Source organism: Engystomops pustulosus, chromosome 1, assembly GCF_040894005.1.
Source record: "Engystomops pustulosus chromosome 1, aEngPut4.maternal, whole genome shotgun sequence".
Lineage (NCBI taxonomy): Eukaryota > Metazoa > Chordata > Amphibia > Anura > Leptodactylidae > Engystomops > Engystomops pustulosus.
This window is the reverse complement of record NC_092411.1, coordinates 99699206-99771294: the sequence shown is the minus strand read 5'-3', so window position 1 is coordinate 99771294 and position 72089 is coordinate 99699206. Positions and strand designations below refer to the sequence as shown.

General features: G+C 43.2%; 1 protein-coding gene across 1 annotated transcript; it reads left to right on the top strand.

The window, feature by feature from the left end:
• The first annotated feature begins 25163 nt into the window (after window positions 1–25163).
• On the top strand, window positions 25164–71750 carry LOC140128304 (Fc receptor-like protein 5). The gene is made up of 9 exons (XM_072149913.1): window positions 25164–25271; window positions 25419–25567; window positions 27803–28093; window positions 29253–29543; window positions 32085–32372; window positions 48483–48791; window positions 48929–49030; window positions 67372–67412; window positions 70576–71750. Exons 2-9 carry the CDS (start codon window positions 25498–25500, stop codon window positions 70600–70602), a joined length of 1419 nt encoding a protein of 472 aa, XP_072006014.1. The 5' UTR covers window positions 25164–25271; window positions 25419–25497; the 3' UTR covers window positions 70603–71750.
• The last annotated feature ends 339 nt before the right edge of the window (window positions 71751–72089 follow it).

The window sequence follows — 72089 nt, the reverse complement described above, 5'->3', positions numbered from 1 at the left end:
TGTGATCGCACCGACCCAAAGAATAAAGTAGACATGTTATTTGGGGCGCATGATGAAAGCTATAAAATTCAAGCCCCCAACAAATGCATTTTTTCATCAATTTCACTGCATTATGAATTTTTTCCAGCTTCCCAGTACACAGCATGGAATAATCAATACCATCATTATGAAGTGCAAATTGTTACAAAGAAAACAAGCCGTCGCACAGCTCTTTACGTGGAAAAATAAAACAGTTATAGATTGTTGAAGGTGGGGAGTGATAAATGGAAATGCAAAAAACAAAAAAGGGCCAGATTGTTAAGGGATTAAAATTATACAAATGTACCTGAGGGGCTTCAGGCTTCAAATTAGACTCATTTGCATAGTTCTTAAAGTTTTTTTTCATAAAAACAAGAGCATAAGAAGCTAAAATAGGAGCAGATCCTGCCAGAGGGGGCATACACCAGTTTGTCAGTGCTTGATTTACAATCCCTCATCTTGGTAGTACATTTCCTTTAATCTTGTGCTGTGCTGCATTCCTTTATGCCGTTATTAACTCAATGAAATATTATTTTTGAGGTACTAGACTGTACTAGTCCTGCAATTCATGGTGGTACACTCCCCTAGTTAACCATTTCTTTGGCATCATAAAACTGGTGGCCTTGTACATCTGCATAGTTGCTTAACTATATTTTCCATATATAGCTATCTCTGTATAAATTAGGAACGTATCAGCTACATAGTACTATACCAAAATATCTCTAATATCACATATAATAAATCTCTTTATTAATATAACATTTTTTAGAAAAGCAATTGAAATCTATACATTGAAAATTGAAACTAAATATTAGAATACTTTTTAAGAATACATTTTTTGAGTGTACACAAGTTTAACAAAAGTTTTTCTGACTATGCTGACTTAGCTTGCAGTTTTAGGCTAGATTTATAACATTTCAGTTATCCACACCTCATTTCAAGCTAGGCAGTCTCTTCCATAATAACCTGCTTTCCAATCCCTCCCATATTCCAAGCAGTAGATGGATTGGGGCTGAATGTTAATGTTAATACAAACCTTTTAAGATAATTTTTCTTCTATTGCTTCTCCCTATCATGCTATAAGATATTTTTTCCATAATTTTGGCTAAACATTTACCCCAAAAGTGTAATTTCTAAAAATGTCCTATTAATGTGTATTCAAAATAAATGCTTGTATAGGGAACATCAGAGTTGATAGAATTTGAGGAACGCAATAAAGTAGAGACATGCTATATTGTGTATGTTTTATGTTGTTTTGTATTTTTTGTGTCGTTTGGAATTTGTATAGTATGTATTTAAAAATCTTAAAAAAAAAAAACAAAATAAAAGCTTGTCAATTGGTTGTAATACATTCCATACATATAGTTATCTTTATACACATTCATATGTTCTGTCAATACAATATGCAATAGAATAAGTTATACATTGATTTTTTTCAGTTACTATTATAAATGATGAAATTAAATAAATACCATTGCTGCACACAAGCATGACAAGTCCAGCTAAAACAGAAAGAAAACATACCAGTCATCCTATTTGGATTATAATTTGTGCTATATAGTAAATCTGTTTAATAATTTACTAAGCTTCTACCATCATCATATAATATATGGCGTATGCCAGTAATCTGTACTTACCCAATAGAATACAAGTATACAAAGTCATTTTGCTGTGGTGATCTAGGATAGGAGGAAAAAGAAATTTGCTTTATAATGTGAAACATTTAGTGGCAGCTAAAGTAGCTCAACAGTAAAAGAATTTTATTAAAACTTTGTTGCAAAAATGCATTTTCATGCAAAAGTATACATTAAGGGGGTCATTTACTAAGGGCCCGATTAGCGGTTTCCCGACGTGTTACCCGAATATTTCCGATTTGCGCCGATTGTACCTGAATTGCCCCGGGATTTTGGCGCACACGATCGGATTGTGGCGCATCGGCGCCAGCATGCGCGCGACGGAAATCAGGGGGTGTGGCCGAACGAAAACTCGACGTATTTGGAAAAACCGCCGCATTTAAAAACCGAAAATGTGTCGCTTGGGACACGCTTACCTTCACCTGGTCCAGCTCGGTGTATTCTGGCGCGATCAGATGCATTTCAGCTCAGCAGCGCCACCTGGTGGACGACGGAGGAACTGCCATCATAAATCACGGCCGGACCCGTATCCAGTGCAGAGAACGCGCCGCTGGATCTCGAATGGGCCGGGTAAGTAAATCTGCCCCTATGTGTCAATAGTACACCTGCTGCTCTGTAGAATAAAAATACATATACAGTACTTTAACCTATAGGCTAATGGAGTTAACAGCTTCTAAAGTAAAGTATAAGCCACTTCTAAAAACCCTCATAATATGCAGTTTACAATCATTTTTGGTGACTATACACAGCTCTATAATATCTGCCAATATGTTCCATTCTGACACTTTGGGGCAGATTTACTTACCCGGTCCATTCGCGATCCAGCGTTGCGATCTCTGCACTGGATTCGGGCCCGGCCGGGATTCATTAAGGCAGTTCCTCCGCTGTCCACCAGGTGGCGCTGCTGCGCTGAAAAGCATCACATCCACAATACATTTATACATCAGATGGCTGCATACAATTGGACCTTTCAATAGGCTCTTTAACAGTGTCACAGACATGATTGAATGAGTAATTTTTCTTATTTTATAACTGCCCACATTAACGTAGGAACTGCAAAGTACTAGGGTAGGGAGGATCACTATCTTTGGTTAACAAATAGGGGGCCCTTTTTATATATATATTAAAAGGGGAAACTGTATAGTCCCCTCACCAATCTCTGTCAGCTCCATAGAGATTAATGCACAGTCGTTTGCTCCATTACTATCCTGGAGCGACGAGGGGTCTGACCGAGGTACATGAGACACCATTGGACCCCTTCTTTTTGAGATCTGTGGGGGTCTCATCACTGACACCCCCACTGATCAACAGGTTGGGCTCTATCCCATTGATGGGGCCTAACTTTTGTTCATTCAAAAAGCCCTTAAAACTAACCATTTAATTGTTTATTTTTAGCGTGTCCAATTTTCCCCCAACCCATCAGTCCATTGGAAGACAATTGGCTCATGCATTATTTCCTTTACATTTGCAGACCACAGACTCCAGTAGAATGGATAGCAGATGGATTACATCCACGTGAGGAGGTTTTTTTTCTTGGATTTTGCCAACTAAGTAAATATAATTTTTTGAGGATGTGAAAAAAAACAGATTACATACCATAAAGGTATGAAATAAAACAGATACAATACTGACTTTTTGACTACTTTTTGTGGATGCCGCAATTCTGTGCTTATGAATTTTCAATAAGTGAATAACCACAGGGATGCTGTACAGTATATAAATTCATTCAGGTGGTGAATTTATATATTTTTATATGTATAGTGGGAGCAATGTGCATTATGTGGCATGTAGAGCAGATAATATGTATGGAGACATCCTGATGAGCAATATAGCACATGGTTAACAATGTTGTGAGCAGAACTGTATAGAGGCATAAACAAGATACATATTGATACTAAACTAAGTTTGCAATTCTAGATAGACCATAAGAAAAGTAACTTCCAAGCATGGGTTGCATACCCAAAATATGCCAACATGAGCATAGCAAAGCAAAGCAGGGATCAACTCAGATAACCAAACTAAAATATCACCTAAGAAAACACACCTGAAATGATATGAAGTAAACACATGTTATTTGTGTGTATTACATCTATTTTGATAGTTATATAGCACTGCATTTTATACATAAGTAAGGATTTCTACAGCATAATCTTAATCTGTTTTATTGCTATTCTGCACTGTACTATCTATATGGGAAAAGGGAATGACTAGAAATCTTAGTTATACTCACCTGTGATATAGTGGAGCACTGTCTGAAGCAGCAGAAAAGAAGAAGCCTTTATAAAAATGTAACAGGTAAAGCCTCCTTTATGAAATGTCTTTTCTGTACCTTAAAAAGACATGTTTCACTTCCTACCATTCCAACCACAAAGTAATCCACAATTCCACTTGCTATTCAGTCTACATATTTTCTCTGCAATTAGAAAAAAATCAATAAGAAATAAGTCAAAATGCAAATCACTTTTTTGACTAATAAAGTTAGAAACAAAAACAAAAGAGCAGTTTTTTTTTAAAGTAAGAGTCATTCCTTCAGTTTTCTTATATGGAGCCTGGTTTCAGGTCTTAAAACTAGCAGCATACTATTATATGGTTTTCTATTATCATACAATGCTCCTGGGGTAATAACTCATGTACCTTTACCTTAAAGAGGACCTGTCAACCTGGAAAACCCACCCACCAAATGTGCCCCTATAATCCTCCCCCCAGCCCCTTTCTCCCTAGCCATCCCTAGGGGGTGTGTCGGCCGGTTGCCTTATGAATAAGGCCGACTGCCAGCACACCAGATACACGATCCGACCTCTTATTTGGTAAGAGGTCGGATCAGTTTAAATAAATTTACTGCACATAAATAAAAAAATTGGCTAGGGAGAAAGGGGCTGGGGGGAGGATTATGGGGGGCACATTTGGTGGGTTGGTTTTCTGGGGTGAAAAGTCCTCTTTAAAGATAACCATACCTTAAATGGGTATTCTCATTTCAGCAAATTATTTTTATTGTTTGCATGATGAAAAATAATACATTTTCCCATATACTTTCTGTATCAGTTCCTTACGTTTTCTAAATCTCTGCTTGCTGTCCTTCTATAGAAAACGTATATGTTTATTTCCAGTGGACAGAAATCTGACCCTGGTCACACAGGTGTGCGGCTCCTTCATATCACAGAAAGTAATCAGCACTGTGATATAAAGAGCTGTGTATCTGTGTGACCATGGTCAGATTTCTGTCTACTGGAAATAAACAATGAAGCTTTCTATAGAATGACAGCAAGCAGAGATCTTGAAAACTGTAACGGAATTGATAAAGAAAGTATATTCATTAGTAGTGAAAACTATTCATTATACAAATAATATCATTTATTTGCTGAAATGGGAATACCCCTTTATTGAATAGTTCACTGTACCTTATATTTCATACTGTGCATTATGTGTTAATACTTGAGATGGAGGAAGTGCTCTCCTGTACTGTTCTATTCTTACACACAGTAAGGAAGTGTAAACTGTTGCTTTACCACAGACCACAGAAAAGGCAGCAGAGACCTTGATATAACTTTTAGTGTTGATCCAAATGTAAAATAAAATTAAAAGAACTTAGGCTACATTCACAAGAACACGTCCGCCGCACTAGAGAGGAGGAGGGGTGACCCCTACCCTCTCCATAGAGCTGCATAGGACGTGTCCTATCTTTTCCCCATGTACGAAGTGGTATGGTGCCAGTACGGTGCAAGTGTGTGCCACTGTATCGCTACGTGCACCTTGTGCTGTATATGGCGGACGTATGTACGGCCGCAAGCTTACCTCCATGTGAATGAACCTTTTTTTCTATCTTTAACTTTCACAAGGAATCCATTTTCTTCCAAATCCCTTTATTTTAACCCACTATGGCAGTGATGGCGAACCTATGGCACGGGTGCCAGAGGTGGCACTCGGAGCCCTTTGAGTGGGCACTCAGGCCATCACCAGAGATGACTCCAGGTATCTTCCTGAAGTTACAGACAGCCCAGGACAGAGCTATTATAAAGTGACAGCGCTACCTGGGACTACTGGAGGAGTGGGAAGGTGTGGACAGATCTGGATTATCATTGTAGCTCCTGCTCCAGCCCTGACAACTCTTCCTGTTTATGGGACACTGGAGGGAAGCTACAATAATCATCCAACTTTCTTCTATTTTCTGCTTAATTAGAGTCCTCAGGTGCTGGTATGAATGAAAGTGACAGAGCAGGGAGTATAAATCACAAATAAAATTTCTGTGTTGGCACTTGGCGATAAATAAGTGGGTCTTGGTTGTAGCTTGGGCACTCGGTCTCTAAAAGGTTCGCCATCACTGCACTATGGGTTATTTATCATTAGTGTTTTTGGGCGTTATTTGGAATTAAAAAAATCTCCAAAAAAGTCGCAATGAGGTTTTTTCGGACTGTTAAAAAGTCACAAAGCACTATTTATGCCACTTTATTTATCTAAAAAAAATGTAAAACTATTGCTACTGCAAGGCAGTGCAAAGAAAGATTCATGATACTTGAGACTTTTGCAAAAAGTTAAATAAAAAGTTGCGTATGTGCTGGGGCTTTTTATGCATTTTGAGACTTTTTTGCAACTTTTTGAAAAAAAAATTCCAGACAGAAACCTAAGAACATTTTGTAAAGGGCCAAAGCCACTTGAATGAATGTAATGTGCATAAGAGCTCCAAATACAGACATGGAGCTGTCACAAGGAGCCGCCTAATTAGAAATAACCCCCTTTGAGACAGATTTAGCTTTTATCTGTATAGTTTTTTTACAGCCTAATTTCTTTTAACCTAGTGTGTTTAATTTGTCTTAAAGAAGACCTGTCACCCTAAAAAAATGCAGTAGAAACTGCTTACGGAAGGGAAGGAGGGCCATTGGACTGTTGGGAATGTGGCTGATGAGGCAGTGGATATTCTCTTGAGGAATCTCCTGCCAACTATTGGACAGTTGGTGCAATGTGGCATTTGTGGATAACCCACGTATGCTCAATTGTATTCAGGTCTGGGGAACAGGCAAGTCAGTTACTAGCATCGATGCCTTCATCACGCATCAACTGCTGACACACTACAGCCACATGAGGCCTTGGGTTGTCATGCATCAGATGTAACCAAGGGCTTCACAATACACACATACCATATACTGGCAGTCCATGTTTTACGTACAAGATAGGTTCTATAGGTCAGTTCTAAAGTTGAATTTGTATGTAAATCGGAACAGTATACTTTATCATTGTAACCCCAGGCAAATTTTTTTTTGGTCTCTCTAACAATTGGATTTTAAAAATGCTGGATTCTCATAAGAACTAGGAATAGCAATAAAGCTTAATTGTTGACACCTTTAATTACTGTTTATAGCTGTTTATTGTAGCCTAAGGCTAAAATGCAGAAAATTACCAACATCCAGAGGTCAGTTGGTAACTAGGGGTCGTCTATAAGTTGGGTGTGCTTAAGTAGGGGACCGCCTGTATACACTCCAGAGACATATGCACTAAATATACTTTGGTCTTGTTCACTTGTAGATGACTTTTTGTTAAATAAAATTTTAAACTATTTAAATTTAAAGTATGTCGTGGGGCAGTAGTTGGTGTAGAAAGAGCGCTCCTGGGCTGAGCACTTTCCATACACAGCAGTTGTCAGCTGTATTAAACAGCTGACACTGGCCTTTAACAGGTAACCTGTTAAGGGCCCAGGCTCAACCACAGCACCTAACATCTCCTGGTGGTTACCACCATCTTAAAATTCCGATCAGTGCATCCAAGATGTCATTTGAGGTTGTTGATGAGTTGTAATGGCAGCCTGGAGTCTGATACAGACTCTGATCTGTAATGGTGTACTACAGGCAAAAATAAATACAAATTTGAAAAAAATATAATTTTTGAATTTTTTTTAACTTTTATATACAAAATAAATAAACAGAAAAAAATCAGGTGCTGCACATTTTTGTATCTATCAAAATACAATAATGATTATTCCCGGTGATGAACCCCATAACAGAAATTGTCTGAATCGACACTTTTTTGCAATTTTGCAACACATAGGGGCAGATTTATCAAGCTGTCTGAAAGTCAGAATATTTCCAGTTGCCCATGGCAACCAATCACAGCTCAGCTTTCATTTCACCAGTGCTCATGAATATTTTAAAGGGGAGCTGTGATTGGTTGCCATGGGCAATTGGAAATATTCTGACTTTCAGACTGCTTGATAAATCTGCCCCATATAGTATGAAAACAATGCACACTCAGTTACCTGAAATGGCCAACCTTGCTATGTAAGTCACAATAACATGTGACCACTCTGTGCTGTGCATTCACTCATGTCAGATGGAGTGAGCTTGACCTGAGGAACAGCATAAGCAGAGCAGTGATGTGTATGCTGCATGAATTATGCCCTTTTAGAAGCCCACAGCCACCCTTTGAAATCAGTGGACAGATGTAGCAGAGCAGGTGTCTACCTCAGCCTACTACATCTGTCCGCCCACAGCACTGATACATCGGTCCATCTCAGCATAGCTACATCTGTCCAACACAACACTGATACATTTTTTCATCTCAGGATTGCTACATCTGTCCACCTCAGCTCTGACACATCTGTCCACCTCAGCTTTGCTGCATGAGGGCAATGGACTTAGCCTTGACTAAGCGCAATAGAATGTCTTGGGAGTAATAGAAAGTGCAATAATTACTGGATTTAGAAGGTAGGTTGAAATTTTATTGACTTGATTAGGCAAATGCTCCTGGGGTCACAGTCCAGTCAAGATATATACTACAGCTGGACACTGAAGTGTCTTACAAGTTCTGGTATAACAAAAGCGACATTTCCTGTCCTGCAATATTGCTAGACAATTGAAGGTCACTGAAGGAAATAGAACCACAACATACTGAGGTGGGGGTGGAGTAGATGACAGACTTTATAAGAGAAATTAGGTTTTGCTAGTTCATGGTATCATGCAATCTTTTATCTGAAGGTCCACTCTGGTAATAATGAAGTAATAGGCTTGTAAAGAGAAATTTTGAAGGAAATATATATCACACATTATTTATTTAGCAAATAATAATAACACCTCTTTCTCCAGACATCCATGTCCCTCTTTCTCCATTGTAACCCCATACCCACTCAACCATGCCTGGTACCCATGTCCTTCTCTTTTAATTTCTGCATCCCATGACCACCTCATTCTCCATTCGGTACCCCATGCACCTGTCTTTCTCCAGCCAGCACCTCCTTCTCCCCATCTTTCTGTACCGTCATATTGACCTCAGAATGATCTTCTTTATCTAAATTCTCTCTTTACCTTCTATTACCATCAGCATTTTGCAAAAGCCCCCTTCCTACGATCCACCACGCTTTCCTGTAAATTGTAGATTCGCTCCTTACACATCAGAGTTTGGTCACATATTTGTGACCTCATGCAAGGTCTTTTAAGTTGAAAATAGCATTTAGGCTGATGACATTTACTGGTGGCTAAAGGACTTGTGATGATGTTGATGGTCCTGACTAGGAATGAGCAGACCTAAACGGCACTGCTTCGGTTTATGTTGCACATTGTGGATTCTGGTCCCTTGTGCTTAAATACCCATACGCAGGGCTGCAACTGCCAATGAGGTGGAATGAAAATACTGCATCAGGTGGCAGATCAGTGAGCCTTGAGGTAGTGGCAGTTTATAATGTGGGGGATTCAAGCAGTCGTCCAAAATTGAACATTGCATTCGCATTTCCTGTGCTATTTTTCTGGGCATCTGTATTCAGTGCCTTGAGAAAGTATTCGGCCCCTTTGAACTTTTTAACCTTTTGCCACATTTCAGGCTTCAAACACAAAGTTAGAAAATTGAAATTTTTTAGTAAAGAATCAACAACAAATGGGACACAATTGTGAAGTGGAACAAAATGTATTGGATATTTTAAAAAATAATAAAACTGAAAAGTGGGGTGTGCAATAATATTCAGCCTCTTTACTTTCAGTGCAGTGCCCATGATCATTCTGGATGAACTGCAGAGATCTACAGCTGAGGTGGGAGAGTCTGTCCATAGGACAATAATCAGTCATGCACTGAACAAATCTGGCCTTTATGAAAGAGTAGCAAGAAGAAAGCCATTTCTCACAGATATCCATAAAAAGTCTAGTTTAAGTTTGCCACAAGCCACCTGGGAGATACAAGACATGTGGAAGAAGGTGCTCTGGTCAGATGAAACCAATATCAAACTTTCTGGTCACAATGCCAAATGATATGTTTAGTGTAAAAGCAACACAGCTCATCACCCTGAACACACCATCCCCCTGTCAAACATGGTGGTGGCAACATCATGGGTTGGGCCTGACTGAGACAGAGATTTATCTTCCAACAAGACAATGATCCCGATCATAAAGCAAAATCTACGATGGAAGGTTCACAAATAAATGTATCAAGGTGTTAGAATGGCCAAGTCAATGTCCAGACCCGAATACAATCGAGAATCTGTGGAAAGAGCTGAAAACTGCTGATCACAAACGCTCTGCATCCAACCTCACTGAGCTGCCGCTGTTTTCCAAGGAAGAAGGGGCAAGAATTTAATTCTCTCAATGTTGAAAACTGATAGAGACCTGATACCCCAAGCGACTTACGGCTGTAATCCCAGCAAAAGGTGGCGCTACAAAGTATTAACTTAAGGGGGCCGAATAATATTGCACACCCCGCTTTTCAATTTATTATTTTTACAAAAGGTTTAAAATATCCATTAAATCTCGTTCCATTTCACAATTGTGTACCGCTTGTTGTTGATTGTCCACCAAAAAAATTACAATTTTATATTTTTATGTTTGCCGTCGGAAAAGGTAGAAAAGTTCACTAAGTAATATGTCTTATGATGATAAATGGTCGACACAACCAAATGGAGCCCCTAGTGCACATGGCCTTCTTCTTTTGAGCTTAGAATATTTGCACTAAGTAATATGCAGCTATTGAACCTATACAACATCAGATCTAATTAGTGGGATGATACAATAATTTTTTAAGCCTAAGCATAGAAGTAGTAAGCCATTGAAAGAGGGCACCTAGTCTTTGGCAAATTGGCTTGCATAAAATATGTTAAACATGTTTCTATACGCAGAAAGGATTCCGGAATTATTGGGACTGAAGAGACAGGAAGGGTTTATGTACATGGGGCTGTATGGATGAAGTTAAATTGCACTACAGTTAGAAAGCTGGAGGAATAGGAGGGATACATTTACATAGAACTGCATGTCCTATGTCACAGACTTGCAGGACAGAAGGAATGTATTTGCAGTGGGTACAGAAAGTATTTAGAACCCTTTACATTTTTCAATCTTTGTTTTATTGCAGCCAATTGGCAAGATCAAAAGTTCTTTTTTTTGTTCATTAATGCACACTCTGCCCCATCTTGACAGAAAAAACAGAAATGTAGATAGTTTTGCTAATTTATTAAACAAGAAAAACTGCAATATCACATGATCATAAATATTAAGACCTTTTCCTGTGACACTCATATTTAATTGTACATTTCCTTATGAAACTCCTTAAGATGGTCCTTCCGCTGTGTTTGATTAAACTGATTGGACTTGATTAGGGAAGGCACACACCTGTCTATTTAAGACCTCACAGCTCACAGTGCATGTCAAAGTACATGAGAATCATGAGGTCTAAGGAACTGCCCAAGGAGGTCAGAGACAGAATTCTAGCAAGGCACAGATTTGGCCAAGGTTACAAAAGAATTTCTGCAGCATTTAAGGTTCCTAAGAGCACAGTGGCCTCCATAATCCTTAAATGAAATCTGGGCCGACCACAACTCTTCCTTGACTTGGCTTGAAGGGACCTGAAGAGCACTGTGTTTGAGGTCTTAAGAAGCAGTAGGGAGTTGGCAGAAAGTTCACAAAGTGAACTATCATTGCAGCCCTTCACCAGTCGGGGCTTTATATATGTGTGTAGACAGAAGTCTCACCTCACTGCAAGCCTGTAATAAGTTTGCAAAAACACATGAAGGACTCCCAGACTATGATAAATAATATTCTTTTGTCTGATGAGATGAAAATTTAACTTTTTGGTGTCAATTCTAAGTGGTATGCGTGGAGAAAACCAGTTACTGCTCATTACCTGACAAAAATAATCCCAACAGTGAAACAGTGGTGGAAGCATCATGCTATGGACATGTTTTTCAGGTGCAGGGACAGGTTGGCTGGTTGGAATTGAAAGAAAAAAAATTATGTGACCAAGTACAGAGATATCCTGGATAAAAAAAACCTCTTCCAGAGTGCTCTGGACCTCACACTGGGCTAAGGGTTCACCTTTCAACAAGACAATGACCCTAAGCACACAGCTAAAATAGCAAAGGTGCAGACTGTACATTAATGAGCATTAATTACCAATGCAACAAAGAGTAAAAAATGTAAAGGGGTCTGAATACTTGATGTAGCCACGGTACATGGGACTATATTGGAAGGATTCCGGAAGCAGACATATTTTTCAAAACTGAGACAACCCCATTAAATCAACTAACAAGCAAAGTGAAAAAAAAAAAATCCACCATACAGTGCTACATGCCTTTACTTTGCTTGTTGGTGGATTTAAAGAGAATGTAAACTTAAGCAATGAGGTCCTAAAGCTGTATGCAAATGACTTGTGAAATGTCCAATGAGTCATTAGCATATTCAAGCTGTCCAGCTTATTCATGGGTGGGAGGTACAACCACACCCCCAGTGCTTGACTGACAGCTGCTCCATGTATTGGCTGCTCCATGTGCTTATCAAAATGTATGTGGCTAGAGAGAAGAGACAAGGTTTAGAAACATATAAATAGGTGACCAAGCACCTGTATCAGTATCTATCAATGATGTGCCAGGAGAGTTTAACTTAATCCCCGTGTGTAACAATTACAAATCAGAAAGCAAAAAAGGGGGGAAGTGAATAAAGGTTCAAAAACAATTAGATATAAGAAGTACAAAAAGTTTATTGGTTACAATGTTATTAGATTAAAAACATATATGAAACAATAAAAGGAACACTGGTTACAGGAAACAGAAGATCATATAGACCAGGTATCATGGAATACAGAAACTACATACTGCAGAGTAAAGGACATATGGAAAAACATAGTCAGTGCAAAGCGTTATAGCAATAAGTGTACCTGAACAAATAGCAGTAGTAAAATGGAATCAACATATGCATCATCAGATGACTGAAATAGTCATTAGTGCTTAGCGATTAGCATAGCTGAAAAATACCAAAGCTGTATCCATAATTACCTGGTCACTGAATTTGCCCCAACGCGCGTTTCAACCCGCCGGTCTTTCTCAAGGGGTGATGTTGGAAATGCCTAACCCAGAATTTAAATACTGACTAACCAATGAAATGCTAATGATGATAAAAGTCACCTGTGGAAGAGGCGCGTGGCGTGACCGAAACGTGTGAAAATGGGTGCAAACAAACACAACAGTGACAAACCTAGTGAGGGAAAGTGTAGCGGGTGCGGGCATACTTACTCAATTCGCAAGAATGGAGAGTGGATTGTTGTTGATCAATACACCTATCTCTGGGATAAAGGTAGCGTACTTGTAGCGACATCACGTGAACTTAGCATGAATCTATAAATTTTAAAACTGAGAGATTGTGGTCAACACATGTTAATCAGCAAGCCTCTCCTAAGGCACTCATTGGGGTCAAATAGCCAAAACTGGGCTGGATGGTCTACCATGCAGAAAATTACAAATACCTTATAATATATACAACCTAGAACACTTATCTAAAATGAAAAGTTAAAAATAATTAAAAAAATTAGATCATGAACATTCTGAACAGGGTGAAATGGGCCGATGCGAAAATAGCTCGTATCGAGCAGATTATGTGGGTGTCTTATAGGAATGCAGAGAAGCCAAAATTTTCATTTAAACCTGCTGGGTGCACTGTATTCAGAGTCCAAATCCATTTGGACTCCGTCTGTAGTAGTTTCTGTTTTAATGCCCCTCCACGCATGTCAAGGTTAACGTGATCAATGCCCCGAATCTGCAAGAGATTTGGATTGCAGGAATGATACTTTTTAAAATGGCGAGGAATCGGTTTCAGTTTATCACTCTGAGAGAGGTCCGTAGTTGTTGCTTTGGAAATATCATTGACGTGTTCCCTGATTCTGACTCGCAGCTCCCGAGTCGTCATGCCGATGTAAATTTGAGGGCATGGGCAATGTGCAAAATAGATCACACCTCTTGTGTCACATGTTATTTTGTGCCTGATCTTATACTCGCGTCCACCTTTCAAATTAGAAAAAACCATTGTTGTTTCCATATTGGGGCAGGCTATACAGCGCCCACATGGTTTGCTGCCTGGTTTGGGTGTGGTAGCCCCGAATATCCGTGGTTGAGATTGAGTGGGGGTCAGGTAACTCCTGACCATCAGGTCTCGGAGATTCGGAGCTCTTTTCGGGGCGGTCGCTGGATATTTAGGCACAATTTGTCTAAGAATTGGGTCAGACCTCAAAACAGGCCAAAATTTCTCTAGGGCATTGATCATCATTTTCCACTGATCATGGTAAGGGGTTATGAACCGTGGTGGCTGAACAGCGGATTTTTGTTGAGATGGTTGTGAATGAAGTAAAGTTGAACGGTCGGTATGTCTTGCCCGTCTGTAGGCTCTTTTGATGGAACGTCTGCTGTACCCTCGATCCAAGAATCTGCGTTGCAGGTCAAGAGCTTGCTGTTCGAATTGGGAGTCCGTGGAACAAAGCCTCCTAATCCTCAGAAACTGTCCAATAGGGATGGCATTCAGGACACTGTTAGGATAGGGTACACAAAAGACAGGGGATAGTGTGCCCTGAGCTTGCCCCAACCTCTGTCCCTTCCTATAGCCCCCCCACGCTAAACCGTGGGGCGACTACTTGAAGACTCGGAATATTCTGAGTAAGTGTGGATAAGGGAAAATACAAACAGACTGACAAACATAGAACATAAAAGAATCGTAAACAAGCCGGAGTCACAACTAGAGGGAACGTCAAAAGCAGAATCAGTAAGCAAGAGTCAAAGTCCAAAACTAGCCGAGTTAACAACAATATAGATACAGATACTGAGCAATACAAACTAGCAGCAACCAGGTGGAGAAAGGGATTTTCAAACACTGGCACTGGAGACCAGTGAAGCTGCAATTTATGCAGCCAGAACTCCACCTCCAGAACCTGATAGGTGCTGGACAGCATCTGGGAATTAACCCCTCATGGTGCAGAAACAACCAGGCACCATGCAGAGGTTCAAAGTCCCAGCAACTCCTAGACAGCGCGAGATCTTAGCAGCCGCTGCCCAGGACGAGAGGTGGAGTTTGCGCGGATACGCGCCGGGGTTCGGAGAACGCTGCTGGTACCACCAGAAGAACCAGAAGTCCCAGCAATCTCCCTAGCGAACCTGACAGTACCCCCCCCCTGACGGGGGGCCTTCGGACCCCTAGATCTTAAAGATGGCTACTGAGGGTAGGTCTGATGAAATAACCTGAGTAACCGTGGAGCATGAACATCTCTAGCCGGAACCCAAGACCTATCCTCAGGACCAAAACCTTTCCAATGGACCAGGTACTGCAGGGAGTTACCTACCCATCTGGAATTCACCACCTTTTCCACCTCAAATTCCAGATTCCCCTCCACAATAGATGGAGAAGGAGGGTCAGAAAGAGGCAAAACAGGCTCAACATAGCGCTTCAGAAGACTCTTATGGAAGGTGTTATGGACCCGCCACCCTGCTGGAAGTGTAATCTTGAAGGAAACCGGGTTAACAATATGAGTAACAACAAACGGACCCACAAACCTGGGCGCAAACTTCAAAGAGGGGACCTTCAATTTAAGGTTTTTTGTTGATAACCACACTTTATCCCCCACCACAAACGTATCAGATTTAGTGCGCCTTCTTTCAGTTTGTTGGACCATAGAATTTTGTGCCCTCTGAATATTCTCCCGAACTTGTGACCAGAGCGAGCGCAACTTGGATGTAATAGCTTCCGCTCGAGGAATATTAGAGACAGGCACAGATGAAAAAGAGAAACGTGGATGAAAACCATAATTGCAGAAAAACGGAGATACCTGTGTGGACGAACTACAGTGGTTATTAATAGCAAATTCTGCCAACGGAAGGAATTTCACCCACTGGTCCTGACTGTCCGAGACAAAGAGTCGCAGATATTGAATCATCTCCTGATTCATTCTCTCGGACTGACCATTAGACTCAGGGTGAAACGCCGACGAGAACGACAAATTAACTTCCAGTCTAGAACAAAATGCTCGCCAAAATTTGGAAACAAATTGTACGCCCCTATCTGATACAATATCATCTGGTATACCATGGAGGCGTACAATATTCTGTATAAACAATTCAGCCAATTCTTCAGCTGAAGGCAACTTTTTTAATGGAACAAAGTGTCCCATTTTAGAGAAACGGTCCACTACCACCCAAACCACTGAACAGCCTTGAGATGCTGGCAGATCAGTGACGAAGTCCATAGACACGTTAGACCATGGCCTGGTGGGAACTGGAAGCGGAAGAAGAGGCCCCTCAGGACGTCTCCTGGGAGTCTTTCCTCGCGCACAGACCTGACAGGCTTGGACAAATGTGTGCACATCCTTAGTCATGTGAGGCCACCAGTAACTTCTCTTTAAGAGATCCAAGGTACTCCGCATTCCCGGATGACCAGCCAATACCGAGCAATGCGTCTCCTCCAACACTCTCAAACGACAAGAAGGAGGAACAAATAATTTGCCTTCCGGAAGGTCTTTAGGTGCAGATCTTTGTCCTGCTAAAATTTGAGAGGAGAGGTGGGAGGAGACAGCTGCCAGCACAACCCCTGGAGACAAAATATTACTGTCAGCAGCCTCTGGAAGCTCAGGAGTCCCGAAGCTACGGGACAAGGCATCAGCCTTCACATTTTTTGACCCAGGTCGGTAGGTGACCACAAAATTAAAGCGAGAGAAAAACAAGGCCCACCTAGCCTGACGTGAGTTCAAGCGCTTAGCAGTGTCCAAGTATACTAAGTTCTTGTGATCCGTGAGCACAGTTATCGGATGAAGAGCTCCCTCCAAAAAGTGTCGCCAGACTTCAAATGCCCACTTAATGGCAAGGAGCTCTCGATTACCAATATCATAATTCCTCTCACAAGAAGAAAATTTTCTAGAGAAATATGCACAGGGCCTAAGTCTGGTGAGAGTGGAGGACCCCTGAGACAACACTGCACCTACTCCTACCTCGGAGGCATCAACCTCCACAACAAACGGTAGAGAGAGGTCAGGTTGAACCAAAACCGGGGCTGACGAGAATGCCGCTTTTAGAGTTTCAAACGCTGAGTAAGCGGCAGGGGACCAATTGTTCGGATCAGCACCCTTACGGGTCAGATCCGTGAGGGGTTTGGCGATCACGGAAAAGCTCTTTATAAAGTTCCGATAATAGTTAGCGAAACCTAAAAAACGTTGTAAGGCCTTAAGATTGGTAGGCCGAACCCAGTCCGTGAGCGCCTGAACCTTACTCGGATCCATCTGTACATCAGAGGGAGTCACAACATAACCTAAGAAGGAAACCTTCTGGACGCAAAAAACACACTTTTCCAGCTTAGCGAAGAGGTGGTTTTTGCGCAACCTGGTAAGTACTTGGCGGAGATGTTGCTGGTGAGAAACCATATCAGGAGAGAAAATCAAAATATCGTCTAGATATACCACCATAAACACACCGATGTAATCATGAAAGATGGAGTTCATAAACCCTTGAAAAACCGCTGGGGCATTACTCAAACCAAAGGGCATAACCAGGTATTCAAAGTGCCCCAAAGGTGTATTAAATGCGGTTTTCCACTCATCCCCTTCTCGGATCCGAATCAGGTTATAAGCCCCTCTGAGATCTAATTTAGAGAAAACTTGGGCCCCAGAAACCTGATTTAAGAGATCCGGGATCAAGGGGAGAGGACCTGAGTTTTTTACCGTTATCTTATTTAATTCTCGATAATCAATACACGGCCGTAGACCACCATCTTTTTTCTCAACAAAAAAGAACCCGGCCCCAGTGGGCGACTCAGAGGGACGGATATGTCCGATTGCCAAACTCTCATCAATATAACTCTTCAGTGACTCCCGTTCTGGTACTGACAGGTTATATATACGACCCTTTGGCAATCTAGCATCAGGAAGAAGGTCAATTTTACAATCAAACTCCCTGTGAGGAGGAAGAACTTGGGACAAGGGTTTTGAAAACACATCTGAGTAATCAGAGAGAAAACCTGGAAGACTCTGATCTTCCGCTACTACTGTACATAATGAAACTTTGGACAGGTGATCCTTACAGTGAGGACCCCAATGAACCAGCTCCAGAGTTTCCCAATCAATTACCGGATTATGGATCCGGAGCCAGGGTAGACCAAGAATGACATTTTCAGACAAGTTTTCCATAACTAGGAAAGAACACCATTCTTCATGCATAGCTCCTACCATAAGCTTTATCTGCGGGGTTCTGAATTTGATCAACCCTGCCTGTAGAGGGGTCAAATCCGCACCCGACATCTGGATAGGAGTGGACAATGGAATCAATGACATGCAAAACTGAGAGACAAACTTGTAATCGATTAAATTAGACGCAGCACCTGAATCCAAAAAGGCGCGACCAGTGCAGGAAACAGACTGAAACTTAACTGTACAAGGCAAATGCATTCTAGACACAATTGGGAGTACCTGAGCTCCTAAGCAGTCCCCCCGACTACTGCTTAGGAGCGGAAGTTTTCCTGCTGCTGCCTCTTGGAACAGGTGTTGACCAGATGATCAGGGCTTCCACAGTAGAAACAAAGATGACGTCTCAGTCGATGTTGCTTCCGCTGTGCAGGAGAGATGCTATCCAGCTCCATGGATTCCAATTCTGGACTACCTGGAGACAGACTGGCCGCTGGCTGACAGTCAGAGGACACCCGAGGTGATCGCCTGGATCTTAGGCGACGATCAACTCGGATGACCAGAGTCATAGCATCATCTAATGTCTGAGGCTCAGCATAAGCTAAGACTAAGTCCTGTACTCGGTCTGACAGTCCGGACATAAATTGGTCTTTTAGGGCGCAGTCATTCCATTGCGAGTCAGTCACATACTGTCTGAACTGGGCACAATAATCTTCTGCTGTCTGTTTTCCCTGACACAGAGATCTAAGGTGGGAAACTGCAAGTGCTCGGCGGTCAGGTTCGTCATAAATCTGGCCTAAAGCAGAAAAAAAAGCGTCAAGAGAAGAACGGGATGGAGAGTCAGGTGGGAGAGAAAAGGCCCAATTTTGCGGATCCCCACGCAGCAGGGAAATTACCACGCCCACCCTTTGAATCTCTGTGCCCGATGAACGAGGACGTAAGGAAAAATAAAGTTTACAGCCCTCCCGAAATGAAAAAAATTTCCTACGGTCACCAAAAAACATGTCAGGGAGAGGAACCTTAGGTTCAGGTGTGGGTGGCAGTGGATCCTGCGGTGATGTCTGCACCGGAACCTGCTTAGATTCCTGAATTTGGAGACGGGAGGCTAGATCCTGAACAAACTGAGTTAGGGTCTGGACCTGAGTGACCACAGCTGACAAAGGCTCCATGGGAGGAGAGAATGTAGCAGGTCGGATACAGGATGCAGACCTATGTGTGGCCAGTGTTTCTGTTAGGATAGGGTACACAAAAGACAGGGGATAGTGTGCCCTGAGCTTGCCCCAACCTCTGTCCCTTCCTATAGCCCCCCCACGCTAAACCGTGGGGCGACTACTTGAAGACTCGGAATATTCTGAGTAAGTGTGGATAAGGGAAAATACAAACAGACTGACAAACATAGAACATAAAAGAATCGTAAACAAGCCGGAGTCACAACTAGAGGGAACGTCAAAAGCAGAATCAGTAAGCAAGAGTCAAAGTCCAAAACTAGCCGAGTTAACAACAATATAGATACAGATACTGAGCAATACAAACTAGCAGCAACCAGGTGGAGAAAGGGATTTTCAAACACTGGCACTGGAGACCAGTGAAGCTGCAATTTATGCAGCCAGAACTCCACCTCCAGAACCTGATAGGTGCTGGACAGCATCTGGGAATTAACCCCTCATGGTGCAGAAACAACCAGGCACCATGCAGAGGTTCAAAGTCCCAGCAACTCCTAGACAGCGCGAGATCTTAGCAGCCGCTGCCCAGGACGAGAGGTGGAGTTTGCGCGGATACGCGCCGGGGTTCGGAGAACGCTGCTGGTACCACCAGAAGAACCAGAAGTCCCAGCAATCTCCCTAGCGAACCTGACAGACACGTTTCGGATGGGATGATGAGTAATGCAGGTAAGTGTTCACTGAAGTCGCCTTTCTGTAAATGTTCGTATGAATGAATCCATGATGATCTCTGGTTACTGACACATCTAAAAAATTAAGTGAGTTGGTGTTACACTCATAGGTCAGTTTAATGTTACGAGAATTGACATTAAGGCCATCAATGAAAATCTTCAAATCCGTGGGATCGCCCCTCCATATGAACAGTATGTCATCGATGTACCGGATCCAAAGAGGGATCCGGCACATCGATGCATCATCAGACAGAAAAAGCTCCCTCTCCCACAGCCCCAGGAACAAGTTGGCATATGAGGGGGCACAAGCTGCCCCCATGGCTGTTCCCTGGAGCTGCAGGAAGAAGGAGCCATTGAATGTGAAGAAGTTATGTCCGAGGACAAACTCAAGTAATGTCAGGATAAATCGCTGTTCAGGTTCTGTGTAATCAGTCATCCCTAAAAAGTAAGAGACTGCTTCGATGCCATCCTGGTGCCTAATTGACGTGTATAATGATTCGACGTCACATGTTACAAGGATGTCATCCTGATCAAGCTGGATTCCATCTAACCGCCGAAGGAGATCAGTGGAATCCCTTAAGTAGGATGGAAGATTAGATACCATGGGTTGTAGTATGGAGTCAATGTATTTACAGATATTATCTGTTAAATTACCTCTTCCCGAAATAATGGGTCTTCCAGGGGGATTTGAGGTGTTCTTATGAATCTTTGGAAGAAGATATAATGTGGAAATGGTGGGATCTTTCACATAAAGTGCTTCTGCGACTGGTCTTGAGATTATATGCTCATCAATGGCTTTTTCCAAGATGTTCAATAATTGAGATCTGAAAGAAGTTAGAGGATTAAACGTCAATTTTTTGTAGCAATTTGTGTCACGCAGTTGTCTCTGAGCCTCCCTGACGTACATATCTGTGGGCCACAATACAATATTGCCCCCTTTATCCGCTGGCTTGATTTGAATATCCTCCAAGGATCTCAGTCTTTTTAGGCTAATCCGTTCCTGTGGGGAAAGATTATCATTTGAAACTGAATGAGGTATATCCTCGAACTCTCGTGTAACTGCCTTGACAAAAACATCAAGTGTTGGGCATGCTGAAAATGAAGGGAACTTCCTTGATTTAGGTCTAATACTAGTCGGAACTGTATTAATATTAGATGCCGACGAGGCCTGGTATTCCGGGGAGGAAGGTGGTATTACCTGTGTGGAGTGGTTCTGCTCTGACATAAGCTCTTCTAGGATTTGGACTGCTGCGGCGTCCTGTGTGCCTTCCAATTGCAAGGGGAGATGGGTATTATCATTATGATTAAAGAAGATACGTTTGAAAAAAAGGTTTCGAGTGAAAAGATGCAGATCTTTTATTGCTGTGAACAAATGAAAGGGAGAGGAGGGGGCAAAGGTTAAACCTTTTGATAACACCTGTAGATCTACAGGTGACAGTTGGTAAGTAGAAAGATTAATTACCTTCAGTCTGTTATGTTGTTCATTTGTTCTATCATATTTCATTCTTGGTTGTCGCATCGGACCCATGTCTCTCTTGCGCTTCTGTCTGGGATTATCAGCTTGGAAACGCCCCGAAATGTCACTCCTGTTACTCATAGATGAAGTTGAGGAAATTGAAGAGACCGATGGGGATCGTTCCATGCGAACTCCAAATGTGTTCCTTTGCCATTTATATATTTGATTGGTGGACCGATCTTTTTGGTCTCTCTGTAATTTACGTATTTTGAAATCGTAAATGTCCTTCTCCCATTTGTTGAAAGCAGATTCCATCTCCTCTGAGAACTTAGCAAAATCCTCCACGGAAATAAGTGTCTTCAGTTGTTCTTGTTGGATGTTAATCTCTGAATCTAATGTGTTGATGTTATACGTGCCAAGACTGATTAGGAGCTCCAAGAATTTTTTTGAAGCCATGTCACATGCTGCTTCCCATTGTGTGCGTATGGATTCATCTTCTATTCCAAAGGATGGGAAGACTTGAACTCTCAAACCTCTTGGTATTAATCCTTTAGTCAGGTATTGTTCCAGGAATGCCCGATTCCACCATAGCTTCAATCTGCGATGAGATAGCGATTTAAGTTTGCTCTTATATGATAAAATATCGGCTCTTGCATTAGGGCCCATTTCACCCGTATCATCCTGAAAAGCCAGTTCCAATTTATTTTTCCATGATAGCTCCCTGGTCTTAAAATCCATTGTGGACAATATCTGTGAAGAATGTCACAGTAAAGGTATAATTATCAAAATGTATGTGGCTAGAGAGAAGAGACAAGGTTTAGAAACATATAAATAGGTGACCAAGCACCTGTATCAGTATCTATCAATGATGTGCCAGGAGAGTTTAACTTAATCCCCGTGTGTAACAATTACAAATCAGAAAGCAAAAAAGGGGGGAAGTGAATAAAGGTTCAAAAACAATTAGATATAAGAAGTACAAAAAGTTTATTGGTTACAATGTTATTAGATTAAAAACATATATGAAACAATAAAAGGAACACTGGTTACAGGAAACAGAAGATCATATAGACCAGGTATCATGGAATACAGAAACTACATACTGCAGAGTAAAGGACATATGGAAAAACATAGTCAGTGCAAAGCGTTATAGCAATAAGTGTACCTGAACAAATAGCAGTAGTAAAATGGAATCAACATATGCATCATCAGATGACTGAAATAGTCATTAGTGCTTAGCGATTAGCATAGCTGAAAAATACCAAAGCTGTATCCATAATTACCTGGTCACTGAATTTGCCCCAACGCGCGTTTCAACCCGCCGGTCTTTCTCAAGGGGTGATGTTGGAAATGCCTAACCCAGAATTTAAATACTGACTAACCAATGAAATGCTAATGATGATAAAAGTCACCTGTGGAAGTGGCGCATGGCTGTCGGCATGCATCCGCGTCACCGGCCGGATCGGGCGCTGACGTCATCGAGGCGGGTCACATGACCGCATCACATGATCACAGCACCACGCCTCCAGGCACGGAAGACACGGACCAGCGGCCGGCCGACATGCGCACTAGGTGAGGAGTGCAAGGTACAGAAGAATTAACCCCGTACGGTATTGATCTGTGCTACAACTACACCACCAGATACAATGAGAGGTCTAGTGGATACTCTCCATCTGATGATGTAAGAGACAGTGTTATAATCAACATGTGATTCTCTGTAGCGATGGGATGCCCAAAGCTGAATCTATAACTCCATCAAACAAAATAAATTATTATATATTATTATATAATAATAAATGTAACCAAGTATATGGATGGTGTTCGCCAATAAATGACCTCAAGTCTCACTATATAGGTATAGTAACAACACTGAAAATGAGTCAAAAATTTAATTGCTATGTGATGTCTCTAAAAATGCTGTGTATTTATGCACATGGACCTATTAAATGTGCATCTGCATAATGTGGTGTGGGGCACTAAGGCTTGGTTAGTGTGAGGAAGAGTGGAATATTCGAGTGAAAAGATGCACTAAATATGATGTGAGTGTGGAATGGAGATAAATGATAAGTGCATGTGTATGGAGGGGATGAAAATTATTTGAACCACAGCGGTCGGCGGTGACCGTGTGAAGTTGTGCCATGCGTCAAAGCCACATGAAACAGATGACGATGTGAGGGAAATAATGAGACAGAAGTGACTCGAGGTGGTGTGAGGATGAGCAGGAATATGTGAAGCATGGGGGGAGGGCATGCGTAATGTCTATGCCCGTGCTGGAGCCGTGTGAGTGAGTGAGGCTCAGTGGGGAGAGGAAGTGAATAGGGAGGTGAGGTGATGGAAAGCGTGACCGAAACGTGTGAAAATGGGTGCAAACAAACACAACAGTGACAAACCTAGTGAGGGAAAGTGTAGCGGGTGCGGGCATACTTACTCAATTCGCAAGAATGGAGAGTGGATTGTTGTTGATCAATACACCTATCTCTGGGATAAAGGTAGCGTACTTGTAGCGACATCACGTGAACTTAGCATGAATCTATAAATGTCCTTTACTCTGCAGTATGTAGTTTCTGTATTCCATGATACCTGGTCTATATGATCTTCTGTTTCCTGTAACCAGTGTTCCTTTTATTGTTTCATATATGTTTTTAATCTAATAACATTGTAACCAATAAACTTTTTGTACTTCTTATATCTAATTGTTTTTGAACCTTTATTCACTTCCCCCCTTTTTTGCTTTCTGATTTGTAATTGCTCCATGTGCTTGTTGGTGGCCACGCCCCCTGCAGCCTGTGTGTGTATAGGAAAGATACAACAGCTCCAGGATGCACCCATGTTATAGCAGAACATGTCAGGTAGGATGTCATATAGGGGGGGTACTTACCATGTGCTGGTGGATGGTCCACCAGTAAAGTATGTGACACGTCCAAATAATATGCAGTGATGGCAGATACACACACATGTATAGTAAGTGAGAAAAACATGCAGTTTATTAGTTACCATTACTGTGGTCACAGATCAGGACAGTGTGTTAGATCATCACCTCAGAAATCACTGGGAGAAGAGCATAAGATGGAGGAGCTCATGGGAGTTGTAGTATCGTCTGTGTAAGCCTACTTTAGAAAGTTCATAAACTGTTGTGAATCATAAAAGAAAACTATCAGCTATTATTATTAGCATTATGGGTTTTTGTATCAGACATTCATGTTCCTGGATAACCCTATTAAAGAAATTCGCTGATGTATCTTGTTCTTGCTTACTTTTCATACTAGAATGCAACTGCACATTCACTTCACATTGCTTGGAGGTGCTAATCTAAGTCTCTATTTACAAGAAGCTGCAACATTTCTTTGATAACTAATCAGGTTTATTACCCGATCAGTTTGTAATAATATGACTTTAGCAGACTGGCAATGGAATGCTCTGTCTGGGGTTCACACCTGCTCCAGAACAATGCTATAGGATGTGGCCTGCAGAACATATTTTAAAACAACACTTCATATTAGCTGTTCATTTTCATGTCACTATATAATTGATTTAAAACATTTTCAATGTTCTCAAACTATTTTCTAGGTCCCTATATTATTTGTTGTGCTGTATAGACATTGGGAAGGATACTGCATAGGAGAAGGGCATATAAAAAGTAAACTCTATGTAAGTGTGTCTTTCCGCTTTACTCCTGTTATTATCAGGTTTCCTCTTCTGCTCTTCCCTTCCTGTTTTGGTTCACCGGCCCAAGCTGCCAGCAGGAGATTCCTTTGTAACAATTCAACTTCTCCTGAATCTCTCTTGCTCCTGGCTGGGGTCCCATGTGCGTAAACACGGAAGGGGCTGTGGTCGACACACCAAAGAAATATCACATCAACCTAGAATAACTGTTTGTGGGATGTCAGGCACAAAGGTAATGTCGAAAATAAATCTAAAATAAAAAATAGTTACAGACTATACAGGCAGTATATGAAAAGTTGATATATTGTTATTATTTATCAGTATAATTTGTATTGTCTTACTTATTTGTCTTCTCACTTGTCTTTTTGTCTACTTATAGGACCTCAATAAAGGATATAAGAATTTAGTTTATTCCTAAGATGTTTTGACTGGTTTGAACACTGCCATATTCCTCAGTGATGTATAACATGCTACCTGTTTGCTTCCATTTATTGCTTTATCTCTTGGTGGAGATCAGTTTGTATGAAGGTAAGTAGATCAACACACTTTTCCATGTCTTTTATTTTCTTTCATTATGATTAGGGAAGTCCTATGTATCGGTGAAAGTTTTGTGGTGTACACTTTCCACCAATTTCTTTTTGTTTTACTAAAAAAAAATACAGGTTTATAAATTTTGACTCCTTTCATATAAATATTTATTTAACTGTTGAAGTCAATTCAGAATCATAAAGTAACTTTGGATCAATTCCTAATTAATTATAGCTATTGCTGTATATTTTAGGAGGTCCCAAAAGGCTCTTGAACACTGGCATAGAACAGTATTTCTGCTGTATAGGAAGGAAAGAGCTGGTATGCTTTTTTTTTTTCTTATTATGAAGAAATACAACTAGGAAATAGTATCCATAAGCACAGCCCATACTATTTTTAAATTATTTTGTCAGACGACATAGCATTACCCACTTCCTTACCAGGCTCTTTTCCATTATTGCGTTTCCATTTTTAACTCCAATCTTTCCACAAGCCATATCTTTAGGCTTGGGATTATTATCTGCGGAGCACATTGTAGTGACACCATCTTATATTTTGTTAATTCTATAGGGAAGCTGAAAAAATTCCAAATATGGTAGAATTGCAAAAAAAAAAACAAAAAAAAAATTTCTCCATATTTCAAAGTGGTTTGTTTTTACATATTTTATGTGAAGTCCAAATTATACCTCCCCTATGATCATGGTGATATCGAATTTATTATGTTTTAATTCTTAAAAAAATCTTTTTCTCCCCCTCTCCCCCCCCCAAAATTCTTAGTTTTGCCATATTTTTTCATAGTTTAATGCAAAGCTAACACTTAAATTGATAGCATTTGGTGACTGGCATTTTTATCACTTTTTGTTTACATTTTTATTTGGCCGCTATTTTCAGTTATGGGTTTCCCCACAGGGAATGATCTCCAATTAAGTCATGGGGGAACCAACAAGCATTTAAAAATGGCAGCTTTCAGGTTCTATCATGGCACTTTGCAAGTTACCTGCAGCTTTCGATGCCAGCACCGACCATGGCAATTGACGGAAGGTGTCAGCTGTGTGATTCAGACAGGGCAGCCATGAGAGGGGGGCAAACTATTCATTTGCTCAGGATCACCTGTCTTAAAGGGGCCCCCTGCATGTGTACTTTTGTGGGCAGTGGATAGATTTCTCCTTTATTACCCCTTGGTTGAATGCCATGTTGAAGATGCTTATCATATATCTCCTGTCTACTGTACATATCTGTCATCTATTTCCTATCATTTGTCTATTTCCCATCTATATCTGTCTATTGAACCATTTATCTATCTAGCTTTTGTCTATCTATTTATCTGTATATCTTCTATGTTTCTACCTAGCTATCAATCTTCTATCTCTCTTCTATTCTATCATCTATTTATATATAATCTACTTTATAAATCTATTGTCTTTCATATTTATCTTTTGTTATCAATCTACTTATCATTTGTCTATGTTCTATAACATTCTCCTATAGTCCCATATTTCCTTATCATACTACTGTTTATAAACTACAAAGGGGCAGATTTACTTACCCGGTCCATTCGCGATCCAGCGGCTCATTTTCTGCAGTGGATTCGGGTCTTCCGGCGATTCACTAAGGCAGTTCCTCCGAAGTCCGCCGAGGTCCGCCGGAGTTCAGGATCCTATTCCTGGTGAAGGTAAGCATGTGTCCAGCGACACTTTTTTTTTTTTTAAATGCGCCAAAAAGCCGGGGCAATTCTGGGAAAATCAGGGCAAATCGGGAATATTCGGGTAACACGTCGGGAAAACGCGAATCAGGCCCTTAGTAAATGACCCCCAAAGTGTTATTATAGTGCAGGGCTAAAGGGAGCCTCTTACTGAACAGTTTGGGGTCCCACTTTTAGTTTTGCCTAAGGCCCTGGATACAACTGACAGCTTCCGGATATGGAGAGGTCTTGGTCCATGAGCCCTCTCCATACAGGCTTTACTGATGTACAATGTATATAGCCATACTGATGGTAAGGTTAAACTATATACAGGCCTTACTGATGTACAATGTATAAAGCCATACCGATGGTATGGTTAAAGTTAAGTTTTCTGTAGTTTTCTTTAGTGAATAAACCATATTTCTTTCTTCATTGTACATTAAATTTTGCTACCTTATTTAAGTAACAAATAATTGCACTGTGGGCTATAACCACTATGCAGAATGCAAAGCTTTTCCAAGAAAAACATTTTAAAAGTGTTTTATTTTTTACAGCTCTTCTTCAGAGTCCAAAAATTTTATTTTCCGCCAGTTATGCCACATACCTTACTGGAGAAATGGTCTCTCTGGAGTGTCATGTTTCAGCAGATTTTACAATACATGGATACAAATTTTTCAAAAATAATCAAGAAGTTCAGAGGACGGAAGCCCCCACTGTGAACAAGTATAAGATAAGAATGGTGAAAACAAGTGATGCTGGGTCCTACACCTGTCTCTACTGGATATCAGATTCCAGAGGAAGGCAAGAATCAGAAGTTAGTTTTCCTGTGTCCTTCTCTGTAATAGGTAAGAATAAGGTACAGTTACTTTGGTTCTATTCTTTACTACTCATGGATATTTTGATGTTTGGCCATTCGAAAGAAACCGTGACCATGACTGACCTATTTCTTTCAGAAAAAGAGAATCTGCAATTTTTTTTCATGCTTCAATAATATTCTGACTCCTTGTTTTACACTCAGCAACCACTAGAAATTGTTGCGTAGTTATAGAAACACTCCCATAGTTTTAATATATGACCTGTTAACAAAGTGCGTGTAGAGTGAAGGTTATCTTTCTACCAGTGATGAGTATTAGTGAGTGACCATTAATCTGACAATGGTCACATTGAGGACGTGATGTGAGGAACTGTTGACTTTTTATCCCTACCTAAAATTATTATTTAATAACGCAGACAGATATACTGAAGGTAACTTTATACTAAATAGGGGTCATTTATCTTATGTCTCTATGTTTTGGCTAGTTTTGGCTAGTTTTTGCCTGTCTCTTTTTCCATCTGCTTCTTTGGTAATTTATAAATCTCACATTTTCCTTGTGTTTGATGAGTTTTTTTTCAGATCTCTTTTTGAGACATTTGTTACAAATGTCGCAAAAATGTTGCACAAATGTCTCAAGTCACTTCTTTTAATTTTCTAAGTTTTCCATAAGTATGGCTTGGTCTGGAGTTTTTTGCGCCAAAAAATTTGACATGTAGCACATCTGGAAAAGAAGATAAATGTGTCTTACTGACGATAAACAAATGTCCGATGAACATTTCAAAATGTCCCTAAAAAGGCACAAAAATTGTGATGTACCAAAAAATGTCTCAAAAAAGACAGAAAAAGCAGGAAGAAAAATAAAGATAAATGTCCCCAAATATGTTATATATTTAGATACTATATATCAGACAGTTAAGCGGGATAAAAGACTAGTATGCTTATGGAAACAGGGTTCTACACTTCTGTGGCCTATAAATAATTGGATAGAAACCACATCATGCAGTTCTAGGGAAGTCCTCACTGACCAGTTAGTTCTACAAGGTCTATTGGCTCAATAGGACAGAACAAATATAGTCACATTTGAGAGGTCCTCCTTTTTAACCAAAACCAAAATAATTAGCATGAGCTTACACTTATTCTTATATCATGTAATGTATTTTGTAATGTTCAGACTCTTTTGTTCCCTCTAGATCAGCCATCTACACCCTCTCTGATTGTCAAGCCACTACAATCTTTGTACTTTGAAGGAGAAACTGTGACTTTGGAATGTAAACATCCAAACATAAATTCCCAAATTACCTACCAATTTTACAAAGATGCAAGCAAACTCCACCGTTATCATGACACATCAATGCCTGAGTATCATATTTCTAACTTGAGTACTAAGGATTCTGCGACCTACGATTGTGAATATGTAGTATTAGGACATCAGAGGATAATCCCATCTGGAAAAAGCATGCAGCAAACTATTACTGTTACAGGTATGACTTTGTATTAAGGAAAACAAAATGTCATTCTATTAGGCAACTACTAAAAGAAAAGAATCATAGATTATGAACAAGTTAGAACATATGTGGCATGACAATTTACTATTGAGATTGGACTCTGATCAGAATAACTCTAAGAATAAACTCTCCACCAAAACATACTTACAGAGGAATTCTTCCTAAAAAGTATTGTTTTTTGTCTACAGGAAGGCTGATGAAGCCTGAACAGAAGTGCACAATTGCTGAACAACTAAATGCTAAAGTGGGTGTATATGGTCCACCCACTGCCACACAAGTTCAGTGTCAAGGTGCATTAGCCCTTCGTTTTAAACAAATGTAAATGTGATTGATAATTGGTATCATACATTTTCGTGATACTTGGAAAGAAAAATTACCAGCTCACCTCTCCTTTGATGATGGGCACTTGAGGTAGGATCGGCACGGACCACCTTGCTGCTCAGGCAATCGTTCCACTCCAAATATGAAAAAGGTCACGGTCCAGCCAAAACTCCAGTTCAATAAAGCTTTATTTAACATGCATCATGGAAGGTTCCAATACAATAATTGCGTCTCGGTGTCTACGCGTTTCGAGCGGAGGCTCCGCTCTTAAACATGTATGTTTGTCATGATTAAGAGCGGAGCCTCCGCTCGAAACGCGTAGACACCGAGACGCAATTATTGTATTGGAACCTTCCATGATGCATGTTAAATAAAGCTTTATTGAACTGGAGTTTTGGCTGGACCGTGACCTTTTTCATATTTGGAATCATACATTTTCACACTGCTTATTGGGTTTGGGTACCTTAACAGTTCTCACTAGTGAGTGAAGTGGCAGAATGAGTATGCACCCTGTGCTCCTTTCAAGTCAGCACTCGCATAGACAATGAATGTGAGTGCTGGAGGTAGTCAAATACTGTACTTGTCAATTTCTGACTGCTCATATGGAATTAACTGTAGCAGCAGGATAACATGCTCTTCCTGTTGCTCCGCCCAATAGTGACTGGTGGGGGTCCTAGCAGTTGGACCCTGACCTATCACCTTGTTGTACCCTATTCTGTGTATAGGGGATAAATTCTTAAGTTGGGACCACCTCTTCAACTATTCTATATCCTCTATATGCTCTGTTACTATAGTAATGATGTGTGTAACTGCCATTGCTGCACATTACCTCACTGAGATGAAGGTTTACCACAACACTGGCCATATTAGACACGTGATCTGGACATGTGATGTGGACATGTGACCATCAGCCATCTTCTGTCCTGTGTCCCGCTCTTATTCTTCATTATAATGTATGTCCACAACATTTTTCTGCTAAGGGGAGCAACATTTTAAATAACGACTAATTACATGTTACCTTAGATTTTAAGGACCCCTTTCTAAATGAATAATGCTTATTCCTGGAATATCCCTTTAACCCACAGAATGCCCTACTTGTATTGATTTTGTTCATATATTTGCCACTGGTACTGTATAGTAATGATTAGAGCCTAGCTGCACTATGACACACTATCCATTGTCAGAGTTGGAACTGTCTTCAGAAGAAATAAGTGTTTTTGTCATCCCCCAGACAATGCCTTTAAGTAGTCTCATCATTCCCAAAAGTTATTTCTTGGATAAAATTAGAGAATTACTTTGTACCAAAGATGAGACACATTCCTCATTGTACAAAAAATGTTTACAAGGCCATATGTTACTACTCCTTATCAGCTAACGTAAAACTCAAAGAGGTTATCCGCTTTCAACAAATAATTGATATGGTTTGTGTAAGAAAAAGTTCTAACATTTTCTAATATAAGTTCTGTATCAATTTTTCAGTTTTCTAGATCTCTGCTTGCTTTACTGCTATAAAAAGCCTCTGTGTTTACTTCCTGAGCATAGATCTGTCCATGGCCATGTGATGGAGGTGCAGGTGCACGAGCCGTTAATATCACACGGCTCTGATTACTCTCTGTGATAACCTGCATGCCCATCACATCACCATGAACAGATTTCTATCCACTGGAAGTAACCATGGAAGGTTTCTATAGAATGACAGCAAGCAGAGATCTAGAAAACCGTGAGGAATTGATACAGAAAATATATTGGAAAATTGGATATGCGTAAATTGGATATGCGTAAAAAAAATGTCATACTTAAAGCATTAAAACATTATCTGAGGTCCAAATATAAGAACAACATCACAAACATTTCATTTGAATTAATCATTGAAACCTATAGCAACCATTGTAGTGCTTTACTCATTCCATAAAAGGAATCTATCATTCATATTTTTTTTTACATATTATAAAAACAGAAATAAAAATGTTTGCTATGGACAACAAAGCTTGTTATCTGTTAGAAAAAAAATTAAGAGCCAAAACTCTAAATTCTGAGTTCTGATGCTTGGATTTCGTTTTGTGGCCATTGTGGTAAAATATACCATTGCAGGATTAATAATTAGCACTTTATGAAAGGGACAGAATAATTAGTACGTCGGTTGTAGTTTCATATTACAATAATTTGACTAATACTATATATTAATTTATCTTCCAGCCTTATCTTCCTCCCCATTGTTGAAATTTCTACCTTCCTACTCAACCTTTATAAATGGAGAAAATCTGACCATGGAATGTGAAGCTCCTTCACCAGTGCATGTTACCCTTTATCGCTTCTACAAGGAAGGAGAAGAACTGAAAGGGCCATTATCACATAAAGGAATATACACTTTACAGAATGTCACAAAAAACAATCAGGCGGAATATACTTGTATGTATTGGAGCCCAAAGATTAACCGGGAAATCCCATCTGCCCAGAGTCCTGCAAAAGAGATTTATGTTATAGGTAAGATGCCAACTATACTGCATATTACAGTCATTATCAGAGTTCAATGCAAAACTAGGTTCTTACTACAAGTGAATTTCAGTTGTCAGAGGATCAGAACAGGGAAAGTTGTTCTTAGCAGCAGCAGCAAACGTAATCTTTTACATTTTTATTCAATCTCCTTGGCTACAAATGCAATGGCTTTTATTTATTTGTCAATATGACCACCTTTAACCCACCATCAACTGCCACAATTGTGGGTTTCTGTAAGCTAACGACCAGTAATTGTGATTATATTCCCTATCACACCATCTCCACGACAAGTGGGCTTGAGGAGGGATGTGAAGTGGGGTCGGAGACTCCATGAGGAGGCCAGTCTCCTGATGTATTTAGCAGCGCCAGTGGGACTGGGACTTCATCATACACCAGCATGAGCACTGTTGTATATATGGCCCCTATCAGAGCTTAATCCCTAGGCAATTAAAAAATAAAAATAATTATACAATTTGGTGTATGGATTATCAAAATGGCTACCTTTTCAGTATGTCACCATCTTTAAAAATTTTAATATAAAGTCATTACGGAGTCTAAGTTTTCCAAAAATAAATATCAATGAAAACTGCAGCTTATATTGCAATTAAACAAGCCCTTAAGTCGCTAAATAGAAATGTAAACAAATTACAATTGTTAGAATGTGGGGATACGAAAAAAGAATTTTAAGAAAGATTTACATTTTTTAAAGGTATTATAACTAGAGATGAGCGAACATACTCGTCCGAGCTTGATGCTCGATCGAGCATTAGCGTACTCGTAACTGCTCGTTGCTCGGACGAGTATTTCGCCCGCTCGAGAAAATGGCAGCTCCCGCCGTTTTGCTTTTTGGCGGCCAGAAACAGAGCCAATCACAAGCCAGGAGACTCTGCACTCCACCCAGCATGACGTGGTACCCTTACACGTAGATAGCAGTGGTTGGCTGGCCAGATCAGGTGACCCTGGGATAGACTAGCCGCTGCCCGCGCTGCTCGGATCATTCTCTGTCTGGATGCCGCTAGGGAGAGAGCTGCTGCTGCTCAGGGAAAGCGTTAGGGTGTTCTATTAGCTTACTGTTAGGCAGGAGTGATTCTAAAAGAACCCAACAGCCCTTCTTAGGGCTACAATAACGTTATAATTTATTATTTTTTTTATTTGCAGCTAGTACCATATTGTGAGGAATTAGCAGGGGGACTTGCTACCGTTGTGTTTAGCTCTTAGTGACACACATATCCACCTCAAACACCAAAGTGGGAAAATTTATTAGGGGTTTGAGTAGAATTAGGCACAGTCTGCCAGTTTCTTTTTATTTTACGTTTATTTTTTTCATAACTCAGCGTCATCTCATCTGGCATAGTAGTGTGCTGTAATACTTGGCTAGAAAATAGCCATAGGAGAATACAAACGTCTTAATTACGCCTACAGTAGCGTTATATATATTTGATTTCTGGTTGATCTGCTGGTGGCTGTACTTGCTGCAGTGCATCTACTATCAACTTGGGAGCAATTTGGAGTCAGACTTGCGACCACTGTGTTTTAGTGACGCACATATCCATCGCAAAGACCGAAGTGGGAAAATTTATTAGGGCCCGGGGTTGTATTTCAATTAGGCACAGTCTGCCAGTTTCTTTTTATTTTACGTTTATTTTTTTCATAACTCAGCGTCATCTCATCTGGCATAGTAGTGTGCTGTAATACTTGGCTAGAAAATAGCCATAGGAGAATACAAACGTCTTAATTACGCCTACAGTAGCGTTATATATATTTGATTTCTGGTTGATCTGCTGGTGGCTGTACTTGCTGCAGTGCATCTACTATCAAATTGGGAACAATTTGGAGTCAGACTTGCGACCACTGTGTTTTAGTGACGCACATATCCATCGCAAAGACCGAAGTGGGAAAATTTATTAGGGCCCGGGGTTGTATTTCAATTAGGCACAGTCTGCCAGTTTCTTTTTATTTTACGTTTATTTTTTTCATAACTCAGCGTCATCTCATCTGGCATAGTAGTGTGCTGTAATACTTGGCTAGAAAATAGCCATAGGAGAATACAAACGTCTTAATTACGCCTACAGTAGCGTTATATATATTTGATTTCTGGTTGATCTGCTGGTGGCTGTACTTGCTGCAGTGCATCTACTATCAAATTGGGAGCAATTTGGAGTCAGACTTGCGACCACTGTGTTTTAGTGACGCACATATCCATCGCAAAGACCGAAGTGGGAAAATTTATTAGGGCCCGGGGTTGTATTTCAATTAGGCACAGTCTGCCAGTTTCTTTTTATTTTACGTTTATTTTTTTCATAACTCAGCGTCATCTCATCTGGCATAGTAGTGTGCTGTAATACTTGGCTAGAAAATAGCCATAGGAGAATACAAACGTCTTAATTACGCCTACAGTAGCGTTATATATATTTGATTTCTGGTTGATCTGCTGGTGGCTGTACTTGCTGCAGTGCATCTACTATCAAATTGGGAGCAATTTGGAGTCAGACTTGCGACCACTGTGTTTTAGTGACGCACATATCCATCGCAAAGACCGAAGTGGGAAAATTTATTAGGGCCCGGGGTTGTATTTCAATTAGGCACAGTCTGCCAGTTTCTTTTTATTTTACGTTTATTTTTTTCATAACTCAGCGTCATCTCATCTGGCATAGTAGTGTGCTGTAATACTTGGCTAGAAAATAGCCATAGGAGAATACAAACGTCTTAATTACGCCTACAGTAGCGTTATATATATTTGATTTCTGGTTGATCTGCTGGTGGCTGTACTTGCTGCAGTGCATCTACTATCAAATTGGGAGCAATTTGGAGTCAGACTTGCGACCACTGTGTTTTAGTGACGCACATATCCATCGCAAAGACCGAAGTGGGAAAATTTATTAGGGCCCGGGGTTGTATTTCAATTAGGCACAGTCTGCCAGTTTCTTTTTATTTTACGTTTATTTTTTTCATAACTCAGCGTCATCTCATCTGGCATAGTAGTGTGCTGTAATACTTGGCTAGAAAATAGCCATAGGAGAATACAAACGTCTTAATTACGCCTACAGTAGCGTTATATATATTTGATTTCTGGTTGATCTGCTGGTGGCTGTACTTGCTGCAGTGCATCTACTATCAAATTGGGAGCAATTTGGAGTCAGACTTGCGACCACTGTGTTTTAGTGACGCACATATCCATCGCAAAGACCGAAGTGGGAAAATTTATTAGGGCCCGGGGTTGTATTTCAATTAGGCACATTCTGCCAGTTTCTTTTTATTTTACGTTTATTTTTTTCATAACTCAGCGTCATCTCATCTGGCATAGTAGTGTGCTGTAATACTTGGCTAGAAAATAGCCATAGGAGAATACAAACGTCTTAATTACGCCTACAGTAGCGTTATATATATTTGATTTCTGGTTGATCTGCTGGTGGCTGTACTTGCTGCAGTGCATCTACTATCAACTTGGGAGCAATTTGGAGTCAGACTTGCGACCACTGTGTTTTAGTGACGCACATATCCATCGCAAAGACCGAAGTGGGAAAATTTATTAGGGCCCGGGGTTGTATTTCAATTAGGCACAGTCTGCCAGTTTCTTTTTATTTTACGTTTATTTTTTTCATAACTCAGCGTCATCTCATCTGGCATAGTAGTGTGCTGTAATACTTGGCTAGAAAATAGCCATAGGAGAATACAAACGTCTTAATTACGCCTACAGTAGCGTTATATATATTTGATTTCTGGTTGATCTGCTGGTGGCTGTACTTGCTGCAGTGCATCTACTATCAAATTGGGAGCAATTTGGAGTCAGACTTGCGACCACTGTGTTTTAGTGACGCACATATCCATCGCAAAGACCGAAGTGGGAAAATTTATTAGGGCCCGGGGTTGTATTTCAACTAGGCACAGTCTGCCATTTCCTTTTTTATTTTACGTTTATTTTTTTCATAACTCAGCGTCATCTCATCTGGCATAGTAGTGTGCTGTAATACTTGGCTAGAAAATAGCCATAGCAATAGGATAGCATCGTTTGGTTTTAAAAACTAAAAAACACAAAAAAAAAACAAAAAAAAAGTTATAACTCTCATTTTCAAAATGTTTAACCCGAGGGCTAGGGGTAGAGGACGAGGGCGGGGACGTGGGCGTCCAACTACTGCAGGGGTCAGAGGCCGTGGTCCTGGGCGGGGTGAGACACCACCTGCTTATGAGGGAGCAGGGGAACGCCGCAGAGCTACACTCCCTAGGTTCATGTCTGAAGTTACTGGGAATCGTGGTAGAGCACTGTTGAGGCCAGAACAGTGCGAACAGGTGATGTCGTGGATTGCCGACAATGCTTCGAGCAATTTGTCCACCAGTCAGTCTTCCACGCAGTCCACCCATGTCACCGAAATCGGCACTCCTCCAGCTCCTGCACCTCAGCCTCCTCCCCCCCAGTCTGCCCCCTCCCAGCAAAATTTGCCATTTGAACCGGCATACTCTGAGGAACTGTTTTCTGGACCCTTCCCACAGTTACAAACCACTTGTCCGGTTGCTGATGAGCAATTTTCCGATGCCCAGGTTTTCCACCAGTCGCAGTCTGTGGGTGATGATGACCTTGTTGACGTAGTGGAAGAAGTGTGTAAAGAGGTGTCCGACGATGAGGAGACACGGTTGTCAGACAGTGGGGAAGTTGTTGTCAGGGCAGGAAGTCCGAGGGTGGAGCAGACTGAGGGATCGGAGGATGATGAGGTGACAGACCCAAGCTGGGTTGAGAGGCCGGGTGAACACAGTGCTTCTGAGACGGAGGAGAGTCCTCGACCAGAACAGGTTGGAAGAGGCAGTGGTGGGGCCAGACGGAGAGGCAGGGCCAGAGCTGGTGCATCAGCGCCAAATGTGTCAACTAGTGAAGCTCCCGTGGCGAGGGCTCCTGCGGCGAGGGCTAGATTTTCAGAAGTCTGGAGGTTCTTTAAAGGGGTTATGCCACGAAACAATTGACTACAAAAAGCTGTCAAAGAGGTTAAAATATTTCAAAAATCTATATGTAATGGTTACTTGGAAGTAAAGATACCCTTCTATTTGTTATTATGATGCGTGTTCAGCCTCTACTCTGTTCCACACAGAAGCAGATGTGGGAGGGGCCAGGCACATGCACAGCACTGACAGAGGCAGTTATTGCACAACTCAGCGCTACAGAGCGCTCAGCCTTCAGAGTCTCCTTCCACCTGCTGTGCTCAAATAGTCCCTGCATTTACTGATCCAATAGAAGTCCAATAGAAATGTGTCATAAGTACCATGTTAAAAGTGTACCAAAAAAAGTTGGTGCAGTCTGTCAAAGCAGTGCAGGGGGCACCAGATTCATGAAGAACGTGCGCCAGAAATCCTGAATCTGGCGCCCCCTGCACACTACACAGGACACTGCACATAGTACACATGTACTATGTATTCTCACAGCATCATGGTCGGTCAGGTTGACATGCATGGCGGAAGTCTAGGTGGTTGCAGGGGAGGCAAACCCCACATGTATCGTCACTCCAAAGTGCCACTTACCCCTGAGGAAGTCACTTTGAAGTGAGGATACGCATGGAGTTTGCCGTCCCTGCATTCTTCTAGACCTCCGACATATTTACACTTTACTGTCCGCCTGACCGACCATGATGCTGTGAGAATACATTGTTTTGCTCTTCTTGTATGCATTGATTGTACAAAATTAGGTGCAATAGTTGTTTTTAAGACTTTTACTAATAAACTTTTGTATTTTTGCATGTTGATTGAATCTCTTTCTGTGTATTTTGTAAGGAATTGCAACCAAATCACTAGATAGATAGATATGTGATAGATAGATAGATATGTGATAGATAGATAGATATGTGATAGATAGATAGATAGATAGATAGGAGATAGATAGATAGATATGTGATAGATAGATAGATAGATAGATAGATAGTATAAAGAAAGCGGGCAGCACTCCGTTGTAGATAAAAGTAAAAAAGTGTCTTTATTCCATAGTGAGCAACTGTGACAGCGACGTTTCGGCTCTGCAAGAGCCTTTCTCAAGCCATTCAAACAGTGAAATGGTGGCCATATTTAAATACAACAAGTGATCACATGACAAATTGGGATACTCCCACCATTTTTGTATAACTGTGATATAATGCATATTACATAGTCAAATTACATATCGTGAACATTAAACATAGTGCACAATGTAAAATACATGTATATGTATGTGATAGACATTAAAATTGTGTTATATATAACAAACAGCTTTATTAGTGACACAGATTAGTCCAGCCATTGGTCTTGTCTGTGTAAAGGTGCTCAAGTGCTTCTGTGTTGACAGCAATGCTTCCCAGTTGTTTCCACGTGTCGACCTTCCCTAATCAGCAACAATGTTCTCCGATACATGTAAAAAAAATTTTTTTGAGAAAAATTTTTTTGAAAAAATTTTTTTGAAAAAAGGAAAAAAGGAAGAAAAAATGCTACATGGAACGCAAGCTGAGCGCCAAAATGTGCGCATAAAAAATATGTCGCACGGTGGGACACACACTATGCGCCTGGTTCTGCGCATGTGTATTATGCCCCAGCAAGAGCGTCTGGTGCTATGGAAACCAAAAATGAAAATTTATCAGATAAAACATAGATGATTCTGGAATGCAATATTCATGCAATTTACATAAAGGAAAAGTCCACGATGTGTCAGCCATAAATCAGGACCAATTGGCTGTGATAACAACCATGTTGGATGCACGTTGATATTGATTCACCAACGATTGTATAACTCGCAAATATAAGGGACGACCTTGCTGAATATACCCCTAATAATAAACGGGGCAGACGGCATCATCAATCCCCTAAGTTTTTGACTGTACTTGTATAAAAGACAGTGTGGTCCCTGGCTAGACACACCAACCGTAACCTATGAAAGAACAACAATATGCAAAATATAGGGGAATGGATGGAAATACGTTTACCATAGCACTTGACAATTGCATGAACGGCGCATCAATTTGCGCTCTTGAAGCACCAAATGACAGAAGAATATTTTGGGAGTTGTGTAGGGAGGCTTCCACGAGGAGACATCTGGGATAGGCTCATATTCTAAAAGAAAAAAAAGAGACATATAATGTCAAAATTATTATATCACAGAAAGTTACTCATTGCTACTCTGATGATGGACTATAGAAAAGGAACTACAGCTGGATCAACAGGATCATAGGGACCAAAGTTTAAAATCCACATTGAGACCCTGTGGTCTCAGTGTGTCAAGGGTATAGATCCAATGTAACTCACGCTTTTTTTAGAATAGCTACTCTATCACCACCACGTATAGGAGGTGGCACGTGATCAATGAGACGGAAACTGAGATGTTTCTCTAGATGTCCAGCTTCTGAAAAGTGTTTCGATACCGGGAGATCTTTGCGGTTGGATCGTATCGTATATCTGTGTTGGTTGAGGCGCGTCTTAAATTCAAGTGTCGTTTCTCCCACATATAATAGCCCACATCCATTTATTACGCTTGGTAAGTTCTTGTTCAGATTTGCCAGTTTTCACATGCGTCTGAACCGTAGCAAAAAAACGTTATACTCATCTGTGGTCGAAATCGACTTCAATTGTATGTCCATCTCAGGAAGATTAGTTTCCAATGCAGTGATCTCCTTAATGTGATGAGATGCAACTGTAAGCTGGTGAGTCTTTTGGATTCATTTTCAAATTTACGTATGAGTTCAGCCGTTCCAGGCGTAGTGAGGAAAGTGGAATCACCTGTTAGGCCATGTAGAATCCTTTCGCCGTCCGCATCAGTGTAAGCAAAACTCTGGAATCCATAGCTGTGGGTAGACTGTTCCATTGTGATGAAACCGAAGAAAACAAAGAAAAAAGTTCTAGGGTGCACGCTTTTAGCAGCCAAAAAATACAAAAAGAAAGTCCAAGCAGCACAAACCTTCAGAGAAAAAGAAAATTGGGTGCAGGCAACCTAGGACCGGGCCTCAGGTCCTCCAGTAATAGTATAAAGAAAGCGGGCAGCACTCCGTTGTAGATAAAAGTAAAAAAGTGTCTTTATTCCATAGTGAGCAACTGTGACAGCGACGTTTCGGCTCTGCAAGAGCCTTTCTCAAGCCATTCAAACAGTGAAATGGTGGCCATATTTAAATACAACAAGTGATCACATGACAAATTGGGATACTCCCACCATTTTTGGAAACAACTGGGAAGCATTGCTGTCAACACAGAAGCACTTGAGCACCTTTACACAGACAAGACCAATGGCTGGACTAATCTGTGTCACTAATAAAGCTGTTTGTTATATATAACACAATTTTAATGTCTATCACATACATATACATGTATTTTACATTGTGCACTATGTTTAATGTTCACGATATGTAATTTGACTATGTAATATGCATTATATCACAGTTATACAAAAATGGTGGGAGTATCCCAATTTGTCATGTGATCACTTGTTGTATTTAAATATGGCCACCATTTCACTGTTTGAATGGCTTGAGAAAGGCTCTTGCAGAGCCGAAACGTCGCTGTCACAGTTGCTCACTATGGAATAAAGACACTTTTTTACTTTTATCTACAACGGAGTGCTGCCCGCTTTCTTTATACTATTACTGGAGGACCTGAGGCCCGGTCCTAGGTTGCCTGCACCCAATTTTCTTTTTCTCTGAAGGTTTGTGCTGCTTGGACTTTCTTTTTGTAGATAGATAGATAGATAGATATGTGATAGATAGATAGGAGATAGATAGATAGATATGTGATAGATAGATAGATAGATAGATAGATAGGAGATAGATAGATAGATATGTGATAGATAGATAGATAGGAGATAGATAGGTATGTGATAGATAGATAGATAGATATGTGATAGATAGATAGATAGGAGATAGATAGATATGTGATAGATAGATAGATGGATATGTGATAGATAGATAGATATGTGATAGATAGATAGATAGATAGGAGATAGATAGATAGATAGATAGGAGATAGATAGATAGGTATGTGATAGATAGATAGATAGATAGATATGTGATAGATAGATAGGAGATAGATAGATATGTGATAGATAGATAGATGGATATGTGATAGAGAGATAGGAGATAGATATGTGATAGATAGATAGATGGATATGTGATAGATATGTGATAGATAGATAGATAGATAGATGGATATGTGATAGATAGATGGATATGTGATAGATAGATAGGAGATAGATAGATAGGAGATAGAGAGATAGATAGATGACAGCTTCTCACATGTTGCTGATGTTTAGCGACTTCCCTGCTAGTCAGGCACAGGGGCCCCTTTGCAGGAGAGCAGTGTAACATGGAGGGACAGTGCATGGAGGAGAGTACAGGAGGAGGACTGCATCAGGAGAGATCAGAGCTCAGCCTGTTACTTGTGTTATCTCTGCAGCCTCCTGTGTGACCTGACTAATGGTGGAGGGAGGAAGGGCTGATACATTGCTATGATCCATGTTAGGGGAGGACTCCTCTGAGCAGCAGATAGTCATGTATGGCTGCAGTTACCTTGTATCTGCTGCTGTAGGCACCTGTGTGACCTGACTAATGGTGGAGGGAGGAGAGGGCTGATACATTGCTATGATCCATGTTAGGGGAGGACTCCTCTGAGCAGACATGTCTGGCTGCAGTTACCTTGTATCTGCTGCTGTAGGCTCCTGTGTAGCTGGTGAGCAGTGGCCATCACAGCACAATCTCTGCCCCTCCTCCTCTCTCACTTCCTATTGGCTGCAGTGTGTCAGGTGATCTCTCAGTGTGCAGAGTAGCTGTGAGCCTGTGGAGTGATCTGTCTCTCTGTGCGCAGACTCGGCCAGATCAGCTGTTGCTCAGGACGGGACACAGCTACCACCGGGGGGCGCCAGCAACCAGAACAAAAGGAGTTATCTCAGTAAGCCTGCAGATTTTGTAATAAGTGTAAATGGTGAAAGTACTTTTAACAATGCATTGGACCCAATTACAGCAATGTGCAATGGTGACACAACCCCTTTAAGGAAACACCGGATGACCGACGGACTGTGGTGTGCCACATTTGCCAAACCAGGATCAGCAGGGGTTCCACCACTACTAGCTTAACTACCACCAGTATGCGTAGGCATATGAATGCTAAACACCCCACTCAGTGGCAACAAGCGCGTTCACCTCCGGCCGTGCACACCACTGCTCCTTCCCCTGTGTCAGCTGATAGTCAGCCCCCTGCCCAGGACCCTGCCACAAAAACCCCATCGTCACCTCCACGATCCTCCACAGCATCCACCAGCGTTCAGCTCTCCATACCCCAGACGCTGGAGCGGAAACGCAAATATAGTGCAACCCACCCGCACGCCCAAGCCCTTAATGTGCACATCTCCAGATTGCTAAGCCTGGAGATGCTGCCCTATAGGCTAGTAGAGACCGAGGCCTTTCGCAGCCTCATGGCGGCGGCCGCCCCTCGGTATTCGGTCCCCAGCCGCCACTACTTTTCCCGATGTGCCGTCCCAGCCCTGCACCAGCACGTGTCAGACAACATAATCCGTGCCCTGACCAACGCCGTTTCTGACAAGGTCCACCTGACCACGGACACGTGGACGAGTGCTGCCGGGCAGGGCCACTATATATCTCTGACGGCACATTGGGTTAACTTGGTGGAGGCTGGGACCGAGTGTGACCCTACGGCTGGTCATATACTGCCGACGCCGAGGATTGCGGGGCCTACCTCGGTCCAGGTGTTTGAGGCCTACTATGCCTCCTCCTCCTCCCACCCCTCCTCCACCTCCTCCTCCGAACGACCATCCGTGGGCATGGCGCCATCAATCGGTAGCAGCAGTGCCGTCGCTAAGCGACAGCAGGCGGTGCTCAAACTGCTGAGCCTAGGCGATAAAAGGCACACCGCCCAAGAACTATTACAGGGCATCACGGCGCAGACTGATCTGTGGCTGGCACCGCTGAACCTGAAGCCAGGCATGGTTGTGTGTGACAACGGCCGTAACCTGGTGGCGGCTCTGCAACTCGGCAGACTGACACATGTGCCATTCCTGGCCCATGTGTTAAATCTGATAGTTCAGCGTTTCCTCAAGACATACCCCAATCTGTCTGATTTGCTCACGAAGGTGCGCCGCATCTGTGCGCATTTCAGGAAGTCCAGCACAGATGCTGCCACTCTCAGGGCAGCGCAGCGCCGCCTCCAACTGCCCGCTCACCGACTGTTGTGCGACGTGCCCACGAGGTGGAATTCAACACTGACCATGTTATCCAGAGTTTACCAGCAGCGCCGAGCGATTGTAGACTGCCAGATGTCAACTTCCACCAGAACTGGTAGTCAGGTCAGTCAGCTTCCTCAAGTCTACAATGAGGAGTGGACGTGGATGTCTGATATCTGTCAGGTGCTGAGTAACTTTGAGGAGTCAACACAGATGGTCAGTGGCGATGCCGCCATCATCAGCCTCACCATCCTGCTGCTTGGCCTGTTGAAAAACTCTCTGGTCAGCATGAAGTCGGAAGCTTTGCGCTCCTCACAAGAGACAGGGGAAGAAGATTCCCTTGTTGATAGCCAAAGCACCCTTAGGTCTGTTTCTCAGCGCATATCGGAGGAGGTGGAGGTGGAGGAGGATGAGGAGGAAGAGGAGGAGAATGTTGGCGAGACACAAGAGGGGACCATTGTTGAGTCCTACACTGTTGAGCGTGTATGGGCAGAAGAAGAGGAGTTGGAGGAGTTGGAGGAGGAGGAAATGGACAGTCAGGCCAGTGAGGGGAGTGAATTCTTACGCGTTGGTACTCTGGCGCATATGGCAGATTTCATGCTAGGCTGCCTATCCCGTGACCCTCGCGTTCAAAGAATTTATTCCAGCACCGATTACTGGGTGTTCACTCTCCTGGACCCACGGTACAAGCAAAATCTTTCCACTCTCATCCCTGGAGAGGAAAGGAGTGTGAGAATGCATGAATACCAGCAGGCCCTGGTGCACAAGCTGAAACAGTATTTCCCTTCTGACAGCGCTAGCGGCAGAGTGCGTAGTTCTGCGGGACAAGTAGCGAGGGAGAGTAGGCGAGCAGGCAGCTTGTCCAGCACTGGCAAGGGTACGCTTTACAAGGCTTTTGCCAGCTTTATGTCACCCCAGCAAGACACTGTCACCTGTCCCCAGTCTCGGCAGAGTAGGGCTGATCTTTACAGAAAGATGGTGAGGGAGTACGTAGCTGACCATACCATCGTCCTAAATGATCACACAGCTCCCTACAACTACTGGGTTTCAAAGCTGGACATGTGGCACGAACTGGCGCTCTACGCCTTGGAGGTTCTTGCCTGCCCTGCCGCTAGCGTTTTGTCAGAGCGGGTTTTCAGTGCAGCTGGTGGCATCATCACCGATAAGCGTACACGCCTGTCGACTGACAGCGCTGACAGGCTGACGCTTATCAAGATGAATAAAGCATGGATTTCTCATAATTTCAAATCTCCAGCAGGTGAAGGAAGCTCAACCTGAATAATTTATCCACTCCTCCTCCTCCTCATTTTCCTCCTTCTCCTCCTCTTTCTACAGTAAAGCAGAGGAAACTGGCTGTTTTTTGACAGGGCCCACTGGCTCTAGGTATAGTACTTTATGCATTTAATTTTTCTGGAGGGCCACCGACACGGTCCTCTGTTTTAAACAATTTTTGGGAGTGCCACATACAGGCACTCAATCTATTCAATTTTTCTGGAGGGCCACCTTTCCGGTCCTCTGTTTTAAACAATTTTTTGGGACTGCCACATACAGGCACTCAATCTATTCCATTTTTCTGGAGGGCCACCTACCTGCTCCTCTGGTTTAAAAACTTTTTTGGACTGCCACATACAGGCACTCAATCTATTCCATTTTTCTGGAGGGCCACCTACCTGCTCCTCTGGTTTGAAAACTTTTTTGGACTGCCACATACAGGCACTCAATCTATTCCATTTTTCTGAAGGGCCACCTACCTGCTCCTCTGGTTTGAACAATTTTTTGGACTGCCACATACAGGCACTCAATCTATTCCATTTTTCTGGAGGGCCACCTACCTGCTCCTCTGGTTTGAAAAATTTTTTGGACTGCCACATACAGGCACTATCCAAATTGAATTGTCTCCATAGCAGCCTCCACACGTTGTCTCCATTGCTACCTCCAAAAGTCGTCCATATAGCTGCCTCCATATATCGTCCCTTTATCAAACGAGGTTTGTCAGGCCGAAATTTGGGTTGTTTTCATGGATTCCACATCAAAGTTGTTAACTTTGTCGCCACCCTGCTGTGTTATCCACAAAATACACTGGCAAACTTTTACCATTTACGGATATTATTTCAGCGCTTCTTGCGCATCTGTTTACATTCCCCTCACCCGCCATATCCTAAACTTATAAGAACGCTACTACACTTGATCTTATACAAAAGGTTCTTAGAAGTGCTGTTTGGGGAGTAGCCTAGAGACAGGGGCTTGGATTGGCGAAAGCTCGCCTAGCAGCGGAGCGCCAGCTCCATGCGCATCATGCGCTTCTTGCGCATCTGTTTACATTCCCCTCACCCGCCATATCCCAAACTTATAAGAACGCTACTACACTTAACTTGGTGCAGGCTGGGACCGAGTCTGACCCTGGGGCTGGTCATATACTGCCGACGCAGAGGATTGCGGGGCCTACCTCGGTCCAGGTCTCAAAGGCCTACTATACCTCCAAATCCTCCCACCCCTCCTCCACCTCCTCCTCCTCCGAATTACCATCCGTGGGCATGGCGCCATCAGTCGGTAGCTCTAGGCACAGCAGCAGTGCCGTTGCTAAGCGACAGCAGGCGGTGCTCAAACTGCTGAGCCTAGGTGATAAAAGGCACACCGCCCAAGAGCTATTGCAGGGCATTCCACATCAAACTTGTTAACTTTGTCGCCACCCTGCTGTGTAAGCCACAAAATATACTGGAAAACTTTTTTCATTTACGGATATTATTTCAGCGCTTCTTGCGCAGATGTTTACATTCCCCTCACCCGCCATATCCCAAACTTATAAGAACGCTACTACACTTGATCTTATCCGAAAGGTTCTTAGAAGTGCTGTTTGGGGAGTAGCCTAGAGACAGGGGCTTGGATTGGCGAAAGCTCGCCTGGCAGCGGAGCGCCAGCTCCATGCCAAGAACCAACTAACATAGTTTTAACTGCAGCACCTTTAATCTACTACTAGTTCACTGCCTCCATACATCGTCCCCTTATCAAACGAGCTGTGTCAGGCAGAATTTTGGATTGTTTTCATGGCTTCCATGTTAACTTTGTCGCCACCCTGCTGTGTAATCCACAAAATATACTGGCAAACTTTTATCATGTACCAATATTATTTGAGCGCTTCTTGCTCACCTCCTTTGGTTCCTCTCTGCTACCCATTGGTTTGAAGCCTGAGTCCATTTAGGGTATGTCGCCATGCCACTCTCTAGCCTTCCGCTGCTGCCGCTGCCTCTGCATGCCGTCCCCTATAGTGTCAGGGTCAATTATTGGATGTTTTAGATGCTATCTAGCTTCATTCTGTCACTCTGTCATGGCTATGCTGTTGCCCATAATTTTGGCATAATGGTGCATTTAAGCAGCCTCAGAGGCATCCATGCATGCTGCCCCTGCTGTTTCCTGTCCATTTCCGTGGTGTTTCCATCCTTTTCTGAGGTTCCCAGGTGTTTGGCCAAGCTTCCCTGTGCAGAGCCTTGGTCCCCTTGAAAAATGCTCGAGTCTCCCATTGACTTCAATGGGGCTCGTTACTCGAAACGAGCACTCGAGCATCGGGAAAAGTTCGTCTCGAATAACGAGTACCCGAGCATTTTAGTGCTCGCTCATCTCTAATTATAACTGCATAAAATTGGTAACTACATAATTGTACAGTCTGGACCCAAAGAGTAAATGTTATTTGTCACGTTAACCTCGGTGTACATGTACGGTGCATGGGTGCTGAGCTAAGTCTAAACTGAGACTTTCAAGGATGCTTGCCCACTGGTTCATAAGGTAACAGTTGCTCCCTGTTGTCAGAAGAAAAATAAATACTGTATTCTACATTTAAGATAAAAAGAAAAACCCCAAAAATTGTTCTTTCATTTAGATTTTAACATTTATGTACATTACGATGGATACAAATAAAAATTTAAAGGTTGTCTTGGATAACAAATTATGTTAACTCACCTTCAGTCATATTAACCAGCACTATATCTGTAAGCTGGTTAAGGGTAACTTTTTTTCTTTTTTTCCAATTCTCTGAATCAAAGACAGTGGGATTGGAAGCAGTAATGTGAAAGTAATATTTAATAATATCTACGTCTTAACTGTCTGTAATGGTCTTCAGCCTGTTAGCTACTTATTTGTGACTTCTTCGGTGAGTTGCTGACTATGCAGTAAGGTCTGTGCATCCTCCACCTTGTATATTGGTATAGTAATTTGCTCTGGGTTCACCTAGATGGCAGTGTTGCAAGGATGCCTCTTAGTTACCAGTGCGGTTTTAGGTATAATTTCTTCATGACTTTCATTTTTCTGGAGCCTAAATTTTGATTCTTTTGTAGTATAGTACATCTCCGTGTATTGCTTTGCTTTATTGTGTCGTTCTTTTACATTAGATAGTTAGATAAAATGATACATACTATTAACAGTCTGACTAATGATTTGTAAATTGGTAAGACTATTTTTGGCATACAAGGATTGAAAACATTTAATTTCCGTTGTTGTGCCACTTTCAAGGAAAATTGGTGGAGCAAAAAACAAGGTGGGCCTGAAAACTGGAACAGGTTTGGGACAAGAACTGAATTTTGATGTTTGAGTGATAGAAAGGAACTGAAACATAATGTAAAACCATGTGTTAGTAGGTTGTATAACATTTTACGTAAGACATTCAAATTTATGTAGATAATTTTAGAGCACTCCTTGGACATTTACCTGCATGACTATATTTACTGAATGCATATGTATTCCACTATTCAACTTTTATAAGAAATCAGTAACTTAAATGTAATAGTAAAACATAATGTATAATAAGTAGTTATGTCAGTTGTCATTGCTGGTTTTCTGCTCATGTGGTCTCAGAATTGATACATACATGATACATACATGATCATACATGATTGCAGTGATTATTATGTTCTCTCCTAATATTTATGCTTTCTTTTTTCTGACAGATCCTTTGCGTGCCCCTTTACTCCTTGTAGATCCCCCTAGTGGTAGAATCTGGACTGGTGGTAATGTCACACTATACTGTACAGCACCAGAGGTGTATGACAGAACTATATTTCACTTTCTTAGTAATACAAATGAGATGATAAGTGTACCAACCAACAAAAACCAGAAAACAGCAGAAGTAACCGTTAATATGAAGAAATTCAACAGCACTTCATCTATCAAATTCTTCTGCCAATACACAGCAGAGATTAAAGGACGCTCATTGCTGTCTCCAAAAGGTCCTCAAATTGAGATCAATGTGGTGGAAAGTAAGTTGCTTCATTATTTAAACATTGTTTTTTTAGATTAATAAATGGAAGAACCAATAGAGGGTAAGAGACAAATTCAATATTCTATTAATCCATTAAACATTAAATTCTTTTTTTTTAAAATTTTAAATCTGTAGGAGGATCTTTGCTGTGGTTGATAGCTATAGGAGTTGGTGCCGGGATAGCTGTTCTACTTGTAATTATTGGATTAATCTATTGGATTCTGTCGGGAAAGAAAGGTGAGAATTAATCACTGCCGCAATATATATATATTGTACCTAAGTGTTGTGTATCTCCAGGTGTGACCACTCTTTCCCTTACAGAATTGTTTGTTATTGGCTTGACACTTTTCCATTTACTAGTGTGAACACTGATCTGTCTCTGACATCCTATTACCTGTCCACTTTACCATTGAACAACTGCTAGATGAAGTAAGTCTTCCCTGTCACCCTTTAGGGTCTCTGAGGGTTTGTTAGTTGGGTTCAGGTTGTACGTTTGCCCTTATTGGGGCAGTCTTATCTATTGTAGGCAGGGCCTTAGCCTGCAGCGATATCACAGGGTTAGTTTGCCACCACTTACCCAGTTTGAAAGTTGTGCCAAGTCTGGTTGTGGTTGCGCTGTTTGTGGGACATTTTGATCTCCAGTCTTCTATATATACATTAGAATATTTTATTGGTAATGTTGTTGCATGCTTATCATATTTTTACTGTGTCTCTTTTTCCAATTAACATGTTGTAAATACGACAAAATTTATCCAAGATGTAAATATATACCTTATTTTAATATACTTCAATATTAAGTGTGGCTGTCTTTCAGCATTACTTACCCACTTTTACTCTATGGAGAATCTATTAAAATTCCTCCCATCTGTGCATGATGTTACAGTTCTACTAAAAAGATCCAACCAATGAAATATTTGCCAGACAGGACCTGTTTAGACCAGGTTTGAACTTGCAGAGATTTCAACTATATTTTCCACCAGGTTCATGGCAGAGACTGTTGTAATAATAAATATGGTGAGCCTTCTCCAACCACCTTCTGCTCGTCCCATTTCCAAAGCAGGTCTCAAAGATCTTAGCACTGCTAGGGATGGGGATTAGAGATGAGCAAGCACTAAAATGCTCGGGTACTTGTTATTCGAGACGAACTTTTCCCGATGCTCGAGTGCTCGTCTCGAATAACGAGCCCCATTGAAGTCAATGGGAGACTCGAGCATTTTTCAAGGGGACCAAGGCTCTGCACAGGGAAGCTTGGCCAAACACCTGGGAACCTCAGAAAAGGATGGAAACACCACGGAAATGGACAGGAAACAGCAGGGGCAGCATGCATGGATGCCTCTGAGGCTGCTTAATCGCAACATTATGCCAAAATTATGGGCAACAGCATGGCCATGACAGAGTGACAGAATGAAGCTAGATAGCATGTAAAACATCCAATAATTGACCCTGACACTATAGGGGACGGCATGCAGAGGCAGCGGCGGCAGTGGCAGGCTAGAGAGTGGCATGGCGACATACCCTAAATGGACTCAGGCCTCAAACCAATGGGTGGCAGAGAGGAACCAAAGGAGGTGAGCAAGAAGCGCTCAAATAATATCGGTACATGATAAAAGTTTGCCAGTATATTTTGTGGATTACACAGCAGGGTGGCGACAAAGTTAACTTGGAAGCCATGAAAACAACCCAAAATTCTGCCTGACACAGCTCGTTTGATAAGGGGACCATGTATGGAGGCAGTGAACTAGTAGTAGATTAAAGGTGCTGCAGTTAAAACTATGTTAGTTGGATCTTGGCATGGAGCTGGCGCTCCGCTGCCAGGCGAGCTTTCGCCAATCCAAGCCCCTGTCTCTAGGCTACTCCCCAAACAGCACTTCTAAGAACCTTTTGTATAAGATCAAGTGTAGTAGCGTTCTTATAAGTTTGGGATATGGCGGGTGAGGGGAATGTAAACAGATGCGCAAGAAGCGCATGATGAGCATGGAGCTGGCGATCCGCTGCCAGGTGAGCTTTCGCCAATCCAAGGCCCTGTCTCTAGGCTACTCCCCAAACAGCACTTCTAAGAACCTTTTGTATAAGATCAAGTGTAGTAGTGTTCTTATAAGTTTGGGATATGGCGGGTGAGGGGAATGTAAACAGATGCGCAAGAAGCGCTGAAATAATATCGGTAAATGATAAAAGTTTGCCAGTATATTTTGTGGATTACACAGCAGGGTGGCGACAAAGTTAACAAGTTTGATGTGGAATGCCCTGTAATAGCTCTTGGGCGGTGTGCCTTTTATCGCCTAGGCTCAGCAGTTTGAGCACCGCCTGCTGTCGCTTAGCGACGGCACTGCTGCTGTGCCTAGAGCTACCGACTGATGGCGCCATGGCCACGGATGGTAATTCGGAGGAGGAGGAGGTATACTAGGCCTTTGAGACCTGGACCGAGGTAGGCCCCGCAATTCTCTGCGTCGGCAGTATATGACCAGCCCCAGGGTCAGACTCGGTCCCAGCCTGCACCAAGTTAAGTGTAGTAGCGTTCTTATAAGTTTGGGATATGGCGGGTGAGGGGAATGTAAACAGATGCGCAAGAAGCGCATGATGCGCATGGAGCTGGCGCTCCGCTGCCAGGTGAGCTTTCGCCAATCCAAGCCCCTGTCTCTAGGCTACTCCCCAAACAGCACTTCTAAGAACATTTTGTATAAGATCAAGTGTAGTAGCGTTCTTATAAGTTTGGGATATGGCGGGTGAGGGGAATGTAAACAGATGCGCAAGAAGCGCATGATGCGCATGGAGCTGGCGCTCCGCTGCCAGGTGAGCTTTCGCCAATCCAAGCCCCTGTCTCTAGGCTACTCCCCAAACAGCAGTTCTAAGAACCTTTTGTATAAGATCAAGTGTAGTAGCGTTCTTATAAGTTTGGGATATGGCGGGTGAGGGGAATGTAAACAGATGCGCAAGAAGCGCATGATGCGCATGGAGCTGGCGCTCCGCTGCCAGGCGAGCTTTCGCCAATCCAAGCCCCTGTCTCTAGGCTACTCCCCAAACAGCACTTCTAAGAACCTTTTGTATAAGATCAAGTGTAGTAGCGTTCTTATAAGTTTAGGATATGGCGGGTGAGGGGAATGTAAACAGATGCGCAAGAAGCGCTAAAATAATATTGGTAAATGATAAAAGTTTGCCAGTATATTTTGTGGATAACACAGCAGGGTGGCGACAAAGTTAACAACTTTGATGTGGAATCCATGAAAACAACCCAAATTTCTGCCTGACACACCTCGTTTGATAAGGGGACGATGTATGGAGGCAGCTATATGGACGACTTTTGGAGGTAGCAATGGAGACAACGTGTGGAGGCTGCTATGGAGACAATTTAATTTGGATAGTGCCTGTATGTGGCAGTCCAAAAAAGTTTTCAAACCAGAGGAGCAGGTAGGTGGCCCTCCAGAAAAATGAAATAGATTGAGTGCCTGTATGTGGCAGTCCAAAAAAGTTTTCAAACCAGAGGAGCAGGTAGGTGGCCCTCCAGAAAAATTGAATAGATTGAGTGCCTGTATGTGGCAGTCCAAAAAAGTTTTCAAACCAGAGGAGCAGGTAGGTGGCCCTCCAGAAAAATTGAATAGATTGAGTGCCTGTATGTGGCAGTCCAAAAAAGTTTTCAAACCAGAGGAGCAGGTAGGTGGCCCTCCAGAAAAATTGAATAGATTGAGTGCCTGTATGTGGCAGTCCAAAAAAGTTTTCAAACCAGAGGAGCAGGTAGGTGGCCCTCCAGTAAAATGGAATAGATTGAGTGCCTGTATGTGGCAGTCCAAAAAAGTTTTCAAACCAGAGGAGCAGGTAGGTGGCCCTCCAGAAAAATGGAATAGATTGAGTGCCTGTATGTGGCAGTCCAAAAAAGTTTTCAAACCAGAGGAGCAGGTAGGTGGCCCTCCAGAAAAATTGAATAGATTGAGTGCCTGTATGTGGCACTCCCAAAAATTGTTTAAAACAGAGGACCGGGTCGGTGGCCCTCCAGAAAAATTAAATGCATAAAGTACTATAGCTAGAGCCAGTGGGCCCTGTCAAAAAATAGCCAGTTTCCTCTGCTTTAGTGTACAAAGAGGAGGAGAAGGAGGAAAATGAGGAGGAGGAGGAGTGGATAAATTATTCAGGTTGAGCTTCCTTCACCTGGTGGAGATTGGAAATTATGAGAAATCCAGGCTTTATTCATCTTAATAAGCGTCAGCCTGTCAGCGCTGTCAGTCGATAGGCGTGTACGCTTATCGGTGATGATGCCACCAGCTGCACTGAAAACCCGCTCGGACAAGACGCTAGCGGCAGGGCAGGCAAGAACCTCCAAGGCGTACAGCGCCAGTTCGTGCCACATGTCCAGCTTTGAAACCCAGTAGTTGTAGGGAGCTGTGTGATCATTTAGGACGATGGTATGGTCAGCTACGTACTCCCCCACCATCTTTCTGTAAAGATCAGCCCTACTCTGCCGAGACTGGGGACAGGTGACAGTGTCTTGCTGGGGTGACATAAAGCTGGCAAAAGCCTTTTAAAGCGTACCCTTGCCAGTGCTGGACAAGCTGCCTGCTCGCCTACTCTCCCTCGCTACTTGTCCCGCAGAACTACGCACTCTGCCGCTAGCGCTGTCAGAAGGGAAATACTGTTTCAGCTTGTGCACCAGGGCCTGCTGGTATTCATGCATTCTCACACTCCTTTCCTCTCCAGGGATGAGAGTGGAAAGATTTTGCTTGTACCGTGGGTCCAGGAGAGTGAACACCCAGTAATCGGTGCTGGAATAAATTCTTTGAACGCGAGGGTCACGGGATAGGCAGCCTAGCATGAAATCTGCCATATGCGCCAGAGTACCAACGCGTAAGAATTCACTCCCCTCACTGGCCTGACTGTCCATTTCCTCCTCCTCCAACTCCTCCAACTCCTCTTCTTCTGCCCATACACGCTCAACAGTGAAGGACTCAACAATGGTCCCCTCTTGTGTCTCGCCAACATTCTCCTCCTCTTCCTCCTCATCCTCCTCCACCTCCACCTCCTCCGATATGCGCTGAGAAACAGACCTAAGGGTGCTTTGGCTATCAACAAGGGAATCTTCTTCCCCCGTCTCTTGTGACGAGCGCAAAGCTTCCGACTTCATGCTGATCAGAGATTTTTTCAACAGGCCAAGCAGCGGGATGGTGAGGCTGATGATGGCGGCATCGCCACTGACCATCTGTGTTGACTCCTCAAAGTTACTCAGCACCTGACAGATATCAGACATCCACGTCCACTCCTCATTGTGGACTTGAGGAAGCTGACTGACCTGACTACCAGTTCTGGTGGAAGTTGACATCTGGCAGTCTACAATCGCTCGGCGCTGCTGGTAAACTCTGGATAACATGGTCAGTGTTGAATTCCACCTCGTGGGCACGTCGCACAACAGTCGGTGAGCAAGCAGTTGGAGGCGGCGCTGCGCTGCCCTGAGAGTGGCAGCATCTGTGCTGGACTTCCTGAAATGCGCACAGATGCGGCGCACCTTCGTGAGCAAATCAGACAGATTGGGGTATGTCTTGAGGAAACGCTGAACTATCAGATTTAACACATGGGCCAGGAATGGCACATGTGTCAGTCTGCCGAGTTGCAGAGCCGCCACCAGGTTACGGCCGTTGTCACACACAACCATGCCTGGCTTCAGGTTCAGCGGTGCCAGCCACAGATCAGTCTGCGCCGTGATGCCCTGTAATAGTTCTTGGGCGGTGTGCCTTTTATCGCCTAGGCTCAGCAGTTTGAGCACCGCCTGCTGTCGCTTAGCGACGGCACTGCTGCTGTGCCTAGAGCTACCGACTGATGGTGCCATGCCCACGGATGGTAGTTCGGAGGAGGAGGTGGAGGAGGGGTGGGAGGAGGAGGAGGCATAGTAGGCCTGAAACACCTGGACCGAGGTAGGCCCCGCAATCCTTGGCGTCGGCAGTATATGACCAGCCGCAGGGTCAGACTCGGTCCCAGGCTCCACCAAGTTAACCCAATGTGCCGTCAACGATATATAGTGGCCCTGCCCGGCAGCACTCGTCCACGTGTCCGTGGTCAGGTGGACCTTGTCAGAAACGGCATTGGTCAGGGCACGGATGATGTTGTCTGACACGTGCCGGTGCAGGGCTGGGACGGCACATCGGGAAAAGTAGTGGCGGCTGGGGACCGAATACCGAGGGGCGGCCGCCGCCATGAGGTTGCGAAAGGCCTCGGTCTCTACTAGTCTATAGGGCAGCATCTCCAGGCTGAGCAATCTGGAGATGTGGACATTAAGGGCTTGGGCGTGCGGGTGGTTTGCACTATATTTGCGTTTCCGCTCCAGCGTCTGAGGTATGGAGAGCTGAACGCTGGTGGATGCTGTGGAGGATCGTGGAGGCGACGATGGGGTTTTTGTGGCAGGGTCCTGGGCAGGGGGCTGACTATCAGCTGACACAGGGGAAGGAGCAGTGGTGTGCACGGCCGGAGGTGAACGGGCTTGTTGCCACTGAGTGGGGTGTTTAGCATTCATATGCCTGCGCATACCGGTGGTAGTTAAGCTATTAGTGGTGGAACCCCTGCTGATCCTGGTTTGGCAAATGTTGCACACCACAGTCCGTCGGTCATCCGGTGTTTCCTTAAAGAACCTCCAGACTTCTGAAAATCTAGCCCTCGCCGCAGGAGCCCTCGCCACGGGAGCTTCACTAGTTGACACATTTGGCGCTGATGCACCAGGTCTGGCCCTGCCTCTCCGTCTGGCCCCACCACTGCCTCTTCCAACCTGTTCTGGTCGAGGACTCTCCTCCGTCTCAGAAGCACTGTGTTCACCCGGCCTATCAACCCAGCTTGGGTCTGTCACCTCATCATCCTCCGATCCCTCAGTCTGCTCCCCCCTCGGACTTCCTGCCCTGACAACAACTTCCCCACTGTCTGACATCCGTGTCTCCTCATCGTCGGACACCTCTTTACACACTTCTTCCACTACGTCAAGAAGGTCATCATCACCCAAAGACTGCGACTGGTGGAAAACCTGGGCATCGGAAAATTGCTCAGCAGCAACCGGACAAGTGGTTTGTGACTGTGGGAAGGGTCCAGAAAACAGTTCCTCAGAGTATGCCGGTTCAAATGCCAAATTTTCCTGGGAGGGGGCAGACTGGGGGGGAGGAGGCTGAGGTGCAGGAGCTGGAGGAGTGCCGATTTCGGTGACATGGGTGGACTGCGTGGAAGACTGGTGGACAAATTGCTCGAAGCATTGTCGGCAATCCACGACATCACCTGTTCGCACTGTTCTGGCCTCAACAGTGCTCTACCACGAGTCCCAGTAACTTCAGACATGAACCTAGGGAGTGTAGCTCTGCGGCGTTCCCCTGCTCCCTCATAAGCAGGTGGTGTCTCACCCCGCCCAGGACCACGGCCTCTGACCCCTGCAGTAGTTGGACGCCCACGTCCCCGCCCTCGTCCTCTACCCCTAACCCTCGGGTTAAACATTTTGAAAATGAGAGTTATAACTTGAATTTTTTTTTTAACTTTTTTTTGTTTTTTTTGTTTTTTTTTGTGTTTTTTAGTTTTTAAAACCAAACGATGCTATCCTATTGCTATGGCTATTTTCTAGCCAAGTATTAAAGCACACTGCTATGCCACATGAGATGACGCTGAGTTATGAAAAAAATAAACGTAAAATAAAAAAGTAAATGGCAGACTGTGCCTAATTGAAATACAACCCCGGGCCCTAATAAATTTTCCCACTTCGGTCTTTGCGATGGATATGTGCGTCACTAAGCGCAAAACACAGCGGTCGCAAGTCTCACTCCAAATTGCTCACAATTTGCTAGTAGATGCACTGCAGCAAGTACAGCCACCAGCAGATCAACCAGAAATCAAATATATATAACGCTACTGTAGGCGTAAGTAAGCCGTTTGGATTCTCCTATGGCTATTTTCTAGCCAAGTATGAAAGCACACTACTATGCCAGATGAGATGACGCTGAGTTATGAAAAAAATAAACGTAAAATAAAAAAGTAAATGGCAGACTGTGCCTAATTGAAATACAACCCCGGGCCCTAATAAATTTTCCCACTTCGGTCTATGCGATGGATATGTGCGTCACTAAGCGCAAAACACAGCGGTCGCAAGTCTCACTCCAAATTGCTCACAATTTGCTAGTAGATGCACTGCAGCAAGTACAGCCACCAGCAGATCAACCAGAAATTAAATATATATAACGCTACTGTAGGCGTAAGTAAGCCGTTTGGATTCTCCTATGGCTATTTTCTAGCCAAGTATGAAAGCACACTACTATGCCAGATGAGATGACGCTGAGTTATGAAAAAAATAAACGTAAAATAAAAAAGGAAATGGCAGACTGTGCCTAATTGAAATACAACCCCGGGCCCTAATAAATTTTCCCACTTCGGTCTTTGCGATGGATATGTGCGTCACTAAGCGCAAAACACAGCGGTCGCAAGTCTCACTCCAAATTGCTCACAATTTGCTAGTAGATGCACTGCAGCAAGTACAGCCACCAGCAGATCAACCAGAAATCAAATATATATAACGCTACTGTAGGCGTAAGTAAGCCGTTTGGATTCTCCTATGGCTATTTTCTAGCCAAGTATGAAAGCACACTACTATGCCATATGAGATGACGCTGAGTTATGACAAAAATAAACGTAAAATAAAAAAGGAAATGGCAGACTGTGCCTAATTGAAATCCAACCCCGGGCCCTAATAAATTTTCCCACTTCGGTCTTTGCGATGGATATGTGCGTCACTAAGCGCAAAACACAGCGGTCGCAAGTCTCACTCCAAATTGCTCACAATTTGCTAGTAGATGCACTGCAGCAAGTACAGCCACCAGCAGATCAACCAGAAATTAAATATATATAACGCTACTGTAGGCGTAAGTAAGCCGTTTGGATTCTCCTATGGCTATTTTCTAGCCAAGTATGAAAGCACACTACTATGCAAGATGAGATGACACTGAGTTATTAAAAAAATAAACGTAAAATAAAAAGAAACTGGCAGACTGTGCCTAATTGAAATCAAACCCCTAATAAATTTTCCCACTTTGGTGTTTGAGGTGGATATGTGTGTCACTAAGAGCTAAACACAACGGTAGCAAGTCCCCCTGCAAATTCCTCACAATATGGTACTAGCTGCACTACTAGTGCCAGCAAGCCCAGCCACAAGCAAATAAAAAAAAAAAGTATAACGTTATTGTAGCCCTAAGAAGGGCTGTTGGGTTCTTGTTGAATCACTCCTGCCTAACACTATTCTAATAGAACACCCTAACGCTTTCCCTGACCAGCAGCAGCTCTCTCCCTAGCGGCATCCAGACAGAGAATGATCCGAGCAGCGCGGGCAGCGGCTAGTCTATCCCAGGGTCACCTGATCTGGCCAGCCAACCACTGCTATCTATGTGTAAGGGTACCACGTCATGCTGGGTGGAGTGCAGAGTCTCCTGGCTTGTGATTGGCTCTGTTTCTGGCCGCCAAAAAGCAAAACGGCGGGAGCTGCCATTTTCTCGAGCGGGCAAAGTATTTGTCCGAGCAACGAGCAGTTACGAGTACGCTAATGCTCGATCGAGCATCAAGCTCGGACGAGTATGTTCGCTCATCTCTAATGGGGATTTTACAGAAAACTGGCATAGAAAGCATATTTATGTTCATATAATTTACATATGCTTTTGTAAATTCATTTACTGGTGGGACATATACAGTTGCTATGTCATTGCTATGTCTACTTCTATCAGAGGGCAGGAGAGAGATCCATTATAATAAAACCTCTTTTTTGTAGTGAGGGTCCTAGTGGTAATTTGTCAATCATCGGATCATCCCCATGTCTTTGTATCTATTTGACAGTAAAGAATAGAGATGAGCGAACATGCTCGTCCGAGCTTGATGCTCGGTCGAGCATTAGGGTACTCGAAACTGCTCGTTACTCGGACGAATACTTCGCCCGCTCGAGAAAATGGCAGCTCCCGCCGTTTTGCTTTTTGGCAGCCAGAAACAGAGCCAATCACAAGCCAGGAGACTCTGCACTCCACCCAGCATGACGTGGTACCCTTACACGTCGATAGCAGTGGTTGGCTGGCCAGATCAGGTGACCCTGGGATAGACTAGCCGCTGGCCGCGCTGCTCGGATCATTCTGTCTCTGGATGCCGCTAGGGAGAGAGCTGCTGCTGCTCAGGGAAAGCGTTAGGGTGTTCTATTAGCTTACTGTTAGGCAGGAGTGATTCTCAAAGAACCCAACAGCCCTTCTTAGGGCTACAATAACGTTCTACTTTTTTTATTTTAATTTGCATCTTTTACCATTTTGTGAGGAATTAGCAGGGGGACTTGCTACCGTTGTGTTTAGCTCTTAGTGGCACACATATCCATAGCAAAGACCGAAGTGGGAAAATTCAGTAGGGGTTGGATTTCTATTAGGCAATAACTCAGTGTCATCTCATCTGGCATAGTACTGTGCTTCCTTTGATACTTGGCTAGAAAATAGCCATAGGAGAATACAAACAGCTTCTTGAAGCCTACAGTAGCGTTCTATATATTTGATTTCTGGTTGATCTGCTGGTGGCTGTAGTTTCTGCAGTGCATGTACTTGCCAATTCTGAGCAATTTGTAGTGAGACTTGCGACCGCTGTGTTCTGCGCTTAGTGGCGCACATATCCATAGCAAAGGCTGAAGTGGCAAAATTAAGTAGGGGTTGGATTTCTATTAGGCAATAACTCAGTGTCATCTCATCTGGCATAGTACTGTGCTTCCTTTGATACTTGGCTAGAAAATAGCCATAGGAGAATACAAACAGCTTCTTGAAGCCTACAGTAGCGTTCTATATATTTGATTTCTGGTTGATCTGCTGGTGGCTGTAGTTTCTGCAGTGCATGTACTTGCCAATTCTGAGCAATTTGTAGTGGGACTTGCGACCGCTGTGTTCTGCGCTTAGTGGCGCACATATCCATAGCAAAGGCCGAAGTGGCAAAATTCAGTAGGGGTTGGATTTCTATTAGGCAATAACTCAGTGTCATCTCATCCGGCATAGTACTGTGCTTCCTTTGATACTTGGCTAGAAAATAGCCATAGGAGAATACAAACAGCTTCTTGAAGCCTACAGTAGCGTTCTATATATTTGATTTCTGGTTGATCTGCTGGTGGCTGTAGTTTCTGCAGTGCATGTACTTGCCAATTCTGAGCAATTTGTAGTGGGACTTGCGACCGCTGTGTTCTGCGCTTAGTGGCGCACATATCCATAGCAAAGGCCGAAGTGGCAAAATTCAGTAGGGGTTGGATTTCTATTAGGCAATAACTCAGTGTCATCTCATCCGGCATAGTACTGTGCTTCCTTTGATACTTGGCTAGAAAATAGCCATAGGAGAATACAAACAGCTTCTTGAAGCCTACAGTAGCGTTCTATATATTTGATTTCTGGTTGATCTGCTGGTGGCTGTAGTTTCTGCAGTGCATGTACTTGCCAATTCTGAGCAATTTGTAGTGAGACTTGCGACCGCTGTGTTCTGCGCTTAGTGGCGCACATATCCATAGCAAAGGCTGAAGTGGCAAAATTAAGTAGGGGTTGGATTTCTATTAGGCAATAACTCAGTGTCATCTCATCTGGCATAGTACTGTGCTTCCTTTGATACTTGGCTAGAAAATAGCCATAGGAGAATACAAACAGCTTCTTGAAGCCTACAGTAGCGTTCTATATATTTGATTTCTGGTTGATCTGCTGGTGGCTGTAGTTTCTGCAGTGCATGTACTTGCCAATTCTGAGCAATTTGTAGTGGGACTTGCGACCGCTGTGTTCTGCGCTTAGTGGCGCACATATCCATAGCAAAGGCCGAAGTGGCAAAATTCAGTAGGGGTTGGATTTCTATTAGGCAATAACTCAGTGTCATCTCATCCGGCATAGTACTGTGCTTCCTTTGATACTTGGCTAGAAAATAGCCATAGGAGAATACAAACAGCTTCTTGAAGCCTACAGTAGCGTTCTATATATTTGATTTCTGGTTGATCTGCTGGTGGCTGTAGTTTCTGCAGTGCATGTACTTGCCAATTCTGAGCAATTTGTAGTGAGACTTGCGACCGCTGTGTTCTGCGCTTAGTGGCGCACATATCCATAGCAAAGGCTGAAGTGGCAAAATTAAGTAGGGGTTGGATTTCTATTAGGCAATAACTCAGTGTCATCTCATCTGGCATAGTACTGTGCTTCCTTTGATACTTGGCTAGAAAATAGCCATAGGAGAATACAAACAGCTTCTTGAAGCCTACAGTAGCGTTCTATATATTTGATTTCTGGTTGATCTGCTGGTGGCTGTAGTTTCTGCAGTGCATGTACTTGCCAATTCTGAGCAATTTGTAGTGAGACTTGCGACCGCTGTGTTCTGCGCTTAGTGGCGCACATATCCATAGCAAAGGCTGAAGTGGCAAAATTCAGTAGGGGTTGGATTTCTATTAGGCAATAACTCAGTGTCATCTCATCTGGCATAGTACTGTGCTTCCTTTGATACTTGGCTAGAAAATAGCCATAGCAATAGGATAGCATTGTTTGGTTTTAAAAACTCAAAAAAAAACAAAAAACACAAAAAAAAAAAAAAACACAAAAAAAAACAAAAAAAAGTAAAAAAAAAAATAAAGTTATAACTCTCATTTTAAAAATGTTTAACCCGAGGGCTAGGGGTAGAGGACGAGGGCGGGGACGTGGGCGTCCAACTACTGCAGGGGTCAGAGGCCGTGGTCCTGGGCGGGGTGAGACACCACCTGCTGATGAGGGAGCAGGGGAACGCCGCAGAGCTACACTCCCTAGGTTCATGTCTGAAGTTACTGGGACTCGTGGTAGAGCACTGTTGAGGCCAGAACAGTGCGAACAGGTGATGTCGTGGATTGCTGACAATGCTTCGAGCAATTTGTCCACCACCAGTCAGTCTTCCACGCAGTCCACCCATGTCACCGAAATCGCCACTCCTCCAGCTCCTGCACCTCAGCCTCCTCCCCCCCAGTCTGCCCCCTCCCAGGAAAATTTGGCATTTGAACCGGCATACTCTGAGGAACTGTTTTCTGGACCCTTCCCACAGTCACAAACCACTTGTCCGGTTGCTGATGAGCAATTTTCCGATGCCCAGGTTTTCCACCAGTCGCAGTCTGTGGGTGATGATGACCTTCTTGACGTAGTGGAAGTGTGTAAAGAGGTGTCCGACGATGAGGAGACACGGTTGTCAGACAGTGGGGAAGTTGTTGTCAGGGCAGGAAGTCCGAGGGGGGAGCAGACTGAGGGATCGGAGGATGATGAGGTGACAGACCCAAGCTGGGTTGAGAGGCCGGGTGAACACAGTGCTTCTGAGACGGAGGAGAGTCCTCGACCTGAACAGGTTGGAAGAGGCAGTGGTGGGGCCAGACGGAGAGGCAGGGCCAGAGCTGGTGCATCAGCGCCACTGTCAACTAGTGAAGCTCCCGTGGTGAGGGCTCTTGCGGCAAGGGCTAGATCTTCAGAAGTGTGGAGGTTCTTTAAGGAAACACCGGATGACCGACGGACTGTGGTGTGCAACATTTGCCAAACCAGGCTCAGCAGGGGTTCCACCACTACTAGCTTAACTACCACCAGTATGCGCAGGCATATGAATGCTAAGCACCCCACTCAGTGGCAACAAGCCCGTTCACCTCCGGCCGTGCACACCACTGCTCCTTCCCCTGTGTCAGCTGCTAGTCAGCCCCCTGCCCAGGACCCTGCCACAAAAACCCCATCGTCGCCTCCACGATCCTCCACAGCATCCACCAGCGTTCAGCTCTCCATACCCCAGACGCTGGAGCGGAAACGCAAATATAGTGCAACCCACCCGCACGCCCAAGCCCTTAATGTGCACATCTCCAGATTGCTTAGCCTGGAGATGCTGCCCTATAGGCTAGTAGAGACCGAGGCCTTTCGCAACCTCATGGTGGCGGCCGCCCCTCGGTATTCGGTCCCCAGCCGCCACTACTTTTCCCGATGTGCCGTCCCAGCCCTGCACCAGCACGTGTCAGACAACATCATCCGTGCCCTGACCAACGCCGTTTCTGACAAGGTCCACCTGACCACGGACACGTGGACGAGTGCTGCCGGGCAGGGCCACTATATATCGCTGACGGCACATTGGGTTAACTTGGTGGAGGCTGGGACCGAGTCTGACCCTGGGGCTGCTCATATACTGCCGACGCCGAGGATTGCGGGGCCTACCTCGGTCCAGGTGTTTCAGGCCTACTATGCCTCCTCCTCCTCCCACCCCTCCTCCACCTCCTCCTCCGAACTACCATCCGTGGGCACGGCGCCATCAGTCGGTAGCTCTAGGCACAGCAGCAGTGCCGTCGCTAAGCGACAGCAGGCGGTGCTCAAACTGCTGAGCCTAGGCGACAAAAGGCACACCGCCCAAGAGCTATTACAGGGCATCACGGCGCAGACTGATCTGTGGCTGGCACCGCTGAACCTCAAGCCGGGAATGGTTGTGTGTGACAACGGCCGTAACCTGGTGGCGGCTCTGCAACTCGGCAGACTGACACATGTGCCATGCCTGGCCCATGTGTTAAATCTGATAGTGCAGCGTTTCCTCAAGACATACCCCAATCTGTCTGATTTGCTCACGAAGGTGCGCCGCATCTGTGCGCATTTCAGGAAGTCCAGCCCAGATGCTGCCACTCTCAGGGCAGCGCAGCGCCGCCTCCAACTGCCCGCTCACCGACTGTTGTGCGACGTGCCCACGAGGTGGAATTCAACACTGACCATGTTATCCAGAGTTTACCAGCAGCGCAGAGCGATTGTAGACTGCCAGATGTCAACTTCCACCAGAACTGGTAGTCAGGTCAGTCAGCTTCCTCAAGTCTACAATGAGGAGTGGACGTGGATGTCTGATATCTGTCAGGTGCTGAGTAACTTTGAGGAGTCAACACAGATGGTCAGTGGCGATGCCGCCATCATCAGCCTCACCATCCCGCTGCTTGGCCTGTTGAAAAACTCTCTGGTCAGCATGAAGTCGGAAGCTTTGCGCTCGTCACAAGAGACGGGGGAAGAATATTCCCTTGTTGATAGCCAAAGCACCCTGAGGTCTGTTTCTCAGCGCATATCGGAGGAGGTGGAGGTGGAGGAGGATGAGGAGGAAGAGGAGGAGAATGTTGGCGAGACACAAGAGGGGACCATTGTTGAGTCCTTCACTGTTCAGCGTGTATGGGCAGAAGAAGAGGAGTTGGAGGAGTTGGAGGAGGAGGAAATGGACAGTCAGGCCAGTGAGGGGAGTGAATTCTTACGCGTTGGTACTCTGGCGCATATGGCAGATTTCATGCTAGGCTGCCTATCCCGTGACCCTCGCGTTCAAAGAATTTATTCCAGCACCGATTACTGGGTGTTCACTCTCCTGGACCCACGGTACAAGCAAAATCTTCCCACTCTCATCCCTGGAGAGGAAAGGAGTGTGAGAATGCATGAATACCAGCAGGCCCTGGTGCACAAGCTGAAACAGTATTTCCCTTCTGACAGCGCTAGCGGCAGAGTGCGTAGTTCTGCGGGACAAGTAGCGAGGGAGAGTAGGCGAGCAGGCAGCTTGTCCAGCACTGGCAAGGGTACGCTTTACAAGGCTTTTGCCAGCTTTATGTCACCCCAGCAAGACACTGTCACCTGTCCCCAGTCTCGGCAGAGTAGGGCTGATCTTTACAGAAAGATGGTGAGGGAGTACGTAGCTGACCATACCATCGTCCTAAATGATCACACAGCTCCCTACAACTACTGGGTTTCAAAGCTGGACATGTGGCACGAACTGGCGCTCTACGCCTTGGAGGTTCTTGCCTGCCCTGCCGCTAGCGTCTTGTCCGAGCGGGTTTTCAGTGCAGCTGGTGGCATCATCACCGATAAGCGTACACGCCTGTCGACTGACAGCGCTGACAGGCTGACGCTTATCAAGATGAATAAAGCATGGATTTCTCCTAATTTCCAATCTCCAGCAGGTGAAGGAAGCTCAACCTGAATAATTTATCCACTCCTCCTCCTCCTCCTCATTTTCCTCCTTCTCCTGCTCTTTGTACAGTAAAGCAGAGGAAACTGGCTATTTTTTGACAGGGCCCACTGGCTCTACCTATAGTACTTTATGCATTTAATTTTTCTGGAGGGCCACCTACCCGGTCCTCTGTTTGAAACAATTTTTGTGAGTGCCACATACAGGCACTCAATCTATTCCATTTTTCTGGAGGGCCACCTACCCGGTCCTCTGTTTTAAAAAATTTTTGGGACTGCCACATACAGGCACTCAATCTATTCCATTTTACTGCAGGGCCACCTACCTGCTCCTCTGGTTTGAACAATTTTTGGGACTGCCACATACAGGCACTCAATCTATTCCATTTTACTGGAGGGCCACCTACCTGCTCCTCTGGTTTGAAACATTTTTGGGACTGCCACATACAGGCACTCAATCTATTCCATTTTACTGCAGGGCCACCTACCTGCTCCTCTGGTTTGAACAATTTTTGGGACTGCCACATACAGGCACTCAATCTATTCCATTTTACTGCAGGGCCACCTACCTGCTCCTCTGGTTTGAACAATTTTTGGGACTGCCACATACAGGCACTCAATCTATTCCATTTTACTGGAGGGCCACCTACCTGCTCCTCTGGTTTGAAACATTTTTGGGACTGCCACATACAGGCACTCAATCTATTCCATTTTACTGCAGGGCCACCTACCTGCTCCTCTGGTTTGAAACATTTTTGGGACTGCCACATACAGGCACTCAATCTATCCCATTTTACTGGAGGGCCACCTACCTGCTCCTCTGGTTTGAAAAATGTTTGGGACTGCCACATACAGGCACTATCCAAATTAAATTGTCTCCATAGCAGCCTCCACACGTTGTCTCCATTGCTACCTCCAAAAGTCGTCCATATAGCTGCCTCCATACATCGTCCCTTTATCAAACGAGGTGTGTCAGGCAGAAATTTGGGTTGTTTTCATGGATTCCACATCAAAGTTGTTAACTTTGTCGCCACCCTGCTGTGTAATCCCCAAAATATACTGGCAAACTTTTACCATTTAGGGATATTATTTCAGCGCTTCTTGCGCATCTGTTTACATTCCCCTCACCCGGCATATCCTAAACTTATAAGAACGCTACTACACTTGATCTTATACAAAAGGTTCTTAGAAGTGCTGTTTGGGGAGTAGCCTAGAGACAGGGGCTTGGATTGGCGAAAGCTCGCCTGGCAGCGGAACGCCAGCTCCATGCGCATCATGCGCTTCTTGCGCATCTGTTTACATTCCCCTCACCCGCCATATCCCAAACTTATAAGAACGCTACTACACTTAACTTGGTGCAGGCTGGGACCGAGTCTGACCCTGGGGCTGGTCATATACTGCCGACGCAGAGAATTGCGGGGCCTACCTCGGTCCAGGTCTCAAAGGCCTACTATACCTCCTCCCACCCCTCCTCCACCTCCTCCTCCTCCGAATTACCATCCGTGGGCATGGCGCCATCAGTCGGTAGCTCTAGGCACAGCAGCAGTGCCGTCGCTAAGCGACAGCAGGCGGTGCTGAAACTGCTGAGCCTAGGCGATAAAAGGCACACCGCCCAAGAGCTATTACAGGGCATTCCACATCAAAGTTGTTAACTTTGTCGCCACCCTGCTGTGTAATCCCCAAAATATACTTGCAAACTTTTACCATTTAGGGATATTATTTCAGCGCTTCTTGCGCATCTGTTTACATTCCCCTCACCCGGCATATCCTAAACTTATAAGAACGCTACTACACTTGATCTTATACAAAAGGTTCTTAGAAGTGCTGTTTGGGGAGTAGCCTAGAGACAGGGGCTTGGATTGGCGAAAGCTCGCCTGGCAGCGGAGCGCCAGCTCCATGCCAAGATCCAACTAACATAGTTTTAACTGCAGCACCTTTAATCTACTACTAGTTCACTGCCTCCATACATCGTCCCCTTATCAAACGAGCTGTGTCAGGCAGAATTTTGGGTTGTTTTCATGGCTTCCATGTTAACTTTGTCGCCACCCTGCTGTGTAATCCACAAAATTTACTGGCAAACTTTTATCATGTACCGATATTATTTGAGCGCTTCTTGCTCACCTCCTTTGGTTCCTCTCTGCCACCCATTGGTTTGAAGCCTGAGTCCATTTAGGGTATGTCGCCATGACACTCTCTAGCCTGCTGCCGCTGCCTCTGCATGCCGTCCCCTATAGTGTCAGGGTCAATTATTGGATGTTTTAGATGCTATCTAGCTTCATTCTGTCACTCTGTCATGGCCATGCTGTTGCCCATAATTTTGGCATAATGGTGCGATTATGCAGCCTCAGAGGCATCCATGCATGCTGCCCCTGCTGTTTCCTGTCCATTTCCGTGGTGTTTCCATCCTTTTCTGAGGTTCCCAGGTGTTTGGCCAAGCTTCCCTGTGCAGAGCCTTGGTCCCCTTGAAAAATGCTCGAGTCTCCCATTGACTTCAATGGGGTTCGTTATTCGAGACGAGCACTCGAGCATCGGGAAAAGTTCGTCTCGAATAACGAGTACCCGAGCATTTTAGTGTTCGCTCATCTCTAGTAAAGAACCATAATCCTCTATTAAGTTGATTCAGGATGATGTATTTTTTTTTCTTTTCTAATACAGATTCAAAAACGGACAAGGAAGAGCCAAAACCAGTTAATGATGTAAGTTTCTGAATTCATTATTGTTTCTTTTTTCCAGAAATCCGCAATAAATTTTACAAACACCTAGACATACAAGAACCAACATACATATATTTTCGTACAGTAAAGTAAACCCTGAAAACCTCTCTATAATGACTCCAAAAACTTCTCCATTCAATGTACAGTAGCACTGGTAAAGGACGAAAACAAAAGCTAAAATGAAAAAAAATAAATGAAAAAAATATATATATACACATAAAAATAACGTTTTGAAAAAAATGTTTTGGATACTAGTAAAATTCATGGATTCACTCCAATCATTCATCTCTTATTTACTGCACATATAGCCATAATTAACAGGCAGTTAAGATGACTTGGAAGAAAGCTGGCATACTCTTCTATTGAAGGAAAATCAGAGTTTTAAATAACTTAAAGTTGTTTATATTTCAACCTAGGATGTTTTTTTAATAAGGATTTTCTTCAGAAAAAATATTAATACAAATAAAAACCCTGCTCATTGTGTCCTGCAAAAACTCCACAGATCGTCTAAATAAAGATTGTATTGCACATATTACCCACAGTTAGTTGTGCAACATTTATCAGGCCTAAGCCAGTGACCGAAATATAGATTTTTTGGTTCTTCCCACGAAGAGCCTTGGCATTGATGGGGTCCTCTCATCTGGGCATTGACATATAACTCAATTAATCTGGCATATTGGATACTATTACAAAAGTGTACCCGTGGAAACATAATTTACCACAAATGTAGCCATGTTGTCCCTTAGAAACGAGATTGTTGTCCTCGGATACAAATGACTTTGCCGGAGTGATTGCACAAAGAAACAAATAGTTTTTGCATATGTAATGCCCGGGAGTTAATGTATATCCCACAATTGTCCTGTGGTAATGAATGCTGAATCCAGATAGTCGGGCACCTCTGCAGCGCAAGCGCTGCCACTTCAGAGGTGGTCGTGTCCAAGGACAGCCATCCTGTTTTTTAAGGGACAACATGTCTACATTTATGAGCAATTATCTTCACACAGGAAAACATTTTTAAATATCATGTAATTGAAAAATTTTCTTGTTTGGTATGCGTTTCTCAAAGGCCTTTTTTAGAATATTTGTGAAAAAGTCCTATTTTTTTGGGATGCTTTTGTTTTTGAGAACTATGTTACAGTTTATGGCTATAAGGTCATTGCTTAGCTGTTGAAAATGTGCCTTCCTGAAGTTCAGTGTGTTGGTTCCCCCTCCACTTTTCCTCTCAGTAAATCCTAATATAAAATCATTGATTTTATGATCACTATTACCCAGGTTCCCTCCAACCTGTAATTTTGATACATTGTAGGGTCTGTTGGTTAGGATACGGTTCAGCAGTGTAGTGCCCACCCTCATGTAGGCTCTAGGACTAGTTGTGACAGGTAAATGTGCTTTATTGTTGACAAAAACCTTTGAAGGACCTGCAGGTTTCTGCCCCCCAGTCAATATCGGGGTAATTGAAGTCCCCCATGATAAGTACTTCACCATGTTTTGAAGCTGCCTCCATTTGACTTATCAGCATTTCCTCTGCTGCCTCCATTATATTTGGGGCCTTATAACAAACCCCTAGTAATATTTTATTATTCTTTTTCCCTCCCCATATCTCCACCCATAGGGACTCCACATTTTCATTTGCCATATAAACTAGAAAAAAAAAGTTACATAGACTATTAAAAATTCCTCCTCAAACCTGATTCTCAAGGAATATCTTCAACTGGCTAACACGGTACAAAACTTATTTCTTGTGACAGAATGGTTACTCTGTTTCTCTTACATAAAATGGTTACTCTGTTACTCTGCTCTGTCTCCTAGCTCAGCCCATCCAGAAATGACAAGAAACAGGACCCAATTCAGCCAGTCAGTGGTCTCCTTGGCCCATATCACTATATTTTTTGTAAAGTCCCATGGTCTCAGTAAGCCACTGTATAGCCAAATGGTCCAATCAGATTTCTTTTTGTTTTCAGCAAGCTTTCCATCAGAGCTGTTTATATATTTGGTTGAAATACAAGGAGTTAAAGAATAATACATCAGAAATATTTGTAACAAGGTGATGATTATAAATAAAGAGGTCAACTCTGTGACTACAAGGAATGGTGACGTTTTTTAAATCCAGTTTTATACAAGGCAGTCTGATTGTTAAAATATAGAATTGGATGTAGCTTTTTTCCCTTGATCTGATTCACTGTTACTGCTTAACATCTTTGCATTTAGCCCTTGGAAAAAAGTCTTGGTCCCTTTGGCTATACAGTGGCTTACTGAGACCATGGGACTTTACTAAAAAATATAGTGATATGGGCTAAGGAGACCACTGACTGGCTGAATTGGGTCCTGTTTCTTGTCATTTCTGGATGGACTGAGCTAGGAGACAGAGCAGAGTAACAGAGTAACCATTTTATGTAAGAGAAACAGAGTAACCATTCTGTCACAAGAAATACATTTTGTACTGTGTTAGCCAGTTGAAGATATCCTGTTGCTTTTGAAAAGACAAATAAAGTCACCTTCTTGAGATTGTGATACCTTTTATTGGCTAACTGAAATATAAGATGTTACAAGCAAGTTTTCGGGATTACTAAGATCCCTTCTTCAGGAATGGTATAACAAACTTTCTGAAGTGATACAGATTTTATACACAATGAACAGATAAGTGATTAAAACTAAAAGACAATAGAAATAACAAAGTTGAGACAAGAGGTTGTTAGATGTTGTAGTGAGTCATGAATCCCTTTGATAAGTTAAGTCCTGTGTGGAGGGTGTCAAGGAGGATTATAGATTTATATTCCCAAATTCGGCTCTCATTTTGTGACCAGAAATTACCATGGTATTATGGCCAGGACTGCAGAAGTGTTTGGCCACAGTGTTTGGCTGTGATGTCATATTCCTGCTATGTGTTGGGGATCGGTATCCTGTCTGTGGTCCGGATCAGAGGACTGGTTTTGTAGCTCCTGACATTACAGCAGAAAGTCCCTTTTTGTATATTTAATGGTAGGGAGTGTTGTTGCGGCCAGGTGAAGGGGGCAGGGGGGTCCAATCAGATTTCTTTTTGTTTTCATCAAGCTTTCCATCAGAACTTATTATATATTTGGTTGAAATACATTGTTTCTAAACTGAAGTCTGTGCTTTACACTGATAATCACTCTTCTTCTTATAGGGTGGATGCAAAGTCACCTCACTGTAGCCATCTATAAAAGGTGTAAAAATGGTTAGATGACGCCAAGTAACAACTTAGAAAAGACTTCCTGTTTCATAACACTTTTCAGAACCCAGTTGGATTTCAGTTCCTGTAGAAAGAAAAAGAAACACAGTGGACTTTATCATATGTAAATTAAAAAGCAACAAAAAACCCTCTCTACCTCTAAAGAGAAATTGAACACTGAAGTTACTACTGGACTTTCATGAAAATACAGAAGATCACATGACATGGTATCTTGTATATTTATACAGTCATTCATTTATTGTTTTTTATATATTTTTATATAATCTATCTAATTCATTAGGGTGCTTTGTGCTATAGGTTTTATTGATGTGTAATAACATTTGGCATAACCACTGTCTTCACCTGTGTGTTCTGGTGAGTGGGTGTTTCCTTATTCTGGATGATCAGTTGCTTCCATGTGATCTTATGGGCTACCTCCTTCTCAGGCATGTAAGAGGTTTGAAGTTCCTTCACTACTGCCCAGCATTGCAAATATAGAATGCTAATGGTTGTAGTGGCGGCCATGGGTCAGGTGTCTATTAGAGTTTACCTGAAGGATATTCAATGCCTGTCAATTAATTTGGGTAATTTAAAATATTGTATAGATTAAAAAGTTGCAAATTTTTGTGCTAAAAATGTCACAAAGCAATTGTCTTCAAATTTCTTTCAGTTAAGTTCGCCAGCCTAGACTAGATAAGCTTTTGCTAATTTTTTGAGGCTTTTGTTAAATTTGCAGATGGACAATGCAACTAACCTTAGCTTAACCCCTTCCCAATGTGGGATGTAATAGTATGGCATAGGCTGAGGTATCTTCCCAACCCGTGGTATACTATTACTTCCTGCTTCTGGCATCAGCTCCCGGACAGAGCCGGTGCCAGAAGCTGCAGGAGTCCACTGTATATTACATTTTTATAGCATCTTCAATTCAATGCCATGGTGTATGTCCATACCGCAGTTTACAACCACGTATGTGGTATTGGCTTTCCTATATGGATCGGATTCCCCGCCGCATTTACCGGGGCCCCGGGTTCAGATGAGTGCCCTAACACAATCTCAGTAGTAGGCTCCATGCACACTGACATATGCTAGTCCAGCTGTAGTGGGAGGCTTGCTGGGAAGGAGGGATGATCGCTGTTAGATGTATGCATGTTGTACAATTTGCTAATGTTAGGAGGTTAAAAAATCTGCACTGTCTTTTTTTATAATCACCAAATTTTGCACAGCCGCTCCCTGTGACCCTGGTAACATCATAGACTAGATTTTGAGTCAAAATTTCCCCCAAGAGCTTTCCAAAATACACTTATTAACCACCATATACAGGAGACATTTTGTGCTAGTTGCTGTGGCAGAGAGACAGATAGAGAGACAGAAGAGGAAATATATCATACCTGTTTCTTAAGTCTCTTGATGAATCCAGTGCATGGAGCGGCCTCCGGACAAAACTATTCCAGGTACGACCTGGTGTAGTT

Coding starts and splice junctions, on each gene's coding strand:
- LOC140128304 (XM_072149913.1), top strand. CDS start 25,498: ATGTATAACATGCTACCTGTTTGCTTCCATTTATTGCTTTATCTCTTG. Junction 28,094..29,252: donor TGTGTCCTTCTCTGTAATAG/GTAAGAATAAGG, acceptor TGTTCCCTCTAG/ATCAGCCATCTACACCCTCT. Junction 49,031..67,371: donor GATTCTGTCGGGAAAGAAAG/GTGAGAATTAAT, acceptor TTTCTAATACAG/ATTCAAAAACGGACAAGGAA.